The following is a 72,089-nucleotide window of genomic DNA, read 5'->3' as shown; positions in this document are numbered from 1 at the left end:
TCGGAGTACCCTGCAAAGGGCGATGCCGTGACTATTTAGTCATGAGTTTGCCCCGAACGGGGGGGGGGGGGGGGGGGGGGCGTGCTCTGGAGCACAGGTTTATATCTTGCGCTAAGGACGGAGGGATTCATTGTACCTCCTCGGAGCGCGAAGCCGTCCAGAATACCAGCAGATCAGCATTCCGTCTGAGGTGAAGCTTTTCCTCAGTACATTATAAGCCACCGAGTTCAAAGATTGAATATCGCTGTGAACACTTGCGGCTGGGGCTAGCCTGCCACCATTTTTTTGTTGTAGGCCGTCATTGTACCCGCCACCCCTTCGGTTGTGGACGATAACGGTTGCGGCGCACGTCGTTCTCTCCCTCGTCTTTTTTCTTCATTCCAACCATATCATTATATGTTTATGCCAGCTTTGAAGGCGCCCCTCCTGCAGGGAGACTACGGTCCACGTCGATGGAAATTGATGTACTCATCGCTGCCGCGATGACTACATCAATTTCTACATCAAGGCATATCTGCCCAATTCCTGATCTCGAGTACCAGATAAGGCATATCTGGTTGGATATGCCATATCTGCCCAATTCCTGACTTCGAGAACCAGATGTTGTCTGTATACGAAGCTTGAGAGTAAAGCCCCTCAATAAACTAAAAGTAGCGCCAACATGTGAAGTTTGCCGCCCGCCTCCTCTCCTGCGCTCTCCGTCGTCGTTCGACCCTCTCATTGGCCGAGCGCCGTCACGTGCGCGCGCGCGCTTTTTTTTTTTCTGGGCGTGCAGCTTCCTCCTTTCCAGCGGGGCGGGCGGCGCGCGCGCGGCACATATCGCCGTGTGTTTTGCTGCCACGCGGACTGCTACTAAATCGTTCCCGCTGGCTATTTAATTTTTTTTTCAAGCATGTTGCGCTCTTTGGCCGGCGGCTGATAGAAGCACGGTGGTGAAGGCGAGTTCAACCAACGCAGACATCGCGTACAAATGGTGTCACGCACTGACAGTTGAAACCGAACCGTTTCAGCGCAAAATATATAAAAAAAAAACTGCTACCACGCTTCTCAAGTTTCACGGTAGCTTACAATTCAGTCCAACCTGCAAAGAAACCACACAGACTGCAGCTTCCGCAGCCTAGTTAATTTTTTTTTCAAGCATGTTGCGCATCTTTGTCAATGGCTGACGGACTCAAGGAGGTGAAGGCAAGTTAAATCGACGCCAAAATCGTGTACGTATGGTGACACACCATGGCAGCTGAACACGACACCGTGTCAACGCCAAATATAAAAAAAAAATAACTGCTCCCTCCCTCCCCAAGTTTACCGGTAGCTCACAAGTCAATCAAAGCTGCAAAGATTCCACACAGACTGCAGCTTCCGCCGCCTATAGTTAATTTGATCTGCAGCTGAAGTTGAAAATACATGGAAGACAGCTGCTGCCACACTTCTCAAGTTTACCGGCAGCTCGCAATCCAGTCAACGCTGCAAAGAAACCATACACAGACTGTTCCAAAATTGTTCCTGTCCGCCGCCTAGTTACAAATTCTATAAAGCATGCCGCTGAGTGGTCAAATGTGACGAACTACGGACACACGGAGATGACGGCGAGTTGAACCAACGCCGAAATCGCGTATATGTGATGTATGACACTCACAGCTGAAACTATTCTGGCGGGAAATCCCTGTCAACATTCGGTAATTATGTTTCAGCAGCGAGTAATATTTTAACCTGATCACATTGCGACAAAATGCAAGGCTCTGGTGAGACCCGGCGCACGGCCGCCTCGATCGGCGCGCGCGCGCGGCGCTGATCGAGACGGCTGTGAAGGGCGCCTGCTCCGGAGAGCGCGCGCTAGTCGCGCACCCCGTAGGTGGAGCCACGGTCGAAATGCGAGAGGAGGAGCGGCGCCGCCGGAGGAGGAGAGAGGAGATGGCGCTACTTTTAGTTTATTGAGGGGCTTTACTTGAGAGTGCTCACCAGCGCCATCCTCAGCCATAGCGGCGGACGTGGAACGTCCTTTGTTACCGCCAGCGTCACGTAGAACATTCTCAAGGTTCGTATACAGACAACATAAATACCCAAGAAAGTAGCAGGGGGGACAGCGGCCGATGTAGCTGAGTTAGAAGAGCACCGGACGCGTTATTCGGAGGTCGTAGGTTCGGTTCCCACCATCGGCACGTTGTTTTTTTTTCTACTTTGTGTTTAATTATTTCCCCTAAACAGACTACTTTATTAATTTCTGTGATTATTCAAGTAAACAATTAAAAAAATAAAAAAGACAAAGTACCATCCCCAACGCTTCCTTGGCCTCGCCGACTGTTGGCTTCTTTCCTTCATGTATTATGACGAGCACCCTCATTTCCCTTTACCCTTTAATTGATTATATATATATAATTACCATCAGCCGGACTATACCCACGGCAGGGCTGAGACCTCTCCCATATTCCTTCCAATAAGCCGGTTCTGTGGTAGCTGCTTACACTTGACCCCTACGAACTACTCAACTTCATCCGCCCATCTATCTTTCTGCCGCCGCCTGCTGCGCTTTCCTTTGCTTGGAATTCACTTTGCTGCCTTATGAGAATATCCGTTAGGTTATCCTCTCTTCGCCCATGCCCATTCGTTGTTGAGTTCCACTAGAATATCAGTAATTTGACTTACTTTTCTGAGGCACTCTTCACGCCTCCTATCTCTTAATGTCAGCCCTACCAATTTTAGTTCCATAGCCCTCTGCGTTGTCTTCAACTTATGTAGAACTCTTCTCTTTAGCTTCCACGTTTCAGCCTCATAGGTGAGTGCAAGGTAAAATGCAAATGTTTACTTTCCTCTTGAGCAACACCGTTAACATTCTACTTATAATCTGCGAGTCACTGCCAAATGCGCTCCATCCCAATCTCATGCTTCGTGGTTTTTCAGTACTATGACCCGAATCGGCGGTAGACATACTCGCCTGCTAGTTCCAATGGTTCGCTACCTAACGTAAACTGCTATTCCTTCCCTAGGCAGTTGAACATTGCCTTAGTCTTCTGCATATTGATATTCGAGCATCTGTATTGAACAATTCCGACACATTAAGCCACTGAGGAACGAGTGTTGTTTATGCTTGTTGCAGTATGCTCTCCACACACAGGCACACACACGCGCACACACACACACACACACACACACACACACACACACACACACACACACACACACACACACACACACACACACACACACACACACACACACACACACACACACACACACACACACACACACACACACACACACACACACACACACACACACACACACACACACAAACAAACAAATGTTTATAGCGGCATTCGGCGCAGCACTGCGGACAGAATGTTGCGAGATCTGCACTTCATAAACGCCTGGTCATCGCTTATCAACGCTATAGGCTGGAGGACCAATGGTTAATGGCACCTTGGCGCACTTTTTGCTTTGTTTTCAACTGAGGCCGCCGCCTATTGCGCTAACTAGTTCACAAGGCTATTTGCAAGACGCTCGCGTGTTCCTTTTCAGATAACTCATGACAGTACACGTTAAGTAGGTAGGCCCGCTTAGGCTATAAAAATTAGAGAGATCACTGAGGTCCGCCCAATCCGGAAACTAAGCAAGCAAAACTCAATGCGAAGTGAGCAATATCCTTTAGTGTTGGCCGCAATGTTAAACGCAGCGCTTCGTATAAATTACAACCAGTAGGCCAGAACGCCAATTATTTGTTTCATAAAGTATCTCAGGCTCCTGTCGTCAACCTTGGCTGACGCCTTCGTAACCACAGACAATACCAACCATGTTGTATGTCAAAGGCAGATAGGAAGGATATTGGAACACGCAGTTAATACACAATGGGCGCACTGGAGATCGATAAAAGGCAAAAAACATATATCAATCCCTTGCCCGAAGCTCCTCGCTTATTACCTTTGCAACCACCTGCACGTCACTTAAAATCGGGCACGCTTGTCAAGCTTCACGACAAAGCGTGAGCTTAGTTGGTATGACGACTTTGTGGGATATTCGTCGAGGGCAGTTTTACGAGCTGCTGAGAGGGGATTGAGAGAATTGTACCAGTGTTAACCTGTGCAGGCTTGCTGTTTGGTAGTCTGGAGGGAGACAGCACTCGGAAACGAAGAAATATTCTGACTTCCTTGGCAGGCGTAGTAACAGCGGCGTCTGCTCGCAAGCAACCCGGCTGCTTCTCAGAATTTTCGGTCAGCCTTTGAAGGAAGTAATCGTTATGCACTGCAACCAACAAAGAAAAGGCAACGAAGATTCCAAATTAGCCGCGGCCATAAAAGAGTGTTTTTAGGAAACTTCCTAAAAACAGGCGCCTGCCACCCACAGTCTGCCGCCTTTTTCTCTCTAAGAGCTTGAGAGTGAGATTTGCATAGTACAATACACTAAGGTCATTAACACATCGAATTTCCTTAATAGCATGTCAACACAATAAGTACGCGTACGAGGTGAAGATTGAGAAAAGACTCAGCAAGCATATATTATTTATGAATAGTGTTTATATTCCATTTGCATGCACGTTTTAGCCTGAAAGCGCTTGTAGTAGAGCACTACGAAATTTGCAGCTTTTGTACTTTTTGACGCTCCTTCGTCACCGCGTGTTGCTATTGCAATAACCATGTCTAGCTTGCCAGTAGACAGGTTTAACCTAACTTGCTGTGAATGACCATGACTTGCATAGAAATCATTATTATCTTTACCTGCAAAAGTCCGCTCACGGAAATAGGTTAATTTGCCTCAGCTATATGCCCGCACATAGGGTAGTAAATAGAATTTCTTCATGAACCTTCTTGAGCAGCTTTTCAAGTCTCATGTAGGCTAAAGTTGTCGACGAGAAGGGGTCCGGTGGGTACGATGTGGGTAATGCAGGGCAGCGCTGGTAGGCTGAGCCTGGTTCTGCAATGGGTGCCCCTATGGGTCCTATTTGTGACTGAATCGGGCAGCCTTTGTAGGCTGTCCACATTACTCCGTATTTGCTAAATGGGCACGTCCTGCCTACTTCTCTGGACGGTTCAAATTTGATAAGATTTAGACAGCCATTTTGAATGAAAATCGATTAGCTCTGGCATTAATAACATGAGACCAATACAGGTTCTCAAGAGGTAAAACAAGTTTTGCTTGCCCAGATTAGTAATGTGAAAATCATTTTGTACCTGCATAATGTATCGCCTGTGTGGTGCCCTGTGATGTCTTCACCAACTTATGTCACTTTCCCTCATGCTTGTGCAGCCACAAAATGTAACCAGCAAAGGTCCTATGCTGTGAATCCAATATAATTGGGTGTCACACAATGCTTTTCATTAACGTAATACTTATTATCTTGAATCAATATTTTATATAAATCAACTATTTATTTATTTTATTTATTGATACTGCAATCCCGGTGTTGCGAGTTAAGCAGGGTTGGGATACAGACTATGTAGTTAAAAAAACAGGCAAAAATAAGCAATAACTAACAGTCAAGTTGAAACTTTTCTGCACCATTAAGAACACAACAATTAAACATATACAACACAGCAGTGAAATAACAAATAAATAATAAAAAAACTAGGTGATATTTTGCGAGGACTACATTAGCGATGGCTGCAGCACTTATTTGTTAGTGAGGTTATTCCGTTCTGGAGGGGGGGGGGGGGGGGCGTTCTGCCGAGGTGTGCGAACGTCAGTCGCTGTCATGTACGGTACCATGTGAAACGTATTATGTGACTTCGGTGAGTCGATCTCGAATATCATTGGACAGGGACAGCTGAGACTATAAGTCATTCAAATGCAATAAAAAAAGAGGAAATATTTTGCATGCATCACATAATGGGGCAAAACGAGCAACCGATCTTGAATGTAACCTAAATTATTACTATATGAAGCATCCATTTATAAGCATTTTTAAGCCATTTATGCGCTTACAAGCCCGACGTAAGTAGCCGGGATATTTGAAGGCGACCGATCGTTACCAAAACTTCTCACTTTTTTTTTGTCCGACTGCCGACAATAAATCCATCTCGCTGCGACTGAGATACCGCCAGCCACTTGAAAAATTTACTGTTATTCACAATGAATCGCGTTTGTTCAATTTACTATCGTTTTTAAAGTGTTGCTAAAAGGTCAAAACTGAAACCTTTTGCAAATAATGGCATGGTTAATAATTGAGTGTGCACAAAATTTTTGGATCTCCGAGATCTTCGAAATATTACGAAAATGAAAGCGCTCTGAGCGAAAGCAGTTTGTAAATTCTCGTTGTCGTCTTACATGCCATGCGTATTCAACCTGCTGATCACGACTATCCATTACGAAAGTCAGTGGTGGCGTCGGCGTTTTTTACGGAAGACAATGAAAGGTGCGCCAACCAGGGAAGCAAAATTTTAAAACGCACAGGCTGGCCATGCCGATTCCACTACGTGCAATTCGCACACACAAACATATATTAAGAGCAACAAGTCATACAGGCATTGCCTATAATGTGCCGAACGACGGTACAACCTTTGAGAGTACGCGCCCGACTTCGCAGCATGTAGCCCCGTTTCGTTCCTTCAGGATGGTTTGCTTGGTGTTATAAATGTCAAGAGGTGCATTAAACTTTGACCTACCCCAGCTGCATCAAGAAAGTAGACGACAAATTCGCAACACTTGCCGAACTGATTGCAGCGGGCGTACCGCAACATTGCTGCGCGCGAGAACGCCGGACAACAGCACTCTGGCGGTGTGCTGCGCGCTAGTCGCTAGGCGCCTAAACTGTTTCAAACCGAAGCCGCAGTGCATGGCTCTTTCGCATTGACCAACTCTATAGTAAATGATCTGTTCGTAGAACATCCTTCCTGTCAACCTGACTGTCTCAGAGTAACACTAAAATGTATTAATACATCACCGTAACCCCCATTCCGCGAAATATGCATCCTACGTACAACAAAGATCGGCACCTGGCAAGGGTTCGGGTCCTGAGCAAAGCGCACGCAACAAATCCGGAAACGAGATACATTTATGCAGCAGAATACCCCGGAAGACAAGCCCAATGCATTAGCATCATGCATTCCACATTTACAGAAAAGACTTCTGCAACTATACCAACCAATGACAGTGACGCAGCCGAAGAGGCCGCAATTGCATTGGCGGTCTCGACGAGCAAAGAGCATGTCGTCATTCTCACTGATTCATAGTCTGCATGCAGAAACTACCAAAAAGGAAGAATTTCCAGCATAGCACTTCAAATCCGCTGTCGCAGCACAACTCATAACCTCCCAGATACCTACATCATATGGACTCCGGGACACACTCACTTGGAAAGAAACGAGGCCGCCAACGCCTCGGCCCGAGGATATGCTAACCGGGCACCACGTCGAGAGGGATTTCGGAGCACACAAGATGTACCCAAGAAATATACTGAGATCCTCCTGGATTACAGACTTGACAGAAGAAAATATTTCCCACCCCACAGGAAACTAACCAGAGAAGAAGCAGTCACCCTCCGAAAGAGTCAAACCAACAGCCACGTCCACGGCACCTTTCTGCACAGAATCTCGCCCACCACCTACAGATATGAATACGCATTTTGCAAAGCACCAAACACCCTACAGCATACGGGGCGGAAATGCAAGGAACCAACTAGTACTATAAACACCATAATCATAACCGAAGAACAGTGGGAAACTGCTGTCAAGGCCCAGCCTGGAGTATCAGCGTAGACTGGTCAGCCGGACTCGGGAGATGGCTCGGGTCCACAGCTTCCTGGGCTGAGGAGGTTGCCCACCTTTGGCTGAATATTTCACACCTCCTCATAATAAAGGTTTCTTTCTCTCTCTCTCTCTTGGCAACGCTTAGGAGCGAAATTCCCTTGTATCGCAGTTACCACAATAATATCATTGCAAATAAGCGATCCTTACAGAGGGTTCTTTACAACAGGTTATACAATCACGTATATTGGACATATTGACACATTTTAGCATTTTTGTTTCTGATGGTGGCTCGCAAACAATCCGCCCTTCCGGCACCGGCGGACTGCGGCAGGAGGTTTAGCTCATGTTGTGTGCGGAAAGAGCGTACACACAGCATTCGATTTCAACAATCGCCTTGTACTCGTGAGGCTGAACTTCTCTATCAGATCCATCTTGTGTTGGTAGCAGGCCCGCGTGACACTGAAATGCTACCAGCATGCATGCGTCCTCAGGTGCACAGGGGAGGAGCTACCGGATCGCAGGATCCAATTTGTCGCGAAGCTCTTTTTTATTCAGAAATCGATGGTAAATCACTGCCTTGCTTGTCGTAGAATTACGTGCGCAGCCAACAACACAGCATTAGCTGCGACCCATCGCTGCAAAAGAATGCATTCAAGTGTGAGCTGAAACTACAGGACAGTGATTCCAAGATATCTACTCTTTGCAAGCAAGGTGTCGGCTGTGCTTACGTTGTGCCAGGCTGTTTCTTCGTAGCACCATCGTCGTCCTGCCCCGTTCTAGCAGCACCTCGCAGTTATTTCCCTTTCATCGGCCGCGTCTCCTTTTACAATATGTCTCAGTCGACCTATTTATCAACCATTTCGAGTGCTTGTCTACTTATTGCAAACTCTAGTTCCTTTCCGAGGCGCTTGTATATTAGCTTAGTCTTCAGCATAGAACATTATGTTTTGCTTTCAGCTTTTCTGCCTAGGTCATTAACCATTCTTTTCAGTTCATCCACTCAGTTGATAAAATGTCATCAGCGAATTGCATATAATAAGGTAACCTCCATCAAACCGTATCTCTAACTGCTCCCATTGCAAGCCTCTCAATATTTCTAATCAAGCTGTGTATAAAAATATGTAGTTTGCCTCCTTGCCTAATGCTTTTGTGGGACGTCTACTGATTTTGTTGCACAGAACTATGGTTCAACAGACAGTAAAGATAAATTCAAGTAATTTCACATACGCCTCATCTACACCCTCATTTGGCCATTTCTGAATGACCACTGTGGTTTCGAATTAAACAAATACCTTTTTGTAATTAGTGAATGCTATATATAGGGGCTAAGTATAGTTTGAGCATTCCTCTATCATCTTATCGATAGTATTGATATGATCGAGAGTAGAACCCATTGAGAAAAGTTGTTTTATCCTTTCGTTGATTGAGGTTTAAGGTTCTCCGCAATCTCGTAGCAATTACCTTAGTAAATACCTTGTACTCATTGATAGTAAGCTTTATGGTGTAATTTTTCAATTCTTGGTGTCCAAATGTCTCTGAAATAAGATACTTTGGTGTTTTTATATGATGATTGTACTATCAGCGTACCATTCAATGCGCATAAAGGTTGACCAGGGTTTCTAGCATGGTATCGCATCCGCATTTTAACAAATCTTTAGCTACCTCAACCTCCCCAGCGGCCTTTTCCTTTTTCATAGCTTGTAAAGACTTCTTACGTGAGTCATTTTTTAGTGGTGGAAAGTCTTATTTCACTTCGCTATTGATAATTACCATGATTATCTTAGCTACTGTATAAGTCAGTGTAGAACTTAGCTACATCGACTATCGTTTAGGAGCGTTATTAGCTGCCTTGTTCCTTAGCACATATTCTGATTTTTGCCAACACCTAATTTCACCTTCAGCGCTTTACGGCTGCCACTGTTCTTGAGAGCCTGCTTGATTTTCACCTTGTTATACTATGTTATGTCGATAATTTGGAAGTATTAATTAGCTTTGATAGGTGCGCCATTTCTGTCCTGCCTGTTGGGTTGGATGCATTATGTTTCATAATTGAACCTTTCGTCTGCTCAGAGAATTTACCGGTATCTTCTCTGACAAACTAACACCAATTTATACTGCGTGCTCATTAAAAATAACTTTGAATCCATAGTGCATTACTTCTACACCGATTGTCTTTTCTAGTTAAAGCTGAGCATTATGTCTTTAGATCCCAAATTTTATACCTTCTCTATCAGCACTATTTTTGCTGAATGTCTTCCTTACTAATTTTTTTCGCTCCCTCTAAAATCTACAAAACCAATACCTTGTCATACTTTGATTACTGCATCATAAATTTCAGATTATCTCTACTACCATACAACGTAGGGTTACAGCGCAGGATTTTTTAGTCTCTGTGTCAGGACTTCTCCATATTCATTTGTGGTTATCCCCTTCTTAAAATAAGCTGGTAAGGCTCTTAAAGGTGAGCTCGACTAACAACTCATACGTGCTTTTCCTAAATGGACTGAAATGTTCACCTACTGCTTTTATCCAGACTTCTTTTTGTCTACCTACCATTAATTTGGCCGACCAACAGAGTATCCTGCGCCCATAATTTTTTCACTGCCAATTTTAGTTCGTAAAAACATTCGACTGCCTGGTCATCATGACTGCGTGCACGTGCGTAGGTATGTGCAACTTTTACTTTATGCACCTTATTAAGCGTATTAAGGCGCCGCTTACTTTACCGGTTAAAAAACCCATCATTCTGCCTACATTCAAACTCTGTGGCATGTGGTGCTTATAACTCGCGCATGTTTACTTTAAAGGTAACTGTGCTCTTATTTGAAATATCTGCAGATATATTTAACATGATAATTGAGAATATTTTGACGGGTATTGCGCCAAACGTCCAAGCAACGCCCTGAGCCTAGAGGACTGCCGAGATCCGAGAGTGGTCCGAGGAGCGGTCTGAGCGCGGTTCCAGGCAACCACTTCATCGTCTACGCCAACTATCCACTGATTGTCTCCGCCTCGTCGTCGACTACAGTTTGTATCACTGCCCCCCTCATCTGAAGCATCGACTCGATGCGACGTGGTGCTACTAACCAGGAAGAAGATAGAGCAAGGGTGCACAAAGATATCACAAGGACCCAGTGGCATTGACGAAAAGTTTAGTCATTTACATTCATGATAGGGCTTCCGCCGAATCATGTGTACGACTTCAGGATGCTGTGGCCTTCGAGATGGAGCTGAACCTACGGGAACAAGGGCGTAGGTGACGTCACTGATACAGCGAACGATCTCGCAAGGGCCGAAGTATCGGCGTACTATCTTTTCAAATAGGCCGCGATGACGAACAGGTGTCGACACCCACACGAAATCGCCCGGCTCGTAAGTTACGATTCTTCGGTCGAGGTTATACCGAACAGCGTCATTTGCATGTTGTCGGTGGATTCTGAGGCATGCTAGTTGCCGCGCTTCCTCAGCATGCTGAACAAAGATGTCGGCGTCAAGTTCGGCGTCAGAGCCGCAAGAAGGACCAACTGGCATCATGGCATCAAACGGCGTGCTCACATGGCGACCGAAGACATGCTGGAACGGGGTCAGTCGCGTCATCTCTTGAGTGGGCGGTATTGCACGCGAAAGTTATATAGGGCAAAATTGCATCCCAGGTGCGATGTTATGCGTCCACATACATAGAAATCATGTCGGTGAGGGTGCGATCGAGGCGTTCCACCAGCCCGTTGGTCTGAGGGCGATACGCCGTCGCACGTCGATGGCAGAGTAATTACTAACCGGATTAGGCGAGCCATAAAAGCAGTTCCACGGTCAGTGATTACCACGGAAAGGACGCCATGACGTAGGACAATGTTATGAACGAAAAATTGAGCACCTTCGGCTGCAGTACCTATAACAAGGGACGCGGTCTCTGCGTACCGTGTTAGGTAGTCTGTCCCGACGACTACCCAACGGTTGCCAGACGAGGACTTCGCGCGGAATCGCATCCCGGCCTCGGCTGCTGCTTTACGATGGAGGCGAAAAACTAGGCGCCCGTGTGCTGTGCGATGTCAGTGCACGTTATAGAACCCCAGGTGGTCGAAATTTCCGGAGACCTCCATTGTGGCGTCTCTCACAGCGTGAGTTGCTTTGGGACGTCAAACCCCAAAACGAAACCAAACGAGGACTTCGAAAAAGGACCGAGAAGATCCATGCCCACATAATAGAAAGGGTCTTCGGCGGAATAACAGGCAGAAGAAATCCAGCGGGTTTCACTGGCGGAGACTTCCGACTTTGGCAGTCTCGACATGAGCGTACATAGGCCCGCACCGATGGGAATAACCTGGGCCAATAATACTTTTGACGGATTCGTGCAAGTGTAGGGCTCACCCCAGGTGGCTGGTGGTGGGTTCATCATGACAAGCACTCAATATATCTGGGCGCAACTCGGAGGGCACAACAAGGAGAGACGTCTCTTCACTGAGCAAACTTTCGCTTGTGGAGCACGTTACCTCGCAGAGTGAGCGTTTGAAGCCTACTATGAAAAACACGGGGCATACGGGCGTCGACATCCTGCAGGTAGTCGACGAGTGGCGCTAACTCTGGGTCCATTCTCTGCAGCTGTGCCATTTGGGTTGTATCAAGTGCCCCCAGAAAGGGAAAATCATCGGCCGTTTCTTCTGGACATATGGCGATGGGCGAGCGCGACAGACAGTCAGCATCCTGATGCTTCCGTGCTGAATTGTATACGAATGTTACGTCTTACTCTTGTATTTTAAGGCTCCATCTAGCCAATCGTCCTGAGGGGTCTCTGAGGCTCGCGAGCCAGCACAATGAATGTTGGTCGCTTATAATGTGGAAAGGTCAGCCATAGAGGTATGGTCGGAACTTGGTCAGGGCCACTATTAACGCCAGACATTCTTTCTCAGTGTTCGAATAGTTGGTTTCGGAGCGGGTAAGTGTTCGACTCGCGTAAGCGATGACCTCTTCTGCACCGTCTTGCCACTGAATTAATACTGCAGCAACCCCAACGTTTTTGCGTCAGTGTGGACGTGAGTTGCGGCGTTTTCATCAGAATGGCCTAGTATCGGGGATTCAGCAGGCGGCTTCGAAGCTCAAGAAAAGCGGCTTCTTGTTCACTTCCCCACAGGAACGGCGTGCCATCTCGAGTCAGTGTGGTTAACGGTTCCGCGATTTGCGAAAAGTCTCGTACAAAGCGTCTGTAACAGGAGCACAAACCTAAGAATAGTCGAACAGCTTTCTTGTCAGTTGGGCGCGGAAAACCAGAAATGGCAGCTGTCTTTTCAGGGTCCGGGCGAACACCTTTTTTTGCTGACCACGTGACCAAGGAAGCGAAGTTCCTCAAAGCCGAAGTGACATTTCTCTAGTTTGATTGTCAGGTTGGCGTCTCGGAAAGCTTTTAACACAAAGCGTAACCTTTCTAGGTGTTGGTCGAAGGTGGTCGAAAATATGACGACATCGTTCAAGTAGACCAAACACGGCTGATACTTCAAACCGGACAGAACGGTATCCATCATGCATTGGAACGTGGCCGGTGCTGAGAATAGGCCGAACGGTAGCACCTTAAACTCATACGAGCCATCGGGTGTCACGAAAGCCGTCTTCTCCCGGTCTCTCTCATCCACCTCTATTTGCCATACCCACTTTTTAGGTCTCGCGACGAGAGGTATCGGGCATCTCGCAGTCGATCGAGTGCGTCGTCTATGCGTGGAAGTGGGTAAACATCCTTTTTAGTGACGAGATTAAGTTTTCTGTAGCGAGAACAATCGGCGAAGCTCACGGGCTTGTAGACAGCTGAATGAATTCACCGGCAAGCATTTCGGTGACCTGTCTCTGAATTGCTGCTCGTTCTGATGGAGAAAGGCGGTATGGGCGTTGGTGTACGGGGCGCGTGGTCTCGTCTGTTGTTATATGGTGCTTGGTGACCGGAGTTCGGCCCACTTTGGAAGACGTGGCAAAGCAGTCTGCAAAATCTGCCAAGACAGCAGAAAGCAGATCCTTCTGAGCCGGAGATAACTTGGTGTTTATTTCGACAGGTGGCAGAACGTGACGATGTCCAGTATCGTCTCGAAGGGCTTCTTCCACGGCGCACAAGTGTGAACACTCCGCGATGTCTTGGAGGAAGGAAATCACCTTGCTTGACGAGGTGGTGAAATTCATTCAAAAAGTTGGTGAGCAGAACGGTAGTGCAGCCATCCTGTAGGTGGACGAGACCACGGGAACAATGAGAATCCTCTCAAGCAGCAGCGGGATATCACCCTCCGCCATGCCCTCAAAGTCATAAAATAGGTCATTCTGCACGTGCATTACGACACTGCATCGTGGTGGCACCGTGACATCATCCTCCACAATACGCAGAGCATGGCTGCAGGTATCGCGGGTGTCGAAGTGTGCCACTGCCCGTTTAGTCGAGAATGTGACTCGTGCCTCGTGTAGGTCGATCACAGCACCTTTGCCTGCAGAACGTCGAGCCCCAGGATCAAATCTCTCGAACAGTCACGCAAGACGACGAATGCTCCGACGTAGAGGAAACCGCAGACGCCAATTCGGGCTGTGCACCTCCCGGCCGGGCAGCCGTGCGAATGCTAGGGCCAAACCATGGCGTCACAACTTTGCTCAGTTCTTGGGCGAGGGCGTGGCTCATCACTAATTAGTCTGCACCGGTGTCAATTAAAGCGATCGTGTCAGTTCCGTCAAGCGTCGCGCACAAACCAGAAGTAGCGAGTCGGATGCTGTCGCTACCTTGCCCCTGTGAGAAATCAGCGTATCGGCGGTGAAGGATCTTCAATTTTTCCGCCAGCAGCGGCCTTGCCTCCGGAGACCACTGGAATAAGTTTTCCCGGCGTGGACTGGGAGGACGCCGCTCAGTATAGCTGGCGTCTCTGCGAGGGCTTGGGGAACGGTACCACAGCGGAGATGATCCTGTGTCATAGCGCCTGTATCTCCCAGGCCTCTGACGGGCCGACAGATGAGCTTCAATTTCGAGCGGCCGTTCACCGTTCCGTGGACAGGGCGCATAGGATCCGTAGCCGCGAAGTGCCACTCGGCGATACGGGCATGCACGGTAAAGGTGACTGGCCTCGCCGCAGTGGTAGCAGATTGGTCTGCGGTCCCGCGTACGCCACACGTCCGTCGTGCGAGGGCATGGAAGGGGCGCCACAGCTTGAGCCGATGCGTCATACGGACTGATGTGGCTAACCACCGGTGTCGGGTCAATAGGACCACAAGCAGCTGCTTGACGCACGTGCAACGGACGCGTACATTCATTTGTCGTCGACCCGTGGAGGCATGGTAGCGACAGGGTCGTAGGCAGCTGCCTGACGAAACACGAAACACGCTGCAGTACGTTGGTGACCGGGAATTTATGAGCAGCCTGGCATACTTCATCTCTGACGACATCGATCAGTGATGTCAGTGGCGCACTCTGAGGGAGACGGAAACGTTTCAATTCCTCCCGAACAACCGACCGAATGAGGGCACGTAAGGCGTCTGTACCCCTCCAAGGCACGACGAAAAAACATCTGGGGCCAGGCTGCTGACATGTCGCTTGTACTGCCGGGGCCGTTGTTGGAGCGTTGTTTCCATGGTCGTTGCCACTGCGAGGAATTCAGCAACGGTACGCGGTAGACTCCTAACGAGGCCCGCAAACAGCTCTTGCTTAACTTCACGCATGAGGTGGCGAAGCTTCTTCTCCTCTGTCATATTGGGGTCTGCGCGTTGGAAAAGACAAGTCATGTCTTCACAGTACATGCGCACACTTTAATTTGGCCGCTGGTTTCTTGACTGAAGTGCAGCTTCAGCTTTTTCGCGGCGGTCGGCGTTGGGGAAGGTGGTCAGAAGTTCATGGCGCACAAGTGTTCACACTTGTGCGCCGTGGAAGAAGCCCTTCGAGACGATACTGGACATCGTCACGTTCTGCCACCTGTCGAAATAAACACCAAGTTATCTCCGGCTCAGAAGGATCTGCTTTCTGCTGTCTTGGCAGATTTTGCAGACTGCTTTGCCACGTCTTCCAAAGTGGGCCGAACTCCGGTCACCAAGCACCATATAACAACAGACGAGACCACGCGCCCCGTACACCAACGCCCATACCGCCTTCTCCATCAGAACGAGCAGCAATTCAGAGACAGGTCACCGAAATGCTTGCCGGTGAATTCATTCAGCTGTCTACAAGCCCGTGAGCTTCGCCGATTGTTCTCGCTACAGAAAACTTAATCTCGTCACTAAAAAGGATGTTTACCCACTTCCACGCATAGACGACGCACTCGATCGACTGCGAGATGCCCGATACCTCTCGTCGCGAGACCTAAAAAGTGGGTATGGCAAATAGAGGTGGATGAGAGAGACCGGGAGAAGACGGCTTTCGTGACACCCGATGGCTCGTATGAGTTTAAGGTGCTACCGTTCGGCCTATTCTCAGCACCGGCCACGTTCCAATGCATGATGGATACCGTTCTGTCCGGTTTGAAGTATCAGCCGTGTTTGGTCTACTTGAACGATGTCGTCATATTTTCGACCACCTTCGACCAACACCTAGAAAGGTTACGCTTTGTGTTAAAAGCTTTCCGAGACGCCAACCTGACAATCAAACTAGAGAAATGTCACTTCGGCTTTGAGGAACTTCGCTTCCTTGGTCACGTGGTCAGCAAAAAAAGGTGTTCGCCCGGACCCTGAAAAGACAGCTGCCATTTCTGGTTTTCCGCGCCCAACTGACAAGAAAGCTGTTCGACTATTCTTAGGTTTGTGCTCCTGTTACAGACGCTTTGTACGAGACTTTTCGCAAATCGCGGAACCGTTAACCACACTGACTCGAGATGGCACGCCGTTCCTGTGGGGAAGTGAACAAGAAGCCGCTTTTCTTGAGCTTCGAAGCCGCCTGCTGAATCCCCGATACTAGGCCATTCTGATGAAAACGCCGCAACTCACGTCCACACTGACGCAAAAACGTTGGGGTTGCTGCAGTATTAATTCAGTGGCAAGACGGTGCAGAAGAGGTCATCGCTTACGCGAGTCGAACACTTACCCGCTCCGAAACCAACTATTCGAACACTGAGAAAGAATGTCTGGCGTTAATAGTGGCCCTGACCAAGTTCCGACCATACCTCTATGGCTGACCTTTCCACATTATAAGCGACCAACATTCATTGTGCTGGCTCGCGAGCCTCAGAGACCCCTCAGGACGATTGGCTAGATGGAGCCTTAAAATACAAGAGTAAGACGTAACATTCGTATACAATTCAGCACGGAAGCATCAGGATGCTGACTGTCTGTCGCGCTCGCCCATCGCCATATGTCCAGAAGAAACGGCCGATGATTTTCCCTTTCTGGGGGCACTTGATACAACCCAAATGGCACAGCTGCAGAGAATGGACCCAGAGTTAGCGCCACTCGTCGACTACCTGCAGGATGTCGACGCCCGTATGCCCCGTGTTTTTCATAGTAGGCTTCAAACGCTCACTCTGCGAGGTAACGTGCTCCACAAGCGAAAGTTTGCTCAGTGAAGAGACGTCTCTCCTTGTTGTGCCCTCCGAGTTGCGCCCAGATATATTGAGTGCTTGTCATGATGAACCCACCACCAGCCACCTGGGGTGAGCCCTACACTTGCACGAATCCGTCAAAAGTATTATTGGCCCAGGTTATTCCCATCGGTGCGGGCCTATGTACGCTCATGTCGAGACTGCCAAAGTCGGAAGTCTCCGCCAGTGAAACCCGCTGGATTTCTTCTGCCTGTTATTCCGCCGAAGACCCTTTCTATTATGTGGGCATGGATCTTCTCGGTCCTTTTTCGAAGTCCTCGTTTGGTTTCGTTTTGGGGTTTGACGTCCCAAAGCAACTCACGCTGTGAGAGACGCCACAATGGAGGTCTCCGGAAATTTCGACCACCTGGGGTTCTATAACGTGCACTGACATCGCACAGCACACGGGCGCCTAGTTTTTCGCCTCCATCGTAAAGCAGCAGCCGAGGCCGGGATGCGATTCCGCGCGAAGTCCTCGTCTGGCAACCGTTGGGTAGTCGTCGGGACAGACTACCTAACACGGTACGCAGAGACCGCGTCCCTTGTTATAGGTACTGCAGCCGAAGGTGCTCAATTTTTCGTTCATAACATTGTCCTACGTCATGGCGTCCTTTCCGTGGTAATCACTGACCGTGGAACTGCTTTTATGGCTCGCCTAATCCGGTTAGTAATTACTCTGCCATCGACGTGCGACGGCGTATCGCCCTCAGACCAACGGGCTGGTGGAACGCCTCGATCGCACCCTCACCGACATGATTTCTATGTATGTGGACGCATAACATCGCACCTGGGATGCAATTTTGCCCTATATAACTTTCGCGTGCAATACCGCCCACTCAAGAGATGACGCGACTGACCCCGTTCCAGCATGTCTTCGGTCGCCATGTGAGCACGCCGTTTGATGCCATGATGCCAGTTGGTCCTTCTTGCGGCTCTGACGCCGAACTTGACGCCGACATCTTTGTTCAGCATGCTGAGGAAGCGCGGCAACTAGCATGCCTCAGAATCCACCGACAACATGCAAATGACGCTGTTCGGTATAACCTCGACCGAAGAATCGTAACTTACGAGCCGGGCGATTTCGTGTGGGTGTCGACACCTGTTCGTCATCGCGGCCTATTTGAAAAGATAGTACGCCGATACTTCGGCCCTTGCGAGATCGTTCGCTGTATCAGTGACGTCACCTACGCCCTTGTTCCCGTAGGTTCAGCTCCATCTCGAAGGCCACAGCATCCTGAAGTCGTACACATGATTCGGCGGAAGCCCTATCATGAATGTAAATGACTAAACTTTTCGTCAATGCCACTGGGTCCTTGTGATATCTTTGTGCACCCTTGCTCTATCTTCTTCCTGGTTAGTAGCACCACGTCGCATCGAGTCGATGCTTCAGATGAGGGGGGCAGTGATACAAACTGTAGTCGACGACGAGGCGGAGACAATCAGTGGATAGTTGGCGTAGACGATGAAGTGGTTGCCTGGAACCGCGCTCAGACCGCTCCTCGGACCACTCTCGGATCTCGGCAGTCCTCTAGGCTCAGGGCGTTGCTTGGACGTTTGGCGCAATACCCGTCAAAATATTCTCAATTATCATGTTAAATATATCTGCAGATATTTCAAATAAGAGCACAGTTACCTTTAAAGTAAACATGCGCGAGTTATAAGCACCACATGCCACAGAGTTTGAATGTAGGCAGAATGATGGGTTTTTTAACCGGTAAAGTAAGCGGCGCCTTAATACGCTTAATAAGGTGCATAAAGTAAAAGTTGCACATACCTACGCACGTGCACGCAGTCATGATGACCAGGCAGTCGAATGTTTTTACGAACTAAAATTGGCAGTGAAAAAATTATGGGCGCAGGATACTCTGTTGGTCGGCCAAATTAATGGTAGGTAGACAAAAAGAAGTCTGGATAAAAGCAGTAGGTGAACATTTCAGTCCATTTAGGAAAAGCACGTATGAGTTGTTAGTCGAGCTCACCTTTAAGAGCCTTACCAGCTTATTTTAAGAAGGGGATAACCACAAATGAATATGGAGAAGTCCTGACACAGAGACTAAAAAATTCTGCGCTGTAACCCTACGTTGTATGGTAGTAGAGATAATCTGAAATTTATGATGCAGTAATCAAAGTATGACAAGGTATTGGTTTTGTAGATTTTAGAGGGAGCGAAAAAAATTAGTAAGGAAGACATTCAGCAAAAATAGTGCTGATAGAGAAGGTATAAAATTTGGGATCTAAAGACATAATGCTCAGCTTTAACTAGAAAAGACAATCGGTGTAGAAGTAATGCACTATGGATTCAAAGTTATTTTTAATGAGCACGCAGTATAAATTGGTGTTAGTTTGTCAGAGAAGATACCGGTAAATTCTCTGAGCAGACGAAAGGTTCAATTATGAAACATAATGCATCCAACCCAACAGGCAGGACAGAAATGGCGCACCTATCAAAGCTAATTAATACTTCCAAATTATCGACATAACATAGTATAACAAGGTGAAAATCAAGCAGGCTCTCAAGAACAGTGGCAGCCGTAAAGCGCTGAAGGTGAAATTAGGTGTTGGCAAAAATCAGAATATGTGCTAAGGAACAAGGCAGCTAATAACGCTCCTAAACGATAGTCGATGTAGCTAAGTTCTACACTGACTTATACAGTAGCTAAGATAATCATGGTAATTATCAATAGCGAAGTGAAATAAGACTTTCCACCACTAAAAAATGACTCACGTAAGAAGTCTTTACAAGCTATGAAAAAGGAAAAGGCCGCTGGGGAGGTTGAGGTAGCTAAAGATTTGTTAAAATGCGGATGCGATACCATGCTAGAAACCCTGGTCAACCTTTATGCGCATTGAATGGTACGCTGATAGTACAATCATCATATAAAAACACCAAAGTATCTTATTTCAGAGACATTTGGACACCAAGAATTGAAAAATTACACCATAAAGCTTACTATCAATGAGTACAAGGTATTTACTAAGGTAATTGCTACGAGATTGCGGAGAACCTTAAACCTCAATCAACGAAAGGATGAAACAACTTTTCTCAATGGGTTCTACTCTCGATCATATCAATACTATCGATAAGATGATAGAGGAATGCTCAAACTATACTTAGCCCCTATATATAGCATTCACTAATTACAAAAAGGTATTTGTTTAATTCGAAACCACAGTGGTCATTCAGAAATGGCCAAATGAGGGTGTAGATGAGGCGTATGTGAAATTACTTGAATTTATCTTTACTGTCTGTTGAACCATAGTTCTGTGCAACAAAATCAGTAGACGTCCCACAAAAGCATTAGGCAAGGAGGCAAACTACATATTTTTATACACAGCTTGATTAGAAATATTGAGAGGCTTGCAATGGGAGCAGTTAGAGATACGGTTTGATGGAGGTTACCTTATTATTATGCAATTCGCTGATGACATTTTATCAACTGAGTGGATGAACTGAAAAGAATGGTTAATGACCTAGGCAGAAAAGCTGAAAGCAAAACATAATGTTCTATGCTGAAGACTAAGCTAATATACAAGCGCCTCGGAAAGGAACTAGAGTTTGCAATAAGTAGACAAGCACTCGAAATGGTTGATAAATAGGTCGACTGAGACATATTGTAAAAGGAGACGCGGCCGATGAAAGGGAAATAACTGCGAGGTGCTGCTAGAACGGGGCAGGACGACGATGGTGCTACGAAGAAACAGCCTGGCACAACGTAAGCACAGCCGACACCTTGCTTGCAAAGAGTAGATATCTTGGAATCACTGTCCTGTAGTTTCAGCTCACACTTGAATGCATTCTTTTGCAGCGATGGGTCGCAGCTAATGCTGTGTTGTTGGCTGCGCACGTAATTCTACGACAAGCAAGGCAGTGATTTACCATCGATTTCTGAATAAAAAAGAGCTTCGCGACGAATTGGATCCTGCGATCCGGTAGCTCCTCCCCTGTGCACCTGAGGACGCATGCATGCTGGTAGCATTTCAGTGTCACGCGGGCCTGCTACCAACACAAGATGGATCTGATAGAGAAGTTCAGCCTCACGAGTACAAGGCGATTGTTGAAATCGAATGCTGTGTGTACGCTCTTTCCGCACACAACATGAGCTAAACCTCCTGCCGCAGTCCGCCGGTGCCGGAAGGGCGGATTGTTTGCGAGCCACCATCAGAAACAAAAATGCTAAAATGTGTCAATATGTCCAATATACGTGATTGTATAACCTGTTGTAAAGAACCCTCTGTAAGGATCGCTTATTTGCAATGATATTATTGTGGTAACTGCGATACAAGGGAATTTCGCAGCTTATAGCGGCCGATTTGTCGCTAAGCTTATACAATCTCGTACTCTACCTCCGCTGCTAAGCGTTGCCAAGAGAGAGAGAGAGAAAGAAACCTTTATTATGAGGAGGTGTGAAATATTCAGCCAAAGGTGGGCAACCTCCTCAGCCCAGGAAGCTGTGGACCCGAGCCATCTCCCGAGTCCGGCTGACCAGTCTACGCTGATACTCCAGGCTGGGCCTTGACAGCAGTTTCCCACTGTTCTTCGGTTATGATTATGGTGTTTATAGTACTAGTTGGTTCCTTGCATTTCCGCCCCGTATGCTGTAGGGTGTTTGGTACTTTGCAAAATGCGTATTCATATCTGTAGGTGGTGGGCGAGATTCTGTGCAGAAAGGTGCCGTGGACGTGGCTGTTGGTTTGACTCTTTCGGAGGGTGACTGCTTCTTCTCTGGTTAGTTTCCTGTGGGGTGGGAAATATTTTCTTCTGTCAAGTCTGTAATCCAGGAGGATCTCAGTATATTTCTTGGGTACATCTTGTGTGCTCCGAAATCCCTCTCGACGTGGTGCCCGGTTAGCATATCCTCGGGCCGAGGCGTTGGCGGCCTCGTTTCTTTCCAAGTGAGTGTGTCCCGGAGTCCATATGATGTAGGTATCTGGGAGGTTATGAGTTGTGCTGCGACAGCGGATTTGAAGTGCTATGCTGGAAATTCTTCCTTTTTGGTAGTTTCTGCATGCAGACTATGAATCAGTGAGAATGACGACATGCTCTTTGCTCGTCGAGACCGCCAATGCAATTGCGGCCTCTTCGGCTGCGTCACTGTCATTGGTTGGTATAGTTGCAGAAGTCTTTTCTGTAAATGTGGAATGCATGATGCTAATGCATTGGGCTTGTCTTCCGGGGTATTCTGCTGCATAAATGTATCTCGTTTCCGGATTTGTTGCGTGCGCTTTGCTCAGGACCCGAACCCTTGCCAGGTGCCGATCTTTGTTGTACGCAGGATGCATATTTCGCGGGATGGGGGTTACGGTGATGTATTAATACATTTTATTGTTACTCTGAGACAGTCAGGTTGACAGGAAGGATGTTCTACGAACAGATCATTTACTATAGAGTTGGTCAATGCGAAAGAGCCATGCACTGCGGCTTCGGTTTGAAACAGTTTAGGCGCCTAGCGACTAGCGCGCAGCACACCGCCAGAGTGCTGTTGTCCGGCGTTCTCGCGCGCAGCAATGTTGCGGTACGCCCGCTGCAATCAGTTCGGCAAGTGTTGCGAATTTGTCGTCTACTTTCTTGATGCAGCTGGGGTAGGTCAAAGTTTAATGCACCTCTTGACATTTATAACGCCAAGCAAACCATCCTGAAGGAACGAAACGGGGCTACATGCTGCGAAGTCGGGCGCGTACTCTCAAAGGTTGTACCGTCGTTCGGCACATTATAGGCAATGCCTGTATGACTTGTTGCTCTTAATATATGTTTGTGTGTGCGAATTTCACGTAGTGGAATCGGCATGGCCAGCCTGTGCGTTTTAAAATTTTGCTTCCCTGGTTGGCGCACCTTTCATTGTCTTCCGTAAAAAACGCCGACGCCACCACTGACTTTCGTAATGGATAGTCGTGATCAGCAGGTTGAATACGTATGGCATGTAAGACGACAACGAGAATTTACAAACTGCTTTCGCTCAGAGCGCTTTCATTTTCGTAATATTTCGAAGATCTCGGAGATCCAAAAATTTTGTGCACACTCAATTATTAACCATGCCATTATTTGCAAAAGGTTTCAGTTTTGACCTTTTAGCAACACTTTAAAAACGATAGTAAATTGAACAAACGCGATTCATTGTGAATAACAGTAAATTTTTCAAGTGGCTGGCGGTATCTCAGTCGCAGCGAGATGGATTTATTGTCGGCAGTCGGACAAAAAAAAAGTGAGAAGTTTTGGTAACGATCGGTCGCCTTCAAATATCCCGGCTACTTACGTCGGGCTTGTAAGCGCATAAATGGCTTAAAAATGCTTATAAATGGATGCTTCATATAGTAATAATTTAGGTTACATTCAAGATCGGTTGCTCGTTTTGCCCCATTATGTGATGCATGCAAAATATTTCCTCTTTTTTTATTGCATTTGAATGACTTATAGTCTCAGCTGTCCCTGTCCAATGATATTCGAGATCGACTCACCGAAGTCACATAATACGTTTCACATGGTACCGTACATGACAGCGACTGACGTTCGCACACCTCGGCAGAACGCCCCCCCCCCCCCCCCCCCCTCCAGAACGGAATAACCTCACTAACAAATAAGTGCTGCAGCCATCGCTAATGTAGTCCTCGCAAAATATCACCTAGTTTTTTTTATTATTTATTTGTTATTTCACTGCCGTGTTGTATATGTTTAATTGTTGTGTTCCTAATGGTGCAGAAAAGTTTCAACTTGACTGTTAGTTATTGCTTATTTTTGCCTGTTTTTTTAACTACATAGTCTGTATCCCAACCCTGCTTAACTCGCAACACCGGGATTGCAGTATCAATAAATAAAATAAATAAATAGTTGATTTATATAAAATATTGATTCAAGATAATAAGTATTAGGTTAATGAAAAGCATTGTGTGACACCCAATTATATTGGATTCACAGCATAGGACCTTTGCTGGTTACATTTTGTGGCTGCACAAGCATGAGGGAAAGTGACATAAGTTGGTGAAGACATCACAGGGCACCACACAGGCGATACATTATGCAGGTACAAAATGATTTTCACATTACTAATCTGGGCAAGCAAAACTTGTTTTACCTCTTGAGAACCTGTATTGGTCTCATGTTATTAATGCCAGAGCTAATCGATTTTCATTCAAAATGGCTGTCTAAATCTTATCAAATTTGAACCGTCCAGAGAAGTAGGCAGGACGTGCCCATTTAGCAAATACGGAGTAATGTGGACAGCCTACAAAGGCTGCCCGATTCAGTCACAAATAGGACCCATAGGGGCACCCATTGCAGAACCAGGCTCAGCCTACCAGCGCTGCCCTGCATTACCCACATCGTACCCACCGGACCCCTTCTCGTCGACAACTTTAGCCTACATGAGACTTGAAAAGCTGCTCAAGAAGGTTCATGAAGAAATTCTATTTACTACCCTGTGTGCGGGCATATAGCTGAGGCAAATTAACCTATTTCCGTGAGCGGACTTTTGCAGGTAAAGATAATAATGATTTCTATGCAAGTCATGGTCATTCACAGCAAGTTAGGTTAAACCTGTCTACTGGCAAGCTAGACATGGTTATTGCAATAGCAACACGCGGTGACGAAGGAGCGTCAAAAAGTACAAAAGCTGCAAATTTCGTATTGCTCTACTACAAGCGCTTTCAGGCTAAAACGTGCATGCAAATGGAATATAAACACTATTCATAAATAATATATGCTTGCTGAGTCTTTTCTCAATCTTCACCTCGTACGCGTACTTATTGTGTTGACATGCTATTAAGGAAATTCGATGTGTTAATGACCTTAGTGTATTGTACTATGCAAATCTCACTCTCAAGCTCTTAGAGAGAAAAAGGCGGCAGACTGTGGGTGGCAGGCGCCTGTTTTTAGGAAGTTTCCTAAAAACACTCTTTTATGGCCGCGGCTAATTTGGAATCTTCGTTGCCTTTTCTTTGTTGGTTGCAGTGCATAACGATTACTTCCTTCAAAGGCTGACCGAAAATTCTGAGAAGCAGCCGGGTTGCTTGCGAGCAGACGCCGCTGTTACTACGCCTGCCAAGGAAGTCAGAATATTTCTTCGTTTCCGAGTGCTGTCTCCCTCCAGACTACCAAACAGCAAGCCTGCACAGGTTAACACTGGTACAATTCTCTCAATCCCCTCTCAGCAGCTCGTAAAACTGCCCTCGACGAATATCCCACAAAGTCGTCATACCAACTAAGCTCACGCTTTGTCGTGAAGCTTGACAAGCGTGCCCGATTTTAAGTGACGTGCAGGTGGTTGCAAAGGTAATAAGCGAGGAGCTTCGGGCAAGGGATTGATATATGTTTTTTGCCTTTTATCGATCTCCAGTGCGCCCATTGTGTATTAACTGCGTGTTCCAATATCCTTCCTATCTGCCTTTGACATACAACATGGTTGGTATTGTCTGTGGTTACGAAGGCGTCAGCCAAGGTTGACGACAGGAGCCTGAGATACTTTATGAAACAAATAATTGGCGTTCTGGCCTACTGGTTGTAATTTATACGAAGCGCTGCGTTTAACATTGCGGCCAACACTAAAGGATATTGCTCACTTCGCATTGAGTTTTGCTTGCTTAGTTTCCGGATTGGGCGGACCTCAGTGATCTCTCTAATTTTTATAGCCTAAGCGGGCCTACCTACTTAACGTGTACTGTCATGAGTTATCTGAAAAGGAACACGCGAGCGTCTTGCAAATAGCCTTGCGAACTAGTTAGCGCAATAGGCGGCGGCCTTAGTTGAAAACAAAGCAAAAAGTGCGCCAAGGTGCCATTAACCGTTGGTCCTCCAGCCTATAGCGTTGATAAGCGATGACCAGGCGTTTATGAAGTGCAGATCTCGCAACATTCTGTCCGCAGTGCTGCGCCGAATGCCGCTATAAACATTTGTTTGTTTGTTTGTTTGTGTGTGTGTGTGTGTGTGTGTGTGTGTGTGTGTGTGTGTGTGTGTGTGTGTGTGTGTGTGTGTGTGTGTGTGTGTGTGTGTGTGTGTGTGCGCGTGTGTGTGCGTGTGTGTGGAGAGCATACTGCAACAAGCATAAACAACACTCGTTCCTCAGTGGCTTAATGTGTCGGAATTGTTCAATACAGATGCTCGAATATCAATATGCAGAAGACTAAGGCAATGTTCAACTGCCTAGGGAAGGAATAGCAGTTTACGTTAGGTAGCGAACCATTGGAACTAGCAGGCGAGTATGTCTACCGCCGATTCGGGTCATAGTACTGAAAAACCACGAAGCATGAGATTGGGATGGAGCGCATTTGGCAGTGACTCGCAGATTATAAGTAGAATGTTAACGGTGTTGCTCAAGAGGAAAGTAAACATTTGCATTTTACCTTGCACTCACCTATGAGGCTGAAACGTGGAAGCTAAAGAGAAGAGTTCTACATAAGTTGAAGACAACGTAGAGGGCTATGGAACTAAAATTGGTAGGGCTGACATTAAGAGATAGGAGGCGTGAAGAGTGCCTCAGAAAAGTAAGTCAAATTACTGATATTCTAGTGGAACTCAACAACGAATGGGCATGGGCGAAGAGAGGATAACCTAACCGATATTCTCATAAGGCAGCAAAGTGAATTCCAAGCAAAGGAAAGCGCAGCAGGCGGCGGCAGAAAGATAGATGGGCGGATGAAGTTGAGTAGTTCGTAGGGGTCAAGTGTAAGCAGCTACCACAGAACCGGCTTATTGGAAGGAATATGGGAGAGGTCTCAGCCCTGCCGTGGGTATAGTCCAGCTGATGGTAATTATATATATATATATATATATATAATCAATTAAAGGGTAAAGGGAAATGAGGGTGCTCGTCATAATACATGAAGGAAAGAAGCCAACAGTCGGCGAGGCCAAGGAAGCGTTGGGGATGGTACTTTGTCTTTTTTATTTTTTTAATTGTTTACTTGAATAATCACAGAAATTAATAAAGTAGTCTGTTTAGGGGAAATAATTAAACACAAAGTAGAAAAAAAAACAACGTGCCGATGGTGGGAACCGAACCCACGACCTCCGAATAACGCGTCCGGTGCTCTTCTAACTCAGCTACATCGGCCGCTGTCCCCCCTGCTACTTTCTTGGGTATTTATGTTGTCTGTATACGAACCTTGAGAATGTTCTACGTGACGCTGGCGGTAACGAAGGACGTTCCACGTCCGCCGCTATGGCTGAGGATGGCGCTGGTGAGCACTCTCAAGCTTCGTATACAGACAACATCTGGTTCTCGAAGTCAGGAATTGGGCAGATATGGCATATCCAACCAGATATGCCTTATCTGGTACTCGAGATCAGGAATTGGGCAGATATGCCTTGATGTAGAAATTGATGTAGTCATCGCGGCAGCGATGAGTACATCAATTTCCATCGACGTGGACCGTAGTCTCCCTGCAGGAGGGGCGCCTTCAAAGCTGGCATAAACATATAATGATATGGTTGGAATGAAGAAAAAAGACGAGGGAGAGAACGACGTGCGCCGCAACCGTTATCGTCCACAACCGAAGGGGTGGCGGGTACAATGACGGCCTACAACAAAAAAATGGTGGCAGGCTAGCCCCAGCCGCAAGTGTTCACAGCGATATTCAATCTTTGAACTCGGTGGCTTATAATGTGCTGAGGAAAAGCTTCACCTCAGACGGAATGCTGATCTGCTGGTATTCTGGACGGCTTCGCGCTCCGAGGAGGTACAATGAATCCCTCCGTCCTTAGCGCAAGAAATAAACCTGTGCTCCAGAGCACGCCCCCCCCCCCCCCCCCCATTCGGGGCAAACTCATGACTAAATAGTCACGGCATCGCCCTTTGCAGGGTACTCCGAAGGCCGCAGCGCTAGCTACTTACTACTTTCAAAACGCGCGAATCGCTCATCAAACACTTCGCGGGTAACCCCAGAGAAGTCTTCGTTGTCGCATTTGAAAAGCAGCATTCATGCGTTTGAGGCGCCGAAATTTGATATCCGTATGCTCCAGATGATCGTCGACTGATAGCGCGCGGTGCTTGCTGATGACTGAGCTAGTCAGTTACCACAGCCGGCGTTTGAGAGCCTTCCGCCACGGTGTGCCATGCTATCAGGCCTTCCGTTTAATTCTCACAGCGCCTGTATATTAGTTAACTCAGAAGTAAATGAATATATTGTCAGGCATGCGAACAAAAGAGAACAAGGAAGTACAAAAAGAGGCTCTCCGGATAAGAAGTGGAAGAAGAGGAAGCTCACTATATCTTGGTTAGCACATCAGGCTAAGGGGCAGAACCACATTGTAAATAAACCTTAACAGTGTAGTGGAAGGTGCTGAAAGATCAGCACGGATTTCTCTCTACCTCGTTCGAGCCGACGACTCGCTGGGCTCCCCCCTTTGACACCCACAATGATTCAAGACGGCGATGCACGGCAGCCGGGTCCAGCGGCACCCGCATGGCAGCATTACCGTGAGCCGCGGACCTTTTCTGGCAAGGCTGGCGAAGACGTGGACGACTGGCTCACCAATTACCAGCGGGTGAGCAAGTACAATCGCTGGGATGCCACTGTAATGCTGGCAAATGTTGTTTTTTTCTTGGACTTCACAGCCCTGATATGGTTTGAGAACCATGAAGCGTCCGTAACGAGCTGGGAGCATTTTGAAGAGGAGATTCGAAATTGTTTCGGGGATACCACGGCAAAACGGAAATGCGCTGAGCAGACTTTATTCCAGCGAGCCCAAGGGCCTGGTGAAACATGCACAATGTACATAGAAGAGGTCCTAAAACTCTGCAAAGCGGTGAATCCGAGCATTGTCTGATGAAGACAGAGTTGGCCACCTCTTAAAGGGCATCGCGGTAGAAGTATATAACTCTTTAATTACAAAAGAAAACTTAGATTCTCCCACGGCAGTGATCAAGCACTGTCGTACGTTCGAAACTTTAAAGCTGCGTCGCATAACCCCGAAATTCGGCCGTCTGCCTAACGTGACCACTGTTGCAAGCGCGGATTCTCACGAGCATTCACATGAGCCTCCGCATTTGGCCAACATGATTCGCCAAATTGTCCGTGATGAGCTCTCCCGCCATCAAGATGAGAACCGCAGTGCAATCCCCTGTGATAGCTGCTCCCTGCAGGCAGCTCCCATCCAGCGCTCTTCTTGGCGTTCTACCGATCCTCCTCCCTCCATGACCACCGAAACGACTCATATGGCCCTGCTTCTCCAGCTCGTAGCCACTACAGGGCGCCACCTCCTCCGCAACAACCCCAGAGGCTGGACTTTGCTGATCGCTTCGATCCTGCTACCGAGGACTATTATTTGGACCGTGCTCGTGAACCACCCGTCTGTTACGGCTGTGGTATGCTTGGCCACATATCAAGATTCTGCCGCCGCCGGAACCCGCCGCCACGCTACCCAGCACCTCCACCACACTGTTAACGTTTATTTACAAAGTGGTTCTGCCCCTTAGCCTGACGTGCTAACCAAGATATTGTGAGCTTCCTCTTCTTCCACTTCTATTCCGGAGAGCCTCTTTTTGCACTTCCTTAACAATATTATTACAGATGAAGAAGAAGCGGGCAGTAGCGTGATAAGACATGCTCGTGATAGGCCCTGCAACATTAATTAAAACCTCTAGGGTGCACCTTGGACCACTAAACTGCGATGAGTCTAAAGCCTGTACCGCTCGGTGGTCTCAAACCCTCCACTACTGCATCTCGTTCTCTAATCTCACTCCCACCTTTCTTCTTTTTCTTACGACACGGGTAAGGTGTCCGCGGATAATAATGAAGATACTGCGTCTTTTCTTTCCTGTAAACTATGATGAAGCTCAGCAGATGCCTGCTGCACTGCATTATATTTCCCTATTACAAAAACCAGCGTCTTCCAGTGCGAAACCAGTATGATTTTCGCGCTGGTTTTGCACTGGATCTGCTTGCTGGAGGTCTGCGATATTCACTGAAGCAGTAACGGGAAGACACTGGTTGCACTGGTAAGATGGGTGAAAAACGCTGGGATTAGCTTTTTGACTCTGGGTGTGTCGCTGGCATCCGCAATTCACTGGGAGAAGCTCTGTATGTGCGCTGGGGCCGCACTGGTACTATTGCCCCAGTATAGCCGGTTCGGCCTGCGGTGTCAGCCGGAGTAGCATCCCTCAAGGGCCAACATGGCAACAGTGTACTCGCAATCGACCATCGGGGCACATATGAAAAATATGGTTCAAGCAAGCGCTTTTTGCTGCGAAGTCTTTGCTAACTTGTAAGAAAACAAAGGCAGTATCTTTTTTCTACAGCTTCCATGTTTCGATAGGTCGTTTCGAGCGTTTCGAGAGAGACCAAGACCTCTGATATCTCATGACACACTGACGATTAACGCACAACTAAAACTGGAATTGAATAATGTGGGCTACCATGCATAACAAACTTCACAGCTGATCTTAAGGGCACTCTAACACAATGATTACTGCCAAAATGTTCAATGCGGGCTCAATCGCCGGTGAGCGTAGTCTCCACCACGGGCCAGATAAACAGCAGAAAGAAAAAATAAAACGAGGAAAAGTGTAGTTTACCGAGTGATGAGCCCATGAGAGAAAAAACAACATACAGCGCTTGTAATGCATAATATTTTGCGTGTTTCTCAAGCTTTTGCGCTCCTTCTTAATCGGCGTAATAAAGCAGCCGAGCCCTCGGTCATCGCAACGCTTCCCGGAATGTTTACACACAATAAGGTTAGGTTACACGCAAAATAATGTCGTCGCTGCTGCGCTTGCCAGTATTGAAGCTTGGTCGCACTTTTTTCTTGAGGTTTGTACTAAAGCTCCGTGTTTAGCGAAAATTACGCCTACGGTAGCAAGGCAACACCGAAGAGCTGGCGTTGGTAAATTTGCCAGCTATGTCAAAACTCCATATGTTAAAATGATTCCAGGCCACAAAATAGCGCACTTAGGCAGCCAGAAAATTAGCTGCAAGTAGTGAGAGCAGGCAGCAAGCTCCAATTATCAAGAAGTTGTAATTGTTAGAGCGTCAGCATTGGGGGCTTGTAGACTGCAAAAGATATAAATGTCGGTCATGATATAAAATGCAGAAATGTTTCGAAGAATTCCAGTTCTCCGCGTGGTCGAGTGGTCAGCGTGGTGAGTTAGTGATTGAATAGGCACCTAGATAGTGAGTTCTAAGCGTGCTTGGTACACACAGGCTTGGTACCTATCTTGTTTCTTTACTTTTTAATTTTTATCCCACGCCTTTTTTCTCCGGGCGAACAGTGCCGCCAGTGCGGAGCGTCCCAGTATGCCGCGTCCCAGTGCGCCCAGTTTTCAGCGTCATACTGGGACCATAATCAGGTATGGCGCTGGAGCGCTAGGACGCATTGTCACTGGTTTTTGTAATAGGGGTGCTGCGGCGTTAGGGCAAGCGCCCAATAAAACGTACCGCACGGACGCTTCTATCGGACGCCGGCAGGGTCAGCTTCGTATATGCATTAATCGCTTGGTGACGTCATGATCAATCGTGACGTCGTTGTCATATGTGATGTCGCTGTCACGTCCTTTTTGATTGTTAGACATGTCCGGAGACACTTTCCGGTTGATAATACGTCCCATTATGCCCGCGGCATATGACGACGTACGCTCTATTTCAACGCAATTTTGAAACTTTTGACTATAGTAAAATAACTAATTCCTTTTATTATACCAAACTTCGTGTCTTGAGTTCATTTCTGCCTCCTATGTTTGATACAACCCTTTGTTTTTTCGTACCACTATTACTTTGCACTTAACAAAAGCATTACGGAAGGAAGGACGGACGGACACGATCGTGGCCGCGTGCATGAGCAATTAACGTCTTTCGACTTAAAAATGTCATCTATTATCGTCATCGGTCATGTTCTGTTCCCTTTCTTCATCGGCTTGCTTGCTGCCTCGTAACATAATGGTGGTGGTGCGGGGTACGTTCATCTCTCCTCATCCTGGCCCGGAACTTTGGCACCCACTGCTCACATTATTGTGAGCAGCAACATTATGGTGTTTTCGGCAGCGTCCGAGGAACAGTGCTACTGGCTATCATATCTCCCGGCGTCACGTTAAAACCCCAAAAGTGTCACTTTGTATATGAATAGCTCCTGTTCTCGGGCTAGGTGTTGAGTCGTAGAGGTGTTAAGCCAGATTACGCAAAACGGAAGCCGTCGCCAAATTTCCTCTCCGTTCGACAAGAAGTCAGTCCGCCATTTCTTAGGTCTGTGCGCGTATTATCGCAGATGTATTGAGACTTTTCCCCGAATTGTCGCCCCGTTGGCTCGTCTCACCCGAGATCTTGCAGATAAACAGCAAAATCGTTCGAAGTGTTATGACACCACTTGCAGACACCTGTGTTTGCCCAGTTCGATGCTCATGCCGAGACTGGTTCACACAGATGCCAGCGGCATGAGACTCGGTGCTGTACTCGTCCAGGGACAGGACGGCGCCGAGCGAGTCATCGAATACGCCAGCCAGATTTTGTACCTTCCCGAAGGCAACTATTGAATGCCCAAAAGAAGGTCGTGCTATTATATGGGCAGTGATGAAATAGCGACCATATCTTTATGGCCAGCACTCTCGGGTTGTGAGCGACCATCACTCTCTCTGCTGGTAAAAAAACCTGCGGGATCCCTCCAGACGACTTGCACGATGGAGCTTACAATTACAGGAGCTCGACATATGGCCGTCATGTTTAAGTTTAGGCGTCTGCCGACTGCTTGTTCCGTCTACCTGTCGAGGCTGCACGTCAAGACGAAGAACCTGAAGAGCCAGCCGTCGACGCGCTGACTCTTCCGCAGCTGCAACGGGATCACGCAACTCTCTCATTGCTTATCGATGTCTTGGAAGCGAGCACTACAGAGGTTCCTCGTCCCTTCGCCAGAGCGCAGTCATCATTTTGCATGCAAAATAGTCTGTTATGAAAGATCAACTTTGTTAATTGGGCAGATAATCTCCCCGTCGTGCCAGCGTCTCTTCGCGAATAAATCTTGCAGGCATGTCATGTTGAGCCGATCGCGGTTTCCCTGCGGAACCCTCGAACTCAGCCGGGATTAAGAAGAATTATTACCGACGAAAACTTGCAGCTGCAGTATAACACTACGTTCGAACATGCCACGCTCACCAGCGCCGGAAACCCCACATATAAATCCGCGGGTTTACTGCATCCTGTACAGGCACTCAGATGCCCATTTGAGCAAGTTGGCATGGATCTGTTGCGTTCATTTGAAACTTCGGTTTTGTCAACAGGTGGGAAATCGTAGCTATGGATTATGTCACGGGTTACGTTGAAACAAAGGCCCTAAAGCACGGCACGGCAGTCGAGGCAGCGAAACTTTCCATCGAGCTTATTTTCCTGAGGCACGGCCCTCCGACAGTAAACTTCCACTGCCATGCTGCTGCAATCTATCATGCAGCTGAGCGGCATTACCCATTGCAGAACCATCCGCCTACCATTCGCTGACTAATGGCTTCACAGAACGTCTGCACGAAACTCGACGACATGATGTCCATCTACATGGATGTTGAATATCAGTTTTGGGATGACTTTCTGCAGTACGTCACATTTGCGAACAACACGGCACAGCAGAAAACTACACAAATGACGCCCTTCTCCCTATTGTATGGCCGCGAAGTTTAAGCAATACTGGACGCGATGTTGCGTCTTAACAGTCGTGACCTCGAGGTTGGTGCCGAGGAATTTACTCAGAGCGAAGAAGCGCGACAGCTGTCGAGGGTGCGCATCCAGAACCAGCAATGCCCACACGCGTTTCGTCACAATGAGCGTCACCATGTACTGACCTTCAAACCGGACGCCATAGTGTGGCTCTGTACTCCACTTCGACATCCAGGACTATCTGACAAACTTTAAAACAGAACTTTGGCCCCTAAAAAGTACTCAGTGAGCTTAGTGACATTACATACAAAGTGCTTATAGATGGTTGTTCCTCTAGTCGTCTCCAGCAGAAACCAGAATTTGTCCCCGTTGTGCGCATGACGCCTTACTTTTCGCGAGAACTGTTCTAGAAGCTTAGAACACTGCCTTATCGCAAGCTTCTTGTGAGTGCTTATTTTCTTAATTTACTATTCTCTTTGAATTCATCAATTAGATACCTTTTGGAGGTGGAATGCAGCATTGTGATACAGCTGCTGCTGTGTTGCCCTTCATCGCGAGTCTCGCGCGCCGACTTGAAGAAGCGGAAGTGCCCTCGTGACGTTCTATGAGAAGAGGATGAATTTCGGCGCCGACCGGCTCTCGGTGCTCTTGGCGTGCTTTCCGGTGTCTTGTGGGTTAACCCTCATTAACATCTTCCAGTTACGAGCCCATACGACTATGTGACATTATCTACAAAGAGTGGTTCACAGAGACCAGTTGGGGAATTGAATGTCGCAGATGCGCATGCATCCACTGAGTCCGTTTGTCTTTATTCGCAATATAATCTTGGGCAGCACAGCGGGTAGGGCTTGTTTTCGCCTTTCACTACTTGGCAGTTTTCATCATTGTTGTTGATTGTTTCGCACCTGGAAATAATAATAGTGTTCTGAAACACCTACAGTGGCATCCTCGTGTTTTGGTTTTGAAATGTAATATACAAGCATACAATATGCAATATACAAAATTCAATATACAAATACAATATACAATTGAAAGGGGGTGTTCACTGTCCTTTAACAGGGATAATATCCCTCTCCCAGTTGCACAGAGAACCACACAAGAGCACAGCCAGTCTAGGCCTTCACAAGCGAGCTCGAGCAGCGCAGCGGCACTCTGTCGTTCTCCTCGTCTTTGTAATATCCTCGCCTAGTTCATCTTCGTCTTCATAATATCTTCGCACAGTTCACTACAATTTCCCCCGGAGCGAAGAGGAGCCATCCTGGCGACTTAAGGTGAGGGCAAGAGGAGCGAATCGTAGTATGTTTTGAGGCGGCTCACGTGCACAGTTTCGCGGCCGCGATGACGCATGTCCGAAGAGGGAGTGAGTGGCTCCACGATGTAATTCACAGGGGAGGTTTGGCGGACAAGGCGGTAGGGGCAGTGGTACTCTGTTCGAAAATTTGATGACAATCCCGGTGGGGTGCCAGGAACCCAGAGCCAAACAAGAGATCCTGTAGGGAAAACGTGTGGCGTCTGATCTTTGTCGTGACGATACTTTTGGCGGCCTTGCGATTCCGATGTTAAACTGCGGGCTAACTGGCGGCATTCTTCCGCATGTTTGGCAACGTCTGAAAGGAGAGTCCACTCGGAGGAGTCAGGACAATATGGTAAAATAGTGTCCATCGTGGACGAGGCCTCATGCCCCCAAAGCAGGAAGAAAGGGCTAAATCCAGTGGTTGACTGTGTGGTGGTATTGTATGCGTACGTCACGAAAGGGAGAACAGCGTCCCAGTTGGTCTGATCAGCGGCAACGTACATTGTGAGCATATCTCTCCAAGAGTATGATTGAAGCGCTCAGTCAGCCCGTTAGTTTGAGGGTGGTAGGCTGTTGTGGTCCGATGTATGATGCGACATTCGGCCAGTAGAGCTTCAACGACGTTGGAAAGGAAGACGCGTCCTCGGTCACTCAGCAGCTCTCGCGGCGCGCCGTGGCGAAGAACAAAATGATGTAGCAAGAACAGGGCAACTTCAAGGGCAGTAGCGGCGGGTAAAGCGGCGGTCTCGGCATACCGGGTGAGGTGGTCGATGCCGACGATAATCCACCGGTTCCCAGAGACCGTGCAGGAAATTGGCCCGTAAAGGTCAACGCCAACGCGGTCAAAAGGGCGGGGCGGGCATGGAAGTGGTTGTAAGGAGCCAGGAGCACGAGGTGTGGGTGACTTGCGGCGCTGACAGGCGATGCAGGAGCGGACGTATTTGCGAATATAGCCGTACATGCCGCGCCAATAGTAGCGTTGAGAAATTCTCTGAAACGTCTTGACTACACCAGGATGGGCACAGTGAGGGTCGGCATGGAAAGAGGCGCAAATTTCTTGTCGTAAATGGCGGGGAATGACGAGAAGCCACCGTGGACCATCAGACATATAATTGCGGCGGTAGAGAAGACCGTCTCGTAGGGCAAAGTGTGGTGCTTGACGGCGTAAAGTCCGAGAAGGCGCAGCGTTTAGAGAAGTGGACACGATGTCGATAAGAGATGCGAGCCACGGGTCTTTTTCCTGCTCAGCAGGCATATCAGCGATTATTAGAGGCGAGAGGACGGGATCAGCCGCCGAGGAGCAAACAGGTGCGATGGATAGGGGATTACGAGACAGAGCGTCGGCGTCCATGTGTTTACGGCCAGACCGATACATAACGCGGGTGTCAAATTCCTGAAGGCGGAGAGCCCATCGTGCGAGGCGGCCGGACGGGTCTTTAAGAGAGGACAGCCAAAATAACGCGTGGTGGTCCGTGACGACGTCAAACTGGCGACCGTACAGGTAGGGTCGTAATTTCGTTAGTGCCCACACAAGGCCACACTCTCCTTTTCCGTAACTGAGTAGTTGCATTCAGCTTTGGAGAGGCCGCGACTCGCGTACGCGACGACGTATTCTTGAAAGCCATTTTTCCGTTCAGCCAATACCGCTCCGAGGCCAACGCCACTCGCAACAGTATGGACCTCGGTAGGGGCTGTGCGATCGTAGTGGCGAAGGATTGGTGGCGGAGTCAAAAGACGGCGCAATGCGGTGAACGCTTCGTCACACTCGACCGACCACGCAGTTAAGTCACTGTTTCCCCCGAGTAGCTTCGTAAGGGGTGCAATTATAGAAGCGAAATTCCGCACGAAGCGCCGAAAATAGGAGCATAGACCAATGAAGCTTCGAAGATGCTTGAGCGAGACCGGCTTAGGAAACTCCGCCACTGCGCGCAGCTTGGCCGGATCAGGGCGAACACCTTCCTTAGAGACGATTTGCACCTAAATGGTCAACTCCCGGGCACCGAAGTGACACTTTTTGAGATTTAGTTGTAGGCCGGCGTCAGTAAGACAGACCAAAACTTGCCGCAAGCGCTCTAGGTGCGTGGCGAAGTAGGTGGAAAAGACAACAATGTCGTCCAGGTAGCAGAGGCAGATGTGCCACTTGAACTTCCGCAAGATGTTATCCATCATCCTCTCGAATGTGGCGGGCGCGTTGCACAAACCGAAGGGCATTACATTAAATTCATAGAGGCCATCCGGGGTCACAAATGCGGTCTTCTCTCTGTCACAGGCGGCCATTGGTACTTGCCAGTAACCGGAACGTAAATCAAGAAACGAAAAGTACTCGGCACTTTGGTGGCAATAGAGAGCGTCGTCTATACGCGGCAGTTATGGGTAATTTTGTTCAGGCGCCGGTAATCAACACAACAGCGAACTGAGCCATCTTTCTTCTTTACTAGCACCACTGGTGAAGACCAGGGGCTTTGAGATGGACGGATCACACCACGTTTTAGTATGTCCTCCACTTGCTCATTGATCCCGCGACGCTCTGCCGCTGACATACGATAGGGGCGCTGTCGAAAAGGCGTGTTGGAGCCTTTCTGAATGTGATGCGCGACTGTGGAAGTGCGGCCGAGAGGTGTGTGGGCAGCGTCGAACGCGAAGCGAAACGTCTGTAAAAGGCCCACAAGCTGCGTCCGGTAGGTGGAAGGAAGGGCGTCATCGATGGCTGTTCGGAAGAAGTCGTCTGGCAACGAATCAGGCGTCGGATCGGACTGCAGAGCATCGATGTAGTTACCACGGTTGGTCTCGGAGCCATCCAGGTCAGAGAGAAGGTGGGCTGTTTCAATAGAACCGGGAGATTCTCCACGTAGTAAAGCAATCGGGCGCGGAGACGGATTGTAGATCAGTAGCTTCGTGAAGCCACCGTGAACATCGATAACAGCAGACGGCAGCGGCAGGACCTTGCGGTGGATAAATGATGCAGACGGCGTAAATAGAACACTAACGGCTGACACGGCAGGACACGAAAGAGGCACAAGGGCACAAGCTTCTGGAGCTACGTCGACATCTTCAGCGATGGTGAGCTTATGAGGACGCACTGAACGGTTGTCGTCGTGCAGTACGTCGCACAGTGCAGAAAATTCCACTTCAGCTCGGGCGCAATCGATCACGGCGGTATTTTTAGACAAGAAGTCCCATCCAAGGATCACATCGTGAGAACAAGACGACAAAACTACGAACTCGACACTGTATAAAAGACTTTCAATGACGACACGCTCTGTACATGCTGCTAAATGTGCAATCCTCTCTTCGCTGGCAGTGCGGAGCGACAAACAGTTAAATGGCGTTGTAACTTTTCGTAGTCGTCGGCACAGTCGCTCATGAATCACACACACTGCAGCACCTGTATCCACCAGCGCATGTACAGACAGACCATCGATAGAGATTACTATAACTTTCGTGGGCAAAATATGAGGCCTTGAACATTTCGCAGAGCACGCAGTTCTCGCCTCATGAACCGCGGAACTTAGTTTCCCTCATCAGCAGGGGGTGGTGTTGTGCCGGTGGGGTTATCACACAGTAGCCCACCGTTAACAGGGTTGTGCCAAGGAGTTGGTAACGCAGCGCTCGTCACCCGTTTCGTGAACGAGGGCTGTCAGCTCCCTGGGCGGTAGCGATGAATCCAAGTCGGCGTTGGTGAGATGAAGAAAAGGCTTTATACACTATTTACAGGTATTTAAACAACGAGTTCGGCTCTGGGGTCGAAAGCTAACATAGCCGTACGCTACTGTTCTCCCGTAGCGAACTGCTCCCGATGGTTGCTCGTGACGAACTCACACTCAGAGTCTCGAGCGGAAGCACTTGAAACTCCGTCGCCGAGAACCGTTGACGCTCAAAATGGTCCAATCCGACGGCAGCACTTTCGCAGGGCAAATGGGAGAGCTCTTTGCGCTCTCGCTTCAAATATGCCGTGGGGCGAGAAGGGGTTGACCGTCAGGGCCACGGCGCGCCGTTCTGTCTGGACGTTTAGCTCATGTTGAAACACGTCGCTTCTCTCCCTTTGGTAAGGCTCGCCTCCAGTGCATTGGTGTTTTGCAGAGAAGTATCCAGAGTTTGTGAAGGAGGCGTTCGCCGAAGAAGTTTGGCGTCCGGCTGAATTTCTGTGCGGCTTTGGCCAGGCACAACAGCACCCCCGCCACCAGACAATGCGCCGGGAAGACGAGCTGCTCGCATGTGGCTCGGATGCCGGGCGCGCTTGTTCGCCAGGTTCCTCCAAGCTCATGTCCAGTGTCCGGGCGCCACCCAGTCAAAAACTACAGAACCTTGTCAAAAATACGACAAAACATCCTGTAGTTCTGTCGTAACCATCAGATTTTTCTGTAGTTCTGTAGTACTTTTCTGTAGTTCAGTAGTTTTCCTGTAGTAAAATTTTGTTGTCTGTAGTTCTGTAGCACTTTTCTGTTGTAACTACAGAAATTTCTGATGTTACTATAGAATGTTCTGTTGTCACAACAGGTTTCCCGTCAAAAACCGCACAGAGATTCTGTCGTAACATCAGAAAATTTTCTCTAGTTTTTTCCGACTGGGCAGGTAGCCTCACGTGCCTCGGGTTCCACTCGCCAGGTCAGGATCTCTGCCGACAGCCTTGTTGCCGGGGCACGCCGATCAACTTCGCTCGGGTCGCTCCGATGCCCTTGCCACTCGCCACTGGTAACGGTAGACTGTTCTGCGGCTTGCGAAACCGACCGACAACAGGCAACACTCAACACAAGCAAGTACCCTCGGTCACCCGTCAAACACCAGACAGAGGCAAAATTTCAAATTCAATTAGCTAAATTGTTGTCCTCTTTTTGCTCCCACTACAACAACAGACAAGTGTATAGGATGCAGTGCACAAGGTTCAAACAACAATTTTGCGCATTAAGGATACATTAAATAGCAAAGAAGATTAATAATCAATAATGAAAAGAGTCTTTATGAAATCACTTGGGCCGTAAACCATCCCTGAGGAAGCAAGGAAGTCATTCAATTTTGCCCCGATCTACCTACAAAGTTACCGTTAGCGAAGAAACGCTCGTTGAAGGTAGCGTCTCGAATGCACGGCTCAAAGCATCCGAGTTCGCACTGTGCTGCTCTCTTCCGCAAGCGGCAGAATGCGTAGCAGTATTCGGGCGGTTTGGCTCTCCTCCCTCCACTGCAGCCTAGGCTGTCCATTTCTCTACGAGACCTTTCTTTCCACTTTGTGTGAGAAAGAACAGACATGCATAAGTTACTAGCTTTGTTGAACGATCTGTTCGTTCCTTACGCTTTGCGCACCAATCGTACATTTTCTCAGCACGGGTGCATTTGTGCCGCTGCGATCGCCGCTTCTTTTCCTTTCGCGATCGTTTGCGTATTCTCACCTTTCGATGAGAGCATTCTTTCATGCACCTGCCTTTCCGCTCTTTTCGGCGGTAGCACTTTAATTTTTGATTTCTTTCTTTTAGTACTAGCTCTTTCAAGCTGCCGGTAACCGGAGCGGGTATGGCTCCGACATCGTCGGAGTGCGGCGCCGCGCCTGCATCGCGGCCAGCAGCGCATGACTCACTGCCAGTGGCGTCCGGCCGAGCTAGGTATATCCTCTGCAGGCTCGCCACTCAAGTCACACTGATCTGCCGGTGCGCCGCATCGCTCAGCGCTAACCGGCGCACGATCACGTTCGTCCGACAGCTGCGGCGCTTCGGATTGCGTGAGGTCCATGTTCGCACCAAGGTTGTTTTCGCCAATATAATTGAGCGCGTCAGCACAGGAAGATTCATGACTCCTGTCTAGTCGCTCGCTGTCGACTTTACAAGTGTGGCTCTCGACAGCGTCCGCGTCATGGGTTTGCCTTAGCTGTTCAACACTTGTGAGCTGCGCAATTTCCATGAGCGCAATTTCGTTTTTCTGTGTGTCATGATCTACGTCGACTCTGACTTCGGCAATTGCCAATTTGTCGTCTCCTAGCCTGACTACATTTCCGCCACAATTTACAACTTCTGCTTCTGAGTTGTCAGGCGGTTGATTTACTGCCAGTTCCTCACTCTCATTTGATAGAACTGTATCTCCTACAGCTACTTGGGTCGGCATGCAGTTCTCCTCGCTTAACGGCGTCACTTCGGACTTCTCGCCGATTAAGCCTGTGCTAGCCGTCTCCGCTAGTGGCTCGACCAAGGTAACAGGATACTCTTCTGTTCGAGGCTCGGTCGGCTCGCTACTGCGGTCACATTGATCGGCCGCTTCCCCAAGCTGTTTCTCACACTCCGGTGCAAGTTCGATTTGCTCCGGAACTTCCGCACTGTCTAGCCATTCACTTACAGCGGCTTTCAACTGATAGGCCAAATCAAAGTATGCCTCGTCACAATGTTTCTCGCTCTCATATCTATTTCGAAGATCCTGAGGCGTTATCTGATATCGTATCAGCAATGACTCTTTTAGTTCATCGTAATTTTTCAAGCGGTCGCCAACCAATCGCTTGATTTCTTCCGACGCTTCAGCGGAGAGAAGAGCTACCAACTTCTGCGCCCAATTATCACGCTCGAAACGTTTACTTCTGCAGACATTCTCGAAGTCTGCCAAATACACTACCATATCCTCGGCGATGAGGAACGGTGGTGGACCGTCTCGCGGTATTGAACCGTTACAATGAATGACATCAAAAGCTTTAATCTTTTCCACGCTCATTCCATCCAGCTGCATCAGTTTCCTTACGCGGGCGTCCTCTTTCTCGAAACGTTCCCTACGTTCACCCATCTCTTTCTCGTGACGTTCCCTGCGTTCACGCATCTCTTTCGCGTGACGTTCTTTACGTTCACGTTCCTCTTTTTCTAGCCTTTCTTTACGTTCACGCTCATCGCGCTCTTGGCGTTCTAGCAGTTCTAGCCTTTCACGTTCATCGCGCTTTTGGCGTTCTAGATTTTCACGCTCCTCGCGCTTTTGGAGTTCTAGCCTTTTGGCTTCCTCCTTCCCTTTTCTCTCTTGAATATCATCCCAGGCCTCTGCGGCTTCCTCAACCGTCACGTCTTCTGCCTGCATGATCTCAAGAATTTCCTTTTTTCTTTCTGTTGAGCCCAAATCGATACCCAACTCCTCACAAATTTGGAGAAGTTCTTTGACCTTGTAACTCTCCATCTTTTACCGGCCTCTTGTTGTTTGCCTTTTTAGAATAGTGTACTATACGTTCGCTATCTCGCTCCTAGCAAGAGATGCGCAAGCCTTTCTCACACTGATTCCCTTCTCAGCATTCCCTGGTTTTCAAAACACTTCCTGTAGGCTTGAAACACGCAAGGTTAACACAATGCTACGCTCAGCCTTTCTCTAAGCTACCCTGTGTGTTAGAGAAGTCTGACGTTTGAGGGAAACTTCAGGTACTCACCGCGCCGAGGTGCCTAACGCCGGTCAATCCCGCAGCTGCCATCCAATGTTGTGCCGGTGGGGTTATCACACAGTAGCCCACCGTCAACAAGGTTGTGCCAAGGAGTTGGTAACGCAGCGCTCGTCACCCGTTTCGTGAACGAGGGCTGTCAGCTCCCTGGGCGGTAGCGATGAATCCAAGTCGGCGTTGGTGAGATGAAGAAAAGGCTTTATACACTATTTACAGGTATTTAAACAACGAGTTCGGCTCTGGGGCCGAAAGCTAACATAGCCGTACGCGACTGTTCTCGCGCAGCGACGGCCGGGGAGATTCCGCCGCGTCCGCACTGTCAATGGGCGAACTGCTCCCGATGGTCGCTCGTGACGAACTCACACTCAGAGTCTCGAACGGAAGCACTTGAAACTCCGTCGCCGAGAACCGTTGACGCTCAAAATGGTCCAATCCGACGGCAGCACTTTCGCAGGGTCGATGGGAGAGCTCGCTGCGCTCTCGCTTGAAATATGCCGCGGTGCGAGAAGGGGTTCACCGTCAGGGCCACGGCGCGCCGTTCTGTCTGGACGTTCAGCTCATCTTGAAACACGTCGCTTCTCTCCCTTTGGTACGGCTCGCCTCCAGTGCATTGGTGCTTTGCAGAGAAGTATCCAGAGTTTGTGAAGGAGGCGTTCGCCGAAGAAGTTTGGCGTCCGGCTTAATTTCTGGGCGGCTTTGGCCAGGCACAACAGTGGTCACCGGCGCATTGGTGACAGGGACTTGTGACGTGGAGAAGGAGAACGATGGGTCGTGTACGAACGCTGTTCGGCGGCGTATGCAGGCGAAGACGGAGAAGAACGAAGCAGCGGTGGTGAGTACTCCGAAGACGCAGGCTCGGGACGCGCAGTCTCTCGGTGACGGCACCGACGGGCCACGTGTCCAGGGCAACCACAGTAGTAACAAATTCGGCGATTGTCAGAAGTGCGCCACGGGTTGTAATAGCGCGGAGTCGCAGGATGAAGCGGAGCCGTTTGAGGAAGCGGTGCATGGCGTAGGACAGGCTGCACGGGTGGTAACGGCTCAGGCGGAGGCCGCGCAGCCACTGCCGCGTAGGTCGAAGAGGCGTGGACAGATGGTTGGCTATATTATAGTGGTGCTCCGACGTATGTCAAGGGAGCGACGGCAGGAGCTTCAGGAAGCGTGGGAAGTGCTTCTGCGACTTGTTCGCCAATGACTTGCTGCAACTTTGGCTCCAAAAGAGAGGAAGCGTCAGGACGATGGGGAACGAGGGACAGTTGACGGGCAACTTCTTCTCGAACGAACTGCTTGATTTGTTGCAGCAAGGGGGACTGTTCTGCGTCAGCTGTTAAAGCTGCAAGAGGTTCCTGGTGTGAGAGCGAAGAACGAGTGATTTGACGGCGCTTGCGTAATTCCTCAAAGTTTTGGCATGCATTGACGTCGACCACGGTTGCTGGGTTTCTGGCCAGAAGCATCTGGCACGCGTCATCGTCGATTCCTTGTAAAATATGACCAATCTTGGCATGTTCTGTCGAAGCGTCCACGCGCTTGCACAGGTCTACAACATCTTCAATATAACTCGTAAAATTTTCGGCGGGTAGCTGTGCACGGCCGCGCAGCGTTGCTCAGCGCGCAGCTTGCGCACTGCAGGCCTGCTGAAGATATCGGAAAAAGTGGTCTTGAAAGCAGACCACGAGGAGATATCGGCCTCGTGGTTGCGGAACCACAGGTTGGCAACGTCCGTTAGGTAGAATATCACGTTATTTAATTTGAGACCGTCGTCCCATTTGTTGTGCGTACTGACCCGCTCATATGATGACAGCCAATCTTCCACGTCGTGGTCGCCGGTTCCGCTGAAGATAGGAGGGTCCCGTTGGCGCAAAGCTCCAGCGCAGAAGACAGGGGACGTGGAGGCGGTTGGACTAGGAGTGGTAGCATCGGTCATGACTGTTGTCGGGAGTGTGCGGCTTCGAAGCTCCAGGACGGCAGCAAATTCTGACCTCCACCAAGTGAAAAGGGTGTTTACTGTCCTTTAACAGAGATAATAGCCCTCTCCAAGTTGCAAAGAGAACCACACAAGAGCACAGCCAGTCTAGGCCTCCAGAAGCGAGCTCGAGCAGCGCAGCGGCACTCCGTCGTTCTTCTCCTCGTCTTTGTAATATCCTCGCCTAGTTCATCTTCGTCTTCATAATATCTTCGCAGAGTTCACTACACAATATACAAATACAAGTATTTGGCGTTTCTAGTTATTGCCTCAACTACATAGTTAACATGTGGTAGAACACAAACGTTTTTGTGTTCTACCCCCCCACTGTTATTAAATATTCAGGACGGGTACGAGAATTTCGTAACAGCAGCAGTAATGGCAAACGCTTGCCGGGTCTCTTGTATTCCATATTTACCGTCCACGCCTTTTGCAACTTGTGCAATCAGCGATCTTCAATATCACATCACTTATATCCATAAGTATACAGTCGTAAGTTAGCAAATAGTGTGAAAGGGCACCATACATAAATGTAAAGTCCGGCTTGAACAAGCCGAAAAATATTCTTGCTCAGACCAAAGGAAGCGCGTCTAAGTTGTGATCTAAGGTTCCATGTGGGTTAGATTACTATCTCAGCCTCCCATCTCAAAGGCAGCGCGTATCCGTAGTAGAACAGGAAGCAGCCTTGTTTTTGAGCCTCGCAACATCACGCAACCCGACGACCATTCACTCAAGGCCATATCACCTATGAACCACCTTATACCAGAGCCATGCCCCTGATGTCTTGCTCGCAACAACGATGCATAATATTACGGACCTTTAATGCGGGCCTTCTGTGGCGAAAAGTGCTTTAAATGAGGGCGCGTTCACATTTCTTCGTTTATTGTGAAAAGAGTAAAAAAAACCTAACAAACCGCGTGAAATATGTGTCTTCATTAAATCTCGGCCCTCATATTAGCTTTCAAGTGGATCGTCTGATCTTGTGTAAACTATAAAGAGCGCGCAGGCTAAATAGGTGGTGGGAATGTGTTGCTGAGCTATACTATTACACACCCCGTTTATTATTTTGAGCTATGGTATACAACCTCCAAAATGTGCCCAATTTTGATTTTATGTCAGAAAAATGAATTTGTAACAGCCGGGATAATTCTAAAGGGAAGGTAACTGCATTCGAATTAAGGCCCAAAATTTCTGATGATAGTAGTAAAGGTTTGCGAAAATACCCTTGTGCTTATGATGCACTTATATATTCCTGAAATCAGAATCCTACTTCTATCTAACTACACTTCGTCATGAACTTCTGACAACGACTAGAGGATTTCAAGCAACTACCTTTGCTTCACTTGAGCAACGCCGTTTATACCTTCTTTGTATAATATGCAAATGAATAAGTTTTTCCAGGCCATGTACTGGTAATACTCGCCCTACTAGGAATACAAATGGCTTATGAGCGTAAGCCATGCATGTCACATTAACGCAAGGTTTTTTTATTGCTCTACTTCTGCCATTTCTGACTTTTCGTCCATAATATACACATTTACCTGCAAAAAGAAGAATTCGTTCATTACTCTACCGAAAATTATTAATACCGGCGTAGCGAAAACATTTTCAGATGCAATAAAGACAAAAAAAAAACAATGCTAGATTATCATTGGATCATATGCCACAACTCCATGTTAAGGGTAATATTTTCTATTTCTATTTTGCAACCGACTCGTGCCAACGCGTCCTTCTTGCTTTTCCGTCATTGCTTTTTCTGTTTGGATAAAGCATGAACTAATAGAGTGTGAACGCTTCCAGCAGATAGGCGTGTTCTAAAAAAAGATCCATTGGCAGCTGAAGCGTGGAGGATGCACTTTGTTGTGAAGCGATAGTGTGGGCTGGCAGCTGACGCTGTGAGACTCAAAGCTAAAGGTGAGTCTATAAAGTTCTCAGTAGACCTCCAGTGTGATTAGGTGTGCGGTAGCTCTTCAGTTGAATACAGCCATGCCACAAGTGCAGGAATCCAAGTTTGTAAAAGCCATAAACGTCCTACTAAATATAGTCGATCCACGCACTAACCATTTACCTGCCATAGCGGCTGGATGGGCATTCTCAGTGAATTCAGTTCAGTTCAGGCGTTCAGTCGTGTCCGACTCTTCGTGACCCTATGGACCATGTCACGCCACGCTTTCCGGTCTCTCACTATCTTCTTAACATCACATAGCTTCATCTGCAATGCCTCGAGAATGCCATCTAACCATCGCGTTCGCTGCCTACCCCTTCTCCGGCGACCCTCAACCTTTCCCAACATCAAATCTTTCTCCAGCGACTCCTCTCTTCTCATCAGATGACCAAAGTAGCTGAGCTTTAACTTTAGAATTTGACCCTCCAATGAGCAGTCAGGGTTTATGGTCGACAATATCGACTGATTTGATCTTCTGGCAGTCCAAGGAACTCTTAAGAGTCTTCGCCAGCACCACAATTCAAACGCGTCAATTCTTCGGCGGTCAGCCTTTTTCACAGTCCAACTCTCGCATCCATACATCACAACTGGAAAGACCATAGCACGGGTTATACGGATCTTGGTTGGCAGACTAATGTCTCTGCTCTTTACTAGGCGGTCAAGGCTAACCATTGCTCTCTTTCCCAGAAGCAGGCGTCTCCTAATTTCATGGCTGCAGTCTCCTTCCGAGGTAATCTTGGCGCCCAAGAACATAAAATCTGTCACAGCTTCCACTTCTTGTCCATTAATGCTCCAGGACTTGATAGGGCAAGACGCCATGATCTTCGTCTTTTTAATGTTCAGTTTAAGCCCAAACTTCTCACTCTCTTCTTGTACGCGCATCAGAAGTCTCTTGAGATCCACTTCACTTTCTGCCATTAAAGTGGTATCATCCGCATATCTAAGGTTGTTGATGCGTTTTCCAGCGATCTTCACTCCAGCTGAAGACTCGTCCAGACCGGCGTTCCTCATGATGCACTCTGCATATAGGTTAAATAGGCAGGGCGACAGTATGCAGCCTTGCCTCACCCCTTTCTCAATCGGAAACCAATCAGTAAGACCATGCCCAGTTCTGACTGTGGCCTCTTGCCCTTCATAAAGGTTCCTGAGGAGACAGATGAGGTGAATTGGAACTCCAATCTCTTGGAGAGCTTGCCACAATCTGCTGTGATCTACGCAGTCAAACGCTTTCGCATAATCAATAAAGCAGAAGTAAATGGGTTTCTGGAACTCTCTTGCTTTTTCCATGATCCAGCGAAGGTTGGCAATTTGGTCTCTAGTTCCTCTGCCCTTGCGAAACCCAGCTTGCACGTCCGGAAGCTCCCGATCCACATACTGCTGCAGCCTACCTTGCAGGATTTTTAACATCACCTTGCTAGCATGCGAAATAAGCGCGATCGTGCGGTAGTTGGAACAATCTTTGGCACTGCCTTTCTTTGGAATGGGGATGTAAACTGACCTCCTCGAATCCTGTGGCCACTGCAGGGTTGTCCAAATCTTTTGACATAATGTATGCAGTGTGTTAACAGCGTCGTGGTTGAGGTTTTGAAGCAACTCAGCTGGAATACCATCAATTCCGCTAGCTTTGTTCTTAGCAAGGCTGGCTAAGGCCCATTCAACTTCACTCTTCAGGATGCCCGGCTCGAGATCAGTAATCACAACCGTCCTATGTTGGGTTTGCACATCCGGGTCCTTCTTGTACAGTTCTTCTGTGTATTCCTGCCACCTGTCAGGAATTGTCAGTGAATTAGAATCATAAAAAAGAACTAAGCGAGGCCATTTTGGTAGTTTTCCTAAACGCTGTCCGAAGCACCACAGGGTGTATAGAGCGAAAAGAAAATTTCAAACAACTGCCGTTACATTTCATAAGCTCCTAGGCTGTTAAGTGACGGGCCCACTACTTGTAGCTGAAACACAGCCTCTGCGAGATTGTTTCTTAATGTATATTTATACATATTTTCCCAGCAAAACCTCTGAACACGGCCTAAATACAGATTTTGTGACTGGTTTTTCTTTCTTTTTTCTCTCTCGTTTGACTCCTCACCCCATACGCTTCTTAATTTGCAGTCACCTCTCCCCATTTTCGGTTCCCACTTTACCACTGCACCATGATCGCTGCCAACATTCCGGTTCTCCATTCCAATTCCCTGAGACTCCCTGCAGATTAGACCCACATTGAAAAGGACGGAACTTGCCGGCTTGGAAGTAGAGGCCAGACGAGGCTGATTGTTCACCATGGGGAGGAATATCCTCTCGAGTTAGGGATATATCGTACTACATTCTTTTCTGATTACATTATAATTATAAGCGCCACATCATCATGGCAAACATATTTAGGCACTGTCCTTCTAAGGAACTGAAAATGAAACAGCTCCAGATCATTTACAAAAAGCATAATAGAGCGGACCTCGCTCCCAAACATGGGCACGCATAGAGCATATGAGAAAAAAAAAGCGCTAGAATCTGTCACACAGGGAGGGAATATCAAACACTACAATACGTAACACTATAATCAAACACAAGGAAGTCGTCGTGAAAGACAAGATTGCAGTAGTTGTGAAAGTTTTTGACACGTTTCATAATAGACGCACAGAGGATCATGTTTCCGTTTATACTTACCTTGTACTACTGTCACTTTTCTGTCCAGCACTGGTGCAACAAAATTGTTGAAGCCTTGGATTCGTCCGCAATGCGCTATGCTTGCTACTAAGCAGAGAAAAATCGCTGCTTTCATGCCTATGAAAGTTCACAAGTAGTAGCAAAAGCACTTGATTCTCCGGCTATTTCTTTGAAAGTCAAATGCCTCCACTCCTTTATACTGGCCGGTAACATTGTCATAGGGTAAAATAGGCTTTGTGTAGTGCAATGTGACATGCGCAAGAAATAGCATATGAAAAAAATAAAATGCTGAACGCGCTCACTTGCTGCTGTACAATGCTTAGAAGCTATATATCACCTAAACAATGGCTGCTTCTTTGCAGCTTGTTTGGAACTTTCTTAACATGAGCGTCAGAAGCGCGGAATTAAAAAAACAAGATTTAAGATTTTTAAACACCTCTGTTTAAGCATACAACATTGTTACGACAGCTGCAGAATGCAAAAACGAAGAAAATCTCGACACCGTCTAGCCAAGAAATACCGGCACGGCTGGTTGCATGGCCTTGCTCAAGCACGCTACTAATAATTACGAAACAGTGTCGAAAGTCTCGGGATTAGATAAACAAAGAAAAAATGCGTGCACACATATATACGCGATAACGTAAACACTGTTAAAACTCGGTGACTGCATCTAAATTCTGCTTTCCTGTTGTTTCGTTACTGTTTTCCACAAGGAAAATTGGAGTGCTCACATATACGACACTTAATGCAAAATAGGTGAAAATAATCACTATTTCTTTGCAAGAGCTTCTGAAGACCTAACCTTAGGAAGAAACGCAACCAGTTTCAGGAGATATCACTTTCCTTGTCATCATGGTAGAGGGCCCGCCTACCCTATGCACATTCTTAAAGCTTATACCTCCCTAGCAGACCTCCATCTGAATTAACTCTCGTCTGGCGCTCACCAGCTTTAACAACTCTCACTACCAGACTCACCACTCACACGTCGAAATAAACAGTTTTTACATTCGCAATGGCCTTTCTTCGCCATCGAAATCGACCATTACGTCATAACCAACACCAAACATCCTGTTTGTTTAGCTGGCAGCCTCATCCAGCCATGCATTCCATGTCCTCGTTATCATCAATTTCCAATCTTACTCAGCGGATCCAGCACAGTTTATAATGGCATATAGGATTTGAAGAATGCCCCCAAAATAGTGCCCTACTATAAAGCCGGCATGCTTATCCACTAAATCTCCTGCATTATGTAGCACTGAAATATTCAGTCTTTGTGAATCTCCTTATAGAAACGAACAGAATGTTCATTAGAATAAAGTCCTTGTATATTTTAGGTAATGAACAAATAAAATATACTACTGCAGTTTTGAATACAAAAGATTTATCCTACTAACTCGAATATTAAAGAACGTTAATTTAAAACTAGTGCACATAAACGAAATTTGACACAAACGTTTCCGCCAGCTATTTTTGAGGATGGCCGAGAAATTCTCTCTCGACGGTTTTTTCTTGAAAAAAAAATAATTTAGAAGTCAGCAAGCAAAATATCATTTAATAGTTCATAAATTTTCCACGGCAGAAAAAAATTCTGCGACGTAGCTCTCTTAGGACCTGTTATTGAAAAAGAAGAAGAAGCGTCAGATGTACGAAGTAGAAGAAGAAGCGAACGCCGCCCTCTGCTCTCGTCGCATATGAAGTGAAATTCCCAGCCTCCATGTTCTTATCTCGACGAGTCAAATAAACCGTTAGCTCTCAATAATTGCATAATAGGGGAACAAACACTCATCGCCTTTACCTAAATATTTGATCTCCTTTTGCAGGGATACTTGGTATCCTTATGAGCTGCTCAGTATCATCCTCTATATAAAATGTTTTTTTCTTCTAAGTTTACGCTACCAAATATTTGCTTTTAGGTGCCCGTATATCCGCCGCAAGATATAATTTCGCAAGTGAAATCTTATATTTAAGTACAATGTTTCACACAAACACAATACTAAGTAACGAAGAGCCACAAAACCGCATTTTTAATTCACGTTGTGTGGTACAATTGCACTTTCTGCGACTGATTCGGGTTAAAATGTGAGTCACCAAATATTTCTTTCCCCGTTAGTGCATAAGAGGTCGGTGATTTTTCATAAAGCCTTGCCAAAGAACATTTATCGCGCTTTATTATGCACGATTATTTGCAAAAGAAAAATAGTGAAACATCACAATATCACAGAACGAACGTAGAATTAAGCCTATTGTGCTAGGAACGATTGCATCAGCTTTTTTAAGTATTATACAAAAGTAATATCTACAGGCTTTGTAAAACATCTTGGGTCAACGCTCACAAAATGTTCTATTCTCTGCCTCTGCAAGTAAACTGTCGACATTATTAGTTATTATTTTTATTGCAACGCAAGCCCACGCGCGCAGTCAATTTCGATTGTTAGCCAAAATTCACAATTATCGCCACCTCGCGGCCACCAAAGTAGCGAGGCTTCCATTGCCGCTGTCTCTGCTGTGCAATTCCATTGCTCCACAGGACGCCATAGGCCGCAAAAAGTAAAACAAGGTTATGGTTGCTGTATTTGCGGACAATGAAAATTTATTGATCATTTTTACAGAATAAGGAAGGCATCTCATCTACATGGAGTTTAAAGCCAAAATTACGCATAAATGACTCATCTGCGGGAAAGTATTGCGAGTACCAGTTAACGGTTATACACAGAAGTTTTCAATGCCCACAACGCAACAACAGTCGGCAGTAAAATGTACTAACCCAGGCAAATAGGTCTAATATTTACCTGGCAAATCCTTCATTTTACAACTCATCTGTCCACTACCAAAAAACAGCACATTATAGGCTTTTTAAAAACCAAAGGTATTCTGGACATTACAGGAACTTTAGAAACTAAACTTGAAAGTGGGAAATAACTCATGTGTCCATTACTAAAAAACAATCTGGACCCCCCCATTAGAGGCTTTCTAGAAAACAAAGTTGAAAGTGGGAACCAGACGCATGGTGTTACTTTCCCGTCACGATAGGATGTTTCTGTAATCTGTCGAGTTGTTGGTGCTAGCTTGACCGGCCTTGACGTGGTAGCGTGTTGAAAAAGGGAAAAATGAAAACATGCATGTTCACATGCACATTTACGAAAATCAATTTACATGGTAAAAAATGTCATGAGAGCAAAATAACAAGGGGCTAAGAGCCATATTTCTCGCTCAGCATCATCCTTCAATCTCCTTGTGTGCAGCCTTTTTCTGATGGCACAAATCAATAAAACTAGGCCATATCCTTCAGTTAAAGGCATCCAAATGCACGTCCACCCTACCAGAGTTTGAACAATGCAAGGGCGTTCCAGTATTCTTCTAAGAGGCGCGGCACCTGATGTCTTCTACAACGTGGCGGATCTTGCACATTGGCCTTTGTAATCGGAGGGCGACACACTCGCCGGACAGGCAGTCCCTAATATTGTGGCCGAATCGCACGGCATCGTGCAAGGCTTACCGCTGACGAATTGATCACGCATGTATGGTTATAAAAGCCTAATTTTCCGTCGAAGTCATTGACATATGTAAAAGCAAATATTATTTGGGCAGATAACGGCACATTTACAAGGCGCATTTATTACATATGTAACAAGTGAGAGACATCCTGGCGAACGCGGCCCTTCAGTTCGCAATCGGCTGTTTCACAACTATTACAACCGCCCTTTCTCTGGATTTGCCTGATGAAGCCTTTTTTCCTTCCTTTTTTTTTTCCTGTACCTTACTATTGCTAGCCGGCAATATTGTCGGCGCAAAACATATTGCTCAGTGAGTTCCGCAGTTTCCGACGCTGACTTAATCTCGTCCTAGTCCGGTAACCAATTAGCTTCCCCTTCTGGGATGCAGTTGTAAAATTGCTGTAGAAGAATTCGCTAAACAACAGCGTCGCAAGCACGTAGGACTCAGTGCTCTTTAGTCGCTTTGCAAAATTCATTCTAAATTATATAGGAACTCGAGCTAAGTATCGTCGCTAGGTTCAGTAGCATTATGTGAATGGCTCAGCGCTATGCCTTTACTCCTGAAAAGGCAAGAATTGACCTTGTAGTATTTGTCTATACCCTCTTTATCAAGCGCCGCGACAACCTCCGCTTTCCGTCAGAGGAAGCATCATCAATAGTCTCTAAGACCATGCGTATTGTTTGAACGACAGTGCACAGCCAACGTGAGAAGGTAGGAGGCAACCCTCTCTGGCTCGGACCTCAACGATAAGCCAGCCCTTCTAGAACGCTCAATGGCGGAGATCTTACCCAACAGAATCCCGAGCTTAGAATCCGATCAACCTTCTCTTAAGCCGTCATCCGCCTTTTTCTTAAAACGTTTTCGTCATAGCAAGTGCGACAAAAATTCACAAGATGCAGGCCAGTATCCTCTGTTATCACGCATGTCTGCATGTAGTTTGAAATCTTGAACTCTACTGCCTGGTTGAGAAGAGGATCCGCTTGCTGGAAGGACTGCCTCACCTCTTACCTAACTCCACTTATAATTTACGGAGCTCAGTCCCGTTTTGTAGACGTTTTGCTATGCTGTCGCATTCCATGTGGTGTACCTCAATTTCACTCTAGCACATATTACTTTTCCAGTGTTCCTGCTGTGTGAGATGATCTTTCTAACCAGCCTTCACATGGCAGCATGCTGAGATTTGGGTTGAGGGAAGGTTGAAGATTCAAAATGGTTAGAAAGAAAAAGTCAATTTAATGTAATTTCAAGAAACACCAGAGCAGCAAAATAAACCAGCGCGAGTCAATGGTGAATTAACTGAATGAGCTGTTTACACAGGGTCCTGAGCTGTTTTATCTCGGCATTTTCCTTAAATTCCTTTTTTTCCGCCTCCTCTCTTATGAAGCTAACTAATCAAATGTACTGTACATAACTTGGATAACGGCACCCAAACGCACACGCCACCATGCAGTTAGGACGAGTTTTGTCCTAGTAGGCAGTCACTTGATGCATGGTAGAGCATGAGATTGGAAAGGATTTAACAAACGCCGTTCGCGCTGTAAAAAGCCCCCACAACGATACTGGTGATTACCTGTTCGCCCTATCGGCTACGTGTAAGGCCGCAGTGAAAAGCGACTCGCACGTGGAGTCGAGTTGACGGTCGAACCCCCCAGGCGCCGAGGCCAAGGAGCGAGCGCTGTTGTTTTTTTTTCTCCTTTTCTCCCCTTTTCTTGGGCGCGGGCTCGCAGGGCGCGCGGGAGGCCTGGTTTGTTTCGTCCTTTCGCCCCGAGGCGTCGCCAAGAAGCGAACGACAGACGCATCCAATTATCAGCCGGGAACAACAGTCGCACGCTTCTGCGAACCATTTTACGGCCAGCCCATCCAGCAATCTCAGCGATCTCCCGCCGTGGCGCCAAGCATGGGTGCATGGAGACGCCGTTAATGAAGCTTCTTGCACTGCCACAAGCGCTCGCTAAATGTCCTGCAGAAGGCGACAATAGGCGCGAACTTAGCCCCCACTCAGCGGCTCATCGGGTGCGAGCAACGGCTGTACACTGCTCTGGGACAGTGCCCCTTCCCCCCCCCCCCACCTTTTTCCTCGAACGGGACGGCGGGGAGGCCTAGTCTACAGACAAATCCCTCGCGGCGTTTCTTTCACAAAGGCGGCAGCTGCAAGGTCGCGTCGCAAACACGCCGGGAGAGGAAGGCAAAGACAGGCGCCGTGTGAGAGGGTTTGGGGACCAGCGAGTGGAAAGGGTGTGTGTTTTGAATGTTGTATTTTTATTTGACGTAATTAAGGACCTGGGTCCGAGATTATTCCCAACCCACGGGGGTTGTGGCATGTTTTTAAATAATTTGATTGGCAGCTTCATTTTCGGGGCGGATCACCAAAGGTGACCGCCCTTGGGTCTTTGTTGATGTCTGGTATCAAAAAGCGGTCCTCAGACCATGTTCGACAGTCAAGATTGAGGCTCCGTGCTTAGCACGTATTTACAGTCCCTAGGCTTTAACCGAAAGGCTCGGCAGAAAAGTAAGGGCTTGTAGAGTGACTTCTCTGTGTGAGAGTCTATTTTGTTTAAGTTGCAGTTGTCTGTGTGACTCTTGTTACTGTAACTTACAGTTTGCCAATGTAAACTATTTTGCTTCTGTAAATATATATCTCCTCCTGACCATCATCAGATCATCGTCTACTCACTGCCTGACTACCTGCCGAAGACAGCTATTCATTACTGCTACGGTTATGCTTTTTTTTTTCGTCAGGCCAGTGCTGTCCGTCAGCTCTCCTTAGCCAGCAAGGCCAAACGCCGGGCAAAATGTTGGGTGACTCATCGCAACTTTCTTCAAACGGGGCGGCGTTTTTTTTTATTCTTCAGCTCACCACTTGACATCGCTATCCCACCGGGTGTACGATCGCAACAGAGTCATGCTTTTGTTATAAAAGGAGGTATGTTCTCCTCCTCTGCAACTCACTTGGCATTCATATTGAGATGGCTCATTATTTCAAAAATTCCGCTTTCTTGTTCGTGATTTCATCTTTTGCTGCCCACAGTGGAGGGTTGTTAGAGTGTATGGGCAGAGCAGAGAGCAGGAATGAACATATATCCCAGCGGACTGCAGCCTATGACAAGTGAGACGGGAATTTAATCTTTCTTGGTGGTTTCAGCTGTGTGCGCGCGCCAGAGGATATATTTAAATCAGTTGCGGTGCGCGACAGCAGTTCTGTTTTTCGAGCGCGCTCATACAAGTGTTACTTCAAAAACGCTGCTATTGTTTTGGCGAAACAGGATGCGTTTCAATGCACACACTACGAGAGGGTCCGGCATGGAAGGCTTGACAGAGCGTATATCTCCGCTCAGCTTGCACCTGTCTGCAACGAGCTACATGATAGCGCTTGTGCTGTTTAATGACTGTAGCCTCGTATGCGTACCATTGGATCCAGGAAGGCGAAGACTGGGTAAAATGGGATATGTGAAAAGTTAAGCACAATGTTCTTATACGTAATAGATTTGTAGATACTCTGCAGTGAAGTCTAAACAGCTTGTTAGAGGCAGAGCCCAAAGAACTACTTGAGTCATGTAGCATATAAAACTGTAGGCGTTAAGTGAAGAAAGGAGAGGTTTCTGCAGATTATCTAAAGATGTAATATCTTTATTACCATTTGGTTAGATTTTCATAAATCCCACCTATACTTCGTCTTTGTCTTGTTGGCTATAATCTATTGAGAGCTCAGAGGATGAAAGAGAAAAAATTGAAATGCGAGCTTGACTTTTTGTTCAGCTAAGAAAGTGCACAACTAGGGTAATGCATACAGGAAATCAAACTGGTTAATAACCATCGAGACAGGAGATGATGTCGTGCTAGGACGTGCAGAAGGATAATTTTGTGAAGAAGCGCTCATCACGTGCTCGTTAGCAAGGGTAAAACGTTACGCAAGAAATAAGAAAAAACGAGATGTATACTAACAAATGGGTCACGAGCGATAAGGTGGTGCACGCTCATGGGTATAATGTACGCCACAGAAATGCGAGTTACGATCCCGGAGAACAAGTTTGTGTGTGGAGCCCAATCCGTATAAGAGGGCGGTCTGAAAAGGTCCTTCGTCGATACTTTTGCCCGTATAAGATAGTTCGCCAATTCAGCGAAGTGAACTATTAAGTTTTTCCCCAGGGAACTGTTCGTTCACCTCGACGGTCAAATTCCCAAGTGGTACAGGTCGCAAGAATGAAGACTTACAACGCCCGTTAGCACCCTTTCTTGCCTGTGCCCCCCAGCTATCCGACACTACTGGTGTTTCCTGTTGCTCGGATCGCCAACACTTAGCGCTGAGGCCGGTGCCTTTCAATGAGAAGGATTAATGCCGCATTTCTAAACAATCTTGTGGCACCGTCATGCCGCTAGACTACATTACTCGACGTTTTAGCTGGCCTTGGCCATGCTAGTCACCCCGGCGTTCTTAGTCTTCCTCTCGCACGCTCCCGGCTGTCTTGGCCACGTACGGTCACTCATTAAACCTACCTTCTATGTGAACCTACTTTCGCTGCGCTGGTTGTTTGACGGGGACAATATGATGTAGCCGACATGAGCTTTCCAGGAAAGGTTAGAAGAAACGTAAACACCAATGTATTTATTTATAAGGTAGCACAGTTTCAAGAGAAACGTTGTTAATGTGGTGAGTATTAGGCGGGTCTGAAATGCGATAAATGTGCACATGCTGCACTTCTCAATATTTAGTTTCATATTTTATTTGTTACGCCAATCAAGAACCTTCTTAATGTGAAACTAAAAGCAGAATACATCGTTATCGTCCCTAATTTTACAATAAATAACACAGCCACCAGAAAACAGTTAATTGGAGAAGAAATGTTAGTCGGCAACTCATTTATGGAGATGTGAAATAGGAGGGGCCCACGAACGGACCCCTGAGGCACGTCAGAACGGATAGGAAAAGAATGTGAGCCAACGTTATTTGCTGTTACCTATTGTTAACGGTAGGAAAGAAAGCAGTGCAGCCTTGCAAGTACACTAGAGTCTATATTAGGATTGCTTAATTTTACGAAAATCGCTCGTGACAGTCCTTGTCAAACGCTTTAGAGAAATCATAAATATGCAATCTACCTGAGACCAACGATCAAGGGTGCCATGAAGGTAATGCGTGAAGAATATTAGCTGAGTTTCTCATGAAAATGTCTTACGAAATCCGTGCTGGGCATTGTTGAAAAAGGAATTTCATTCTAAAAAGGAAATAAGACACGAGTATATGACATATTCCATGATTTGCAAAGGAATACTAGTAAGTGATATTGGATGAAAGCTTTCAGGACAACGTTTATTTCGAGACTTATGCAGGGGAATCACCTTCCCAACTTTCCAATCATCGGGAATACAACCTGTTTCAAGAGATTGATCAAACAATTTAGTAAGGGTTGTGGAAGAGACGGACTTTGTATTAATCAAGAATTTAGAATTAATGTTATCAACTCAGCGGGAGGAGAAAACTTCAAGATTTTCTATAATGCTTAGAACGCTTGACACAAAGAATAGAACTGGATTCATTGGAACAACAAACACAGGGCACACACGATTGTCAAGCGAAACATTGTCACAAATAATTGGCAGTGGCTTAGCTTTAGTTACGGCTGCTACATAAAGCAAAATCCACATGGCTAAGCTTGTGTGTTTCTTGTGGTGTGGTTCGATAGTTTTGCTACAGAGTAACACATGACACACAATACTTACGACTGCTCTCGTTTGTTTTTATTTATGCCAATGTATACGATAAGATGGTCGGTGAAATAATGCGATGTGGTTTTCACTTGATTTATACTATGTTCTGCCTGTATAGATGTTCTTTGCATCACGAGGTACAAATTACTCCCCCACTGGGTAGTACTTCTCAAGGGGGAAGCACTCGGAGAGCTAGAACATAGTCGCCGAGCTTCGTCTTGTGCACGGCGCTTAGCATAACGTTCTTCATGTTCTTCCACTGCCTCTTGTGCACGTTGTCGCTTTCTTCCGGCCACTTGTCGTCGACACTTAGCCGCCTGCACATCAAAGCAATCACGGCGAGGCCGAAGCAACAGCCCACCATTTGTTCGGCGCGGCAGTGGTGGGGCGCGCTGACGGTGCCGCCATCTGCCGGTGCTCGGCTGAAGCGGATGCTAGACAATGGTGCACCATCTGCTCTGCTGCTCGGCCAAACCGACGCTGTGGCCGGTGCTACGCGACGATGCAAAACCTGGAGTAGTATGGCTAACCCAATGAAGGCCGTCGCAAAAGCATGGTTAAGTATTGAATCACATTCGTGAGATGTAAACGCGAGGCCGACACGCGATGTAATTTGTATTGTGGAGGTGTCTTTCTGGTTGATAATATTCAACAATTGGTGTTACTGACCAACAAAGCAGGCAAAGTGCTGTTAAAAAATGCATCCTTGGCGTTTTTAGTGTAGCCTTGTACACAGCTACTGCAAGAAAAAAGGTTTCCCATCGTTTCTTTGTACGCGACAACTTTGCAGAGCGAACAAAATGCTCCTAATTTCAGAATCTTTTTTTTTTTTTCAAACAATCAAATATAAATATTATTCGGCAAACTGAAGTTTACATCGAGGACAGGAAAAAGGCTATCAGAAAAGCTTGAGGAGCCTGACCACAACCGCATGGGCTGCACAGGAGCGTGCGGCTAAGGAAAATTAGAATAATATGACGAGAACATACATGATTCACAGAACATCCTTTAAAAATGGAACATTATAAACCAAAGAAAATGAAGTCGGTAGCATTGCACAAAAAATGATATTTTCAAACTATTATTAACCCAAGGTGCTTCCCTGTTGCACCCAAGGAACCTCAGTGGGACAAAAGCGTTAGTGAGATGTTCAATGGCACCCTTGATCAATTTCCAGTTAGTGTGAACAGAACGTTGCGAAAACCATGGTAAGTACTCATTCAGAAAGAGAGCTAATTCGTGGTTAATCATGTCAAAAGTCAGCCCGTTTATTATCTGTAGCGCGTTTAATCTGATCAGAGGGTTGTAGCAAGGAATGATCACTTAGGCCAGGCAGATGTGGTAACTTAATGAGAACAATATCTAACACGTTAGATATGAATACAGTACATCGAGTAGGTTTAGAGACAAGCTGACACAGGTTGAAGTCCAAACACCTGACTAAACTTGTTACTTGCAGCCGAGAAAGTGTTACGATAGGGCAATGTATTGGCCCACAATAGTGGTGTAATTTACGCCGGCAGCAAAGATAATAAGAATCCTCGGAAAACGTACAATATTTATGTTAAGGGCGTCATGCAATTCATCAACTAAAGTATGGCTCGAAGACGGGGGGCGGTCGCGTCAGACTAAATGACTATGAAGTCTTCCTCGATGGAACGACCAGATCCCAACGGAGCCGGTCGCGCACAGATTTCGTCCGTGTTGTGCGCCTCAAACCTTATTACACGCGCTGAATTATTTATAATTCCGTTTATCCTTCTGTGTTTATTTTTCAAGCATCGGGTCAATGCCATTTTAAGGGGCAGTAACGCTGAAAACCATTTAAATTGCTCTTTTTCGATACCTGCCGGCATGCTGCCTTATAAATCTTATTCTGGCGGCGGATCAATTTTGTAATTATTATTGCGAAAGTAATACTACTACAGGTCTGACCTCTCATGACTGTGTTCTGTGTTCGAGCCCGTGTCTGTGTACTTGTCTGGGTACGAAATCGTGTTCGTGTCCCTGGTCCCCTGGCAGGAGCTGCCAACTTGGGTCTCTCGTTTCACATGGGGCGATTATGTCAGAATCAGCCTGCAAGGACCCTGGCATTAGCGTTACCCCTATTATAGGCCACTAAGGCACGTTCGTACGGCTTGGTTAAAGCGGGGCTTTGTATGTGGGCTGGAGAATAAGAAGAAGAACGCTTGGTCACCCGCAGCTAATGTTTTCGCGCCATATTCAGTACAGCAGCGTTGAACCATTGTTTTTTGTTTGTTCATGGTGGTTGTCGCAGCTTAATCAGTTTCTGTGCCGCGTAAGATGCACCATGATATGTCCAGAAGATTCCGGTCAGTTGCGTATGTTTCTGCAATGTTACAGGCTGTGCTAGTAACAGTTTCCCGCTATATCTAAAATTTCCTTCGCCGCCCTTTAAATTGGGCTTTTATGGGTGCGACAAGAATTCTTTGATCGACGACTCCCAAGCACGATTGTTCTTAACGCTGCCGCCAATTGCTTAGTTGTCTTGCGGACGCAAGTCACTTCAGTAAACATTTAAATGCAGTCAACCTTGTCACCACAAGTTGACAAATAATAGCTTGAAGCTGACTTTAAAATATTTCTTTGTTTTTGATAAACGCTCGTATCTTCAATTTCTCTTCTACAATACTCGTGGTTATTATTCTGGAAGGATCTATACCATAAGCGCACTGAATTTAGAAAACTTCATGAATATTTGGTACAACTCAACAGATTCATATTACAGCTAGCTTTTTTTCCAACCCCATTTAGACTATCAGTAATTCATTATCGGATTGGTGTTGATCTGTGAGCTACACGCAGTACGACTGTTGAAATTGAACTCAGCAGAGGGATGAATTATTTAAGAATATTTGAGCATACTGTCTAAAGATATTAAATACATAAAGAAACACAAACCTTTCACTTTAGGCATGTACTCGATTGCGCCTTTTCACATCACGCTTTCATTTCTATAAATATTTTAGTCACTTTCTGTCAATGTTGGATTATGGTGAAGGAAAGAGAATATCTGTCTGACTTCTCGTTGGAAGTCAAAAGGTGAAATAATTGTTTGAAAATGAAAGTACATCTAATATTATATCTCCCATCCCTTTTTAAAACTAGTCTGCATCTTATATAAATTAGCGACAAGCGTGTGGTTGGTAAACGCTTAGCACTTGGTAATATGGCCAACTAAACCTCATCGACCCCAGTTCGAAAGCAAAACTTAGCCCGAGCTCGGGGATTGACAACGGCCTTAGAACGACCGATCCTCAGCAATCGACCTTTGGCCAACGAGTATGGCCGACCTGGCAGCCTACTGCCACGGTAGTGCTATCCATAGAATATCTGCAATTTTTATTTTACAAAGAAATTGCTACGGCCGCAGCACTTTGATATGCGCAGCTTTTGCTGGAAGCGGACACTCTCTTTGTAGCATAGGCATTATATAATAAAAACAGCCTTCGATCTTGATAAAAGCAAAGCCCACGTATCGAACTGAATAAAGGCTTCGCACTGACAAAGGCAGATTCTAAAACGATTGATTGGCCATTATTTTCATATACTCAGAGAAGGCCCCCCCAAATACTCTTCTAATACAAAAATAGCAACTTTTTCAAATTATTAAGTATGTGTGGTTCACTATAATTTATCCCGGCTTTAAACTTCTAGGCTCAGTTGAAGATGTCACATTCCCTTGCTCGTTGACTCTTAGCACCCATCGCTGGACTACTGTCATCACGACCTTCATAAGCAGGAGTTCAATAGGGAGCATATTCTCCCTCCTCACTCCTTTCATACGAAAGAAAAAATTAGTTTTCATTCTATATTGCAAAGTAAAATGATTTTCCGGTCGTATAAAGGGTTTAAACGCAGTCTCTAAAACCCTTATCATAAATATTATCAGTGTTGTTAGTTAAGAGGTTCAATACTGCAGTGATCGGATGATTTGTGAACCAAGATACTGTGTTGGGCGAGTTGGTACCCATTCATTATTAATTTAAACAGCGCGAACAAGAAGACAAAGAACAAGATAAAAGGAAGCCACAGTACAAGCGCTGTTTGTTTTGTTCCTTAAATTACAATAAGAACTTGTACTGTGATTTCCTTTTATCTTGTCGTTTTGTCTCCTTGTTCGCGCTGTTTAAATTAATAATGGATGATTTGCGAAGTAACCTGAAATATGGGGTACTATTATACGCATATACCGCATGTCCCAACTACTTTATTCAAGGGCCAAAAATGAAAGTTTATAGGTACGCGATGTAGACCAGTTATAAATTGCTGGCAGCTACTTTGAGCGCCTAAGAAAAGTTCTTGTTCACAAATTTCAACGAGCATTGTTTACCAAAATACTAGATATTGATTTTTATCCACAAACAGTAATTAATATATTGAAAAGAACCTCCACAAACCTTCACTCCACTACTTTGTATAAGGAACCACATGTTTCATTTTCAGATAAAGAAGAAACCCACAAAAAACAATAATTACCTGGCTAGAGAATTCAGTAGTGGCCTTGGCTTCACGGTGCTGTGCGGTGGTAGCATTATAATAGTCCTCGTCCGACAAAGCATCCAAAGCAACTCTATTTGATGCGTTTTCTTACGACTGACGAATAATTCTTCTATCACTTATATCATTACAGCTTTGTCTTTATCGCAACTGCAAAGTACCGCGCCCCCGATATAACATACGCCATATGCGCCCAAAATACCTGGCGTGAAGATATTGTCGCCAGCATATCAGATATACTCTGAAATGAAAACATTCATCGTGGCTGAAATTGGTTTTGTTTCTTAAATTACAATAAGAGCATGGCAACAGCGGCGCGCGAATTGGCTGGTAAGCCTTTTTAACTATATTTCGCTGCTTTTTCAGGAAATGGCAAAATAATTACATATTAGCTTTCCTTACCTCAAATAACGAAGCAGGGGATTCCTCCGAACCTCCCGAATCTGTAAATTTAATTAATTGTGCTTGCTTGTGAAAGGTTTTATTTCGTTTATGAGAGGACGCGAGCCGGCCGCGATGGTGGACGCCGGCTACAGTCGGTCAGCGGCCCCATCCGGGGCCGCCGACAGTGCAAGCTGCCTCGCGAGCATGGCGGGTCTAGGTCTTTTGGGAGGTCGACCAAAGAGCATCCGAGCAGAAAGGCTCCGAAGCCTCTTCGGGGGGGGGGGGGGGGGGGAAGAAAATGGGGACTAGATGACCTGCCTCCCCTCCCCCCCCCCCCCATTTGGGATAAAGAGCAAGAAAACTCTTTACAGTGTGGGCACTCACGTTTAATATTTGGTTCGTAGCGAGCAGCCTGGTCTGGGCAGCAAAACTTGTTGGCCTGCAGCTGTCGCTGAAAGCTTAGGTCGGTCTACGACAGCCCCTTCGCCGGAGGTAGATATCGTTGGTGCCGATCTTTGCAGTGTTTAATAATTTCTCGGAACCGCAGCAGCGGTCGGCCTAGCTCATCATCGTGAGATCAGAGGGTGGGTGCTCGGAGGAAAAACGCGCGGGCAACGGCTTTTTCCACTTCGTTACCTGGTAGTCGCTGATGGTTCTAGCATCCACACAATGCGCCTAGGCTAGTCTTCTAACTCGCGGACCGCATTGTAAAGCAAGCGGGGAGCTAGTGTGGTCACCTCCATCTACCATCACCATCCTCCGCCTAACTATACCGACTGCAGGGCGGAGGCTTCTCGCACATTCTTCCAAATAACCCGGTCCTGTTCTAGCTGCATCCAATTGACCCCTGCAAACCTCTTACACTTATCCGCAAACCTAAGTTTCTGCCGCCCTCTGCTGCGCTTTCCTTTCCTTGGAATCCAGTTTGGTGCCTTAAGTGACCGTCGGTTATCTTCTCTTCGCGCTACATAACCGATGGTCGCTTAGGGCACCTCACTGCGCATATAACTTTCGCAGGTCATTCTCGAGTCGGTGATGAACGTTCGGCATTTTTGTTGAGAAACCTCGAGGGCAATTGTGACTTCCTCGGCACAGTGATCACTCTCGGCTTAGAAAGAAAGCCCATTGAATTGTGTGTTGCGGTGCGCTTTCTCCGCCGTATAGTGGCCCGAACGGGTCGAACCAGCCACATCGACGGAGTAGTCCCAGTGAATATTAAGGCGAAAGTGTTTATTGCCTCATCGTTGTCGCTATCGTCGGTAAGTTCCAGCTCCAAGACCGCGGCCACTAAATAGTGGTTCCCGGCGCATGCGGGAAAGTGCATCCTCACCTAATCACAACGAGACGGTTCACTCGGCGGCGCCAGCGCTTCCCTTCCGGCCCCGGATATTGACCGTTCTGGGTTGTGGTGCGAAACGAAGGACCGAATAACCAGTTACAAGGAAGTGACAGAGTGTTACCACCTAGCACGACGGACAATGCCGCCTCTTCACCCGGCACTTAGTCGGGAAGAGGAGGACATCCTAAGGCAAATAAAAAACGGGTAACTCGTCCCCCCGGCAGTGCAACACTTCCTCCACTCAGACATCTACACAAGTGATTTGTGCAGTGTATGTCAAGGTGACCCGGCGGACAAATGGCATATCATTTTTGATATACCCACCCGACATACCAACCAGAAATTCAAAGTGCTTTGCAAAATACTGACAAGGACATTCAACTATGGGCCGTCCAGCAGGCCCGGGGTGCGCTCGAAAAACACAAGCCTCACGTTCAACCACGGACGGGCCAAAGTGAGGGAATTCAGCGTAGGGCATAGCCCCGGGTCGACACTTGACCAGCGTCACGAGGAATTAAAGCGTCATTTGCAGGCATCTCATTAACGTTACACATACATACATACATACATACATACATACATACATACATACATACATACATACATACATACATACATACATACATACATACATACATACATACATACATACATACATACATACATACATACATACATACATACATACATACATACATACATACATACATACATACATACATACATACATACATACATACATACATACATACATACGTGCCAGGGCCTCCACTGCACAAGGGTTCTGGGAAGACATCACACAGATCACAGTACAATTTTTTCCTCTTTACACTAAACAAAAACGGCAGAGAAAAACGCGCCGAAAGAAATTTAACACTATTGATTACCTCGTTGTAATAACCATACATAACACACGCTACTTCTGTGCAGATAACAAACTCAGGCAACTGGCGCAGTAACCTAACTTGGCAGATACGGCGCAACAATGGGTCGGAAACGTCGTAAAATAACAAAAACCCATTGATCACCAGGCGTAAAAAGCAATGACCGACCCCCCCCCCCCCCCGCCCCCTCGCCGGAACAGATTTGTCCTGCTGCAGTGGTTCCATTCTGCCACCCAAAGAAAATTGGCAAAAATCCTGTGAGGTTTTTGTAAGTTTACACGCGGACAATGCAACACTTGTAACATGTGCCATAGCTTGCTGATAAAACAAAAACTAAAATTGCATACTGTAGCTCTTGCGAAAACTTATATGTTGGCGCCATTGCACTTCTCTGTTTTCTCCCGTAGTCCTTGCGTCTCCCCTTTCCAATATTGCTCGCTTTGGCGGTAACTATCCAGCTCGATACCTAAGTTCTTTGTCGGGGTCTTCGCCCACGTCGAATTGGCAAAGTGGTCAGGCAAATTGGTCATAGCCCAAGGCACTTGGCCAAGTTCATCCCATTGATAGTAGCATGAGAAACCTCACGAATAGATTTGACAGCCTTAAGTACGCTTTCCTGGTCAACCGTCTAAACGCCAACATCGTCCGCGTACGCCAACAACTTTACCTCGGCTGCTTGTAACGTAAACCCATTATTATGTCGTTTTTCATTATTTTCATACAACAGGTCGCAATGTAAATGACGGGGCAGCCCTGCCATACCGAACGCTGTACGCGTAAATTACCCTATCTTGACCTTGTCTTTTAACGATGCCTTCAATGTCAATTCACTGCCCCCATCGTATGCGTCATCACACACGGTCCTAATACCTAAAACGGATGAGATACATAAATTACGACTTGTTACAGCCTACTAACCAACGGTGCTTACAAAGGTTGAATACAACATTTTACGAGGGTACTAGTTTGAAGGTTGCAGACAGTGTTTAAGGACAGTTGGTCCCCACCACGCATCGTGTATAAAAGGGCGCTCGATTCTTTCCAGTATTATTAAGGCGCAAAGTGTTCTTGAGTGTTGCGGTGACTGGACCGGTCACGTAGCCATTCTGCAGATTGAGTGAGAAAGCATTTGACCGTGTTGCTCGCGAAATTTTGCAGTCCATTTCGGATCGTGTGAACGTTGGCTCAGTTACCTGCAAGGGCGTGGCCCTGGCGTACGAAAACAGCACGACAAGACCGATCGTAAACAAGTGTCTGGGACCCCAATTTGCCCCACGCCCTGGATCATGGCGTCAATGAAATGCTGCTTTGCGGTCGGAAGGGGCGCGTTATGTACCTTCACGACAGATAATGACGCCACCAGGCGCTTAAATAATGAAGAGGCAACAGCATGCCGGCGATTACAAGCTGGAAACTTCCCAGACCCTGTCTGGGTGTTTCATTTCCAGACGAAAGCAAAAATCATAAATTTAAAGCCTGTGAAGCTACGGGGACCCTCGACGATATACTTTAGGAATGCTCTAAGTCTCCGGGCGCTAAGGGCAACAATAACAGTAGAGAAGCCTGGGATACCCCGCTGTGAAGCGATGTCCTCACTGACTCACAAAGAGCAGTCCGCCTGGCGGCTGAGTCCACGAATAACCAATGTGTATTCACCAGTACTTAGTCGCGGAGGTTCCAGCCTCCGTTCCTCAGGCCAGCGTGCCTGGAGTGGGGAGTAGGGGGAGTCCTAATTCGGTGCAAAATAGTTTTATTCAATCAATTCAATCCATATACAATTCTGACCCCACCGGGCACCTTTTTTTTGACGCTTCATCAAACGCTGCACCGCACAAAAAAACAGAAGCAGACCCAGATGTCTAGGAGGCGTTAGAACAGCAAGCATCAGCGGTGTTTGAAATTGATTTGCAGGATAGAAAAGATGGGCGCGGGATCTGTCACAATTCTCTGCGAACATGTGTACCGTGACGTAAAGGACGGGAGGAAAGTGGGGGTGAAAGAAGAGAGGGAGATAGAGGTTGTCGAAGAATCAGGTTGTCGCAGAAGATTGAACCGACAACAAAAATATCAAATTTTTTGCCTTCCACTCAAGATTTTGAGTCGAAAATGAAAATTAGTTTTTTCTTCGTCAACGCATTTCTCTAAAAGTAAAACAGATATTGCCTCCTCTACGGAAACAGACATTGTATTTAGAAATGCCTGTAATTTACACACACTATTTACAGTACACTTACGCTTACAAGACATCAGAGATCATCCTGCCTCGCGTAACCCGGGCCTGTAAGACTGTTGTCTAGGACGCAAACAGTAAACCCAATTCCGACTATATTATGGAAGGCATTCAGTGACATAACCCTGTCTCGATCTATATTGCCTCTCAAGCGTGCAAGCCCATGCTTGCGGTCCGCCTTTGTGTGAAGTCATGTTCATGCAACGCGGTGACCCATGGCATATGGTCTGACATATCCCGGATATATATATATATATATATATATATATATATATATATATATATATATATATATATATATATATATATATATATATATATATATATATATATATATATATATAGGCAATCCCATACTATCGTATTCGTGAGCTTTTCACCACAGGAGGACAGTGAGATTGGGCTCGGGTCCGTATTCAGAGCCTTACCTGATTTCGGGATGAAAGTTACAAGCAATGTTTTCCATTCGGGAGGGAGCAGATACCTATTTCAGATTTGATTTAATCACTTTTTTTTTTTTCAAATAGATAGACGCATTCTGAGAGCTTCACAAACATTTTCACAGTTAACAGATCCTGACTCCTCAAAGTACATCAGCGCATTTATAGCCAGCGTCGCCTTAAGATGCAGCACAAAAGAGGCTCCTAATTCTTGATTTGGCTTGTGCTAGTTTGTATCCCCGGGACCAACAGTATGATTCGCGCAGCAGAGATACTTTTCTCACAAAGATTCCCCTCGTTGCGACGTCACACATTGGTACCTTTGCAGGGCCTGTCAGAACTGTTTTCGTGTCCCTCCTCTCGTTTGAATGGGGTGGATCAAGTCGTGAAAGAGAGGTCAAGTGCCCTTTGTGTTCATCCGACGCGCTGCCGAGAGCAGCGTTCAATCGCATATGACTCTGTGAGCTGTGAGAAATACACTAAAGCCTGCTCTGTTAGCATCAAAATGGGCTCTCTAATTGATTAGTCTTTTGCTTCACCCACCGTCTTGTTAAACTCCGGCGCGCCTTACATACATACATGAGGTGATTGTTCCCAGCGGGGATCATCCAATCATGTGAAGACAATGCCTATGTTACGTCTGTATATGGGTTCACTGTCCTGCACACTCAGCCTAGCCCTCAACTTTGGAATTTATATGTGCTCGTTACTAATAGGAAACCTTGGCAGATTTTGAGGAGGATAGACTGCTAGAAAGCCGAAAATGGTTTAGTTAGATTGGTAAAATAGATATGTACCTAATACAGGCTCGTTTAAATCTCCAGTGAATGTTGCGATTCGGATGGCGAAATTTCCGACCACAATTTGTTTGAACAAAAGCATATACTTTATGCACCTAAGATGTATCCTTGGCAAAAGAAGTTCCACTTGTGCCCTCGCGCAAGCACAGAAGACTATTTACTTCAGCCCTGACAGGAATTCAACCTTTTGCAACATAATTACATGCAGCATGGACGAAGTGCCCTTTGCGAGCCCAAAAGACGAACACTGCAGAGAAGACAACACGACAAAAGCGCGCACTCGTCACTTGCGGTATCGGGTTTTAGTTTCTTTATTTCTCCTCTGTTATGTTCGTAATGCTGTTTTTCCGATTAAATCATTCATTTACGTGTTAGCGATAGGGGTTCTGGGGTGTTGTCTTGCCTGCTTGATAATCTTTCTGCGCTCGCTCGCTATGAATAGTCTACTCAGTTGACAATTAATGCCACCGCTATCTATAATATCCCCCGTATACCAATATGAACCAATTATTATAAAAAATGGTCAATATGCGAGATTTCGTATGTCATAACAGCAATGGTTCTATACATCGACGCACCGCTTCTTCTTATCAGTTTCGTATCAAATCTGGCTCATAAGCGGTACGTATTTCTCTATCTGTAGCGTGATTATAACGTAGCATAGACGCGCATACAATGCAGAGAGGCGACAACAAAATTATGCGCAGCCGTCTTCAGTGTTCTATTGAGCAGACTACCTCTGTTGTTTTTATTGTAAGAAAAAGCAGTTTTTAAATCGTTGCGGATTTGGATTCTTTTTCAAACCCCGGTACGTGGGGAATCAGAATGGCAGGCTTGTTCTCAAACGTTCCCAAAGCAGTTCACATTCAGCGATGCCTATCTTAAATTTCAAACAATGTTTTTATGCCGCAGGGGCAAAAATTACAGAATAATTATAAGAAGGGACTGAAAAGGTACGCTATTTTCAAAGGAAATTAGAGAATAATTATAAGAAGTGACTAAAAAGGGGTGCTACTTAGAGGAAATTAGAGGCTAATTACAAGAAGTGATGGAAAAGGTGCGCTATTTTTAGAGTAAATTAGAGAATAATTATAAGAAGTGACTGAAAAGGTGGGCTATGTTTAAACTGAACCTGAGAAAAGGCTGGCTCGTTTTAATCCCATGTAAGTCTACTTCATACGTGTTGATCGTTAAGGGGTGGTGTGTAACTGGTAGTCAGGTGTACTTAATCTTCATGCGGGCCAGAATTGATATAATCCTGCAAATGTGCCAAATAATCTGAATGTCTGAAGAAGAGCATATGGGTTTTATCCATTTGTCTTCTACAAAAGAACACAGGCCGGGCTGGTGTACCTTCCCAGATCACTCGGCTCTGAAGGTCTAGTCTCATACGACTCAAGTGTACAGTAAGCACCACAGATTCTGCCCTTTTGAAAAAATGCCGTCCGCTATTAAAGCGTTTCTTCTTGACTAAACAAGACCCTAACCAAAAGGCCAAAAAAGTAATCTCAAGCACATCGATGCTTTTCACTTGTTTGGTAAAGTGTGATATAAAAGTTGGTTACTTGGGCTGTCCAGCCAAGAGGCTGGAAAGATCATGCGCGAAGTTAGAATGGCTAAGAGCCGGTTAATCAGAGCCATTCAGAGCAGGCTCAGTGGGGAATCTGGTCTCACTACCAAGGAAAATAGCGGATGGTCTAAAACCTGCTGACCGGTTTGTCGTGTTTCTTGTGACTTTTGGGAGTTTATCATTTTCACAATACCGTGCATTGTGGATGGAGTAGTTGTGCATGTTGACGTAGTAGCTGGCGTATTGCCATTGTTATGGTGCTTTACGCTCTTAAATATCCTGGTCCTTCAATATGACATTTGAAGGTGGAGTAATTTACAAGTAGAGTTGTGCTTTATAACTGCTTTTATTCCTTGGGTAGTATGAGGCCCTACGGACATTTATCTGTTGGGCAGCAGTCTGGGTATTTTCCTTCCGTTTGAGGTGTAATGAAGCAGGGCGGGGCGACTTCCAACATGCTGCACCTGACAGAGATATTTTAACCAATATTAGAATGAGGCAATGAATTTCACAAAAAGTAAATAAACTACTAATAGGTGTAAAAATTTAGCAAAACGATTACGAAACCACACTGCGTGCTCAGTGTAAAAATATTGAATATGTTGCACTTGAATCCTAAGGCAGCCATCTGGATGTATATGCAGGAACAGTTATTGTACATAAAGCCCTATGGCCGACAGGTAAAATTGCGATGTGAATAAGACAGGGTGTAAATGATTTTTGAAGGTTGGTGGGCAAAATGTACTCAGGTAAGTTTTAGGTTAGAATGGAAGGAAATAAATTTTCTCAAAATAAAAGAAAGAAACTAGTGCAGAATATGCGCCATAAATTACTAAATGTAATAAAGAAATCCTACCATAACTATTGCTGTCACCACCATATTTCTTAGGGACGGTTCTTATTTTCCTTCTATTCACCCACATTGAAAGCCACCATTTTCAAAACAATTTACCGCAGAAGAAAAGAAAAGTACGGTAAACCTATAAGGTTTCCTGCGCCAGCTTGTAATATACGCTCGCAAACAAGGTGGCCACGTAGTTATCGAGATGAGGGCAAATCCGCGCCAGTTGCCGGCGTGGTCCAGCTTTGCTGCTTCGAGTGCGTGGCAAGGAAAACATACCGGGAACTTCCGCATAGCTGTTCCCGTGCGCTGGCACCATACTATAAATACGAACAGGTATTTTAATGTGTGCCCCTGAAGCAACGATAACGTCCAGATTGTGAAGCCGGACGAGTGTATACATAAATGTAAACCTGATGTACCCCAAGTGTGCCTGAAGCCCGACCTATGATGTTACAGTAAGCGAAAGCGACAAGTGTTTATTCGAATGCGGAGACTCCAAATTTAAAGTATGCGGAGCAAAGTCACCAGCCAAGTCAAGCGGCAAACCAGGTAGTCATCTAAAAAAACTAGCTGTGTATTACCCTGGGTTAAACCTAGTGAGAATCAGTAGCTTCAGGTGGCTACGCCTGACAAAGGTTTGTTTGTTTCTCGGCTTTTGAACTTTTGTTGTTTGTTAGTTCACTTTCTTTTTGCGGTTCAAATAATGATTTGACCTTGTTCTCTATTCCCGAAAATATTTGAAGCTCTGGAGCTGTTCGTTCCTTCTCCGTATAATTTTAAAGCATCCCAACATTTAAAGATATCAGAAAACAGAAAACATTTATTTGAAATAAAAAAAAACACCGCAGTTCTTTTTCTATCTTCATCTTCTGAAAAAAATCCTAAGA

This window comes from Amblyomma maculatum, chromosome 5 (genome assembly GCF_055883805.1).
Source record: "Amblyomma maculatum isolate TAMU_Amacu chromosome 5, ASM5588380v1, whole genome shotgun sequence".
NCBI lineage: Eukaryota > Metazoa > Arthropoda > Arachnida > Ixodida > Ixodidae > Amblyomma > Amblyomma maculatum.
The sequence above is the reverse complement of the archived record's forward strand: the minus strand, read 5'-3'. Positions refer to the sequence as shown.